This window comes from Zootoca vivipara, chromosome 10, assembly GCF_963506605.1.
Source record: "Zootoca vivipara chromosome 10, rZooViv1.1, whole genome shotgun sequence".
Taxonomy (NCBI): domain Eukaryota; kingdom Metazoa; phylum Chordata; class Lepidosauria; order Squamata; family Lacertidae; genus Zootoca; species Zootoca vivipara.
Window position 1 is genome coordinate 52812622 of NC_083285.1, and position 72089 is coordinate 52884710.

Sequence of the window (72089 nt, forward strand, 5' to 3'; positions counted from 1 at the left end):
AAACAGAGGGTCTTCTTGGTAGTGGCACCCACCCTGTGGAACACCCTTCCAACAGATGTCAAGGAAATAAGCAGCTATCCTATTTTTAGAAGACATCTGAAGGCAGCCCTGTTCAGGGAGGCTTTTAATGTTTAATAGATTGTTGTGTTTTATTTTTCTGTTGGAAGCCGCCCAGAGTGGCTGGGGAAACCCAGCCAGATGGGCGGGGTATAAATAATAAATTATTATTATTATTAAGAGACCCAAATTCTCCTCAGAGAGTTACAATTCCCAAAGTAGTTTGAGAGACAATTCCTCGTCACAGGGAACAACTTTGTTATTGGGCATGTTGTAAGACTTTTAAAAGAGCAACCAATGTTGAATCTAAGGAGCAACCATACAAAATGCCTGAGAGAAGAAAACGAGTGAAAGCAAGACCAGAAACTATTTCAGATTTCTCTCATTTGCTCAATAATTCACACTCCTTTTGCATGGAAAATACACAGCACAAGAATCAACAAGGTTAAAATAAAATTTAAAAAGCCTCTCACTTCAGAGGGGGGAAAGAGAGGAGGATTTTTATCTGGGATTCAGTATGTTACAAATAGGTTGTACAAAAAAATACTGAATTAATTTTAAAAATACCATTAAAAATCTTTGGATGCGAATTCCTGATGCATTTTAATTTCTTTCATGAGTCACTGTACAGCCAAGACCATCGCCGATTGTCACACTGGAATAATTAATTTCATTGCTCTACTCCGAAATCAAATTAATACTGAATAGAAAATATGATTGAAAACAAACACTGAGAACAATAGTCCAATCTCTCAGTCTCTCCCTGCATGGTTTTCTTATTACACATGGGGCAAAAAGAAAGAAAGAAAAAGAAGTCAAATATCCGGAAAGTGCTAGAAGGTCCCTTGGATGTGGCGACACTTCAGCCTGAGGGCAGCTTGGTTTTTCAAAGACTACACACCTGGAGGAAAGCCAGAAAGCCACATGAAGGTTTGGCACCTGCGGCCTAGTGGCAAAACTACATGATCTACATTTAATACAGAGACGACTAGGTATAAACATCATTTGTCGTTCGGAGGCTTCTTTCTAGCTTCCACGTCTCTCTTGATGGCTTCAATCTTCTTTGAAATGTTCGGAACCTATTGGAAAGCAGAACAGGGTATCAGAATCTTCTACTGTTCACAGAATTCATTGTCTGTAGCATGGCAATACCATCATTAGGCCAACGAAAATGTCACAAAGCAGTGAGCAAGCTTTCCATTTATCTCCATCTGCCTGTGTGGTAAGAAAGGCTGGTTGTTTGGCGGGGGGGGGGGGGGGGAGAGAATTAATTGCTTGGTTCTGACACCCTACAATGGGGCTCTCTCTGTCTCTCTTCTGTTCTGCTGTTCTGTACATTGTATGCTCAGTAGGGTGGTGTCTTTCTTACAACCTCATTCCCCTGTATCATCATTTGATGAGCTTTCATTAAAGATTAGATAAAATCCTACTTTCAAAGAGATTTGCTAAAAAAAAAATAACCTCACACACAAAAAATTTTTTAAAAAATTATTTATCAGTTTTTTGACCATTTTTGAAGTCACTGTAAGCAGATATAAAACTGAACCCAAGCTTTAGAGTCACATATACACAACATTATATAGGGTCATCAAACACACAAGGAAGCTTTTTTTAGCTGCAGTAACAGTACAGACGCCGCTAGAGGGCGATGTTTTGCTACCTCTCCTGTAGGTTCTTTTCCTAGCGTGCCCGGCAGGGTCTGCTGGCAGAGTTTTGAGGTCCCAAAAAGGGGCTTTTTACCTTGCGCAGGTGTGACATTTGTATAGCCTATGTTGCTAAGAACACTCCCCGTTCTGGAATGTGGTGTTGTGTCCAAATTTGATACGAAATATATATAGAATTTTTAATACAATTTTATGAAATGGTAAAACGGCATACAAAAAAATTGAAAACGGTTTGTGCGTGACCTTTTAAAAATATTTCAATGGAATATACCTCATTTTAGTCATTAATAGGCAAAAGTTCATCCATTTGTGCTACAGGAAATAATTTTTGAGGGGGGGGGAAATGAAAAAGTCATTACCCTAATGCTTAGTGTTAAGGTTTAGACTTGCTATAAGTTATTGTAAGTGTAAATTAAGTCTGCTGCGACTGGATTTCTTATGGACAGTGCCAATCCTGAATGTATTGGATTTGTGACCATTATGCTCATTTGCCTTCAGTAGCAGTAAAGCTCTGCTGGATGAAATACAATTGCCTCTGGTCTATTTTTCGGGAATCCTGCAATGTGTTCAGATTGTTACTCTGCTAACTATACGTTGCAATCTGCTCTGGATTATACGGAGTAGAATTTCAATGACATTGCCAACCTTTTTGGGCCAGTGGAAGCACTTGGGATTTTGTGAAACTGCTGTGGGCACCTGTTACAAAATGGCTGCTGAGGAGGCTACATCACACAAAATGGCTGCCAACTCAAAAAGGGCAGAAAAGGATACTGCACAGTGAAATGGTGTGGGCATGCCCCCCTTCATCAATTGTGCGAGGGGGGAAAGCACCTACATCAGGTCCTGCTTGTGGGCTTCATCAGGTTGGCCACTGTGATAACAGGATGTTAGATTACATAGTCCACTGGCCTGATCCAGCAAGCTCTTCTTATCTTTTTATGTGCGTTACATAAGGGTCAATGCAGCTGACTCAGTTTTTGGACTCTCCATAGGGGTATGGATATAGGGTCTGTCATGATGAGCTCCTGCACTTCAAAATTTGCTGATAGACTCCTGGTGCAGACTTTAAAAATATATCAACTTAACAAGGAAACAGGACAGAGTGGATTTCTAGGTGGACATGTGAAAATGGTATGAACCAGAACAGGGGTCCCCAGACTTACCGGGCTTTGGGCCGGTGCCCGCCGCGCCGACCGCGCGGCGAGCCGGGGGGAAGGGGCGGGGAGTGCGCGCCCGTGCGCATGCGTACACACACTTACTGGCACACTGGTGCGCTTCCCGGTCGGAAAAAATCGCCGAAAATCGCTTGTGCGCATGCGTATGGGCCTCCCCCGACCCGGAAGTGCACTGGAAATGACCTCTTCTGGGTCGGGAGAGGCCCATACGCATGCACACAAAGGATTTTCGGCGATTTTTTCCCGATTTGGAAGATCGCAGGTGGCGGCAGCGGGCGGCGGGGGTCGTCGCGGGCCGGATTGGGAGGCCAATTGGGCCACATCCGGCCCGGGGGCTGTAGTCTGGGGACCCCTGAACCAGAACATGGATCTGCCTTACCACAAAACTGCAATCCCCAAAACAATGTTAATAGAAGTTCAGCAGTAGGAAACTAGCAAAATAATACTTACATCATAGTTCTGGGCCAGATACATCCCAACTACATTGCCAAGTGCAAAACCAACCTAAAGAAAAAATAAAAAGGATAGGCAAGGATTATACTTTTCTCCCATCTGGGGAATGGGCTTGAGGATATAGCTTCATTTCCATTAGGTTTAAAAAACAGAAACAAAAAACAACAACTTTTTACCAGTTTCAAAACAAACCTGATACTCATTAAAGTGTTTTTTCACATTCTCAGCTGCTGGTTTTTGCCAAGTGGTTTCTGCTGCTCATAACGCTTGCTTCGGAAGTTAAGCTATGTAGCAAATACTGTAATTAATTCCTTCAGTCACGATTTTCAGTACAAACGCAGGAATTTTGCAAATTTCAAACACTTCCTAGCATTTGACAAGTGCCAGGGGGATTTTTTTCATGGGAGTGGTGATGTTATGTAACATGCTAAATGCATGGGGAGGGGGTCCCCCTCCTTCTCCTTACTGCCATTGCTGCTTGCAAAGGAGAAAGCGAACAATGGCCGCTGCTTCCTCTTTGCTGCAATTAATTGCCTCTTAGCAACTCATCCACTCCGGGCTGGAGCACAGAAGATCAAAGGGGTGCCAATAATCAAACTGAGGGGTAGTAGAGCTGGCAGGGTCTCTGTGGTGGGCCCCTTCCCAGGTCATGGACCTTGGTGGATGTCCAACCATGCCATGCCTTGACCCCAACGCTGGATCCAATATGACTGCATGCCCACTATGAAATTGTCATAGATCTAGGATGGGGAAACCACAGACTCAGAGACCAAATGTGGCCTTTAGGACTCCCCCCAGGCTGCACATGTCTTTCACGGGGCACATCCTCCTTGAGTGTTTTTACCTGGCTGGAAATGTGCCACTAAACATCAACAAGGTCTCTTGGTTTCCTGGAAGGAAGGTGGAGAAAAGTGTCTGTACACATATCGACTTTTGTGTGATAGAAATGCACAAAGTTTTCCTCCACTTCTCTGCCTACGTTTGCATCCACTCCCAGCCACCACTGGTATATGGCCCCCAAAAGACTACCCATGAAGAAATGTGGACCTCAGGCTAAAAAAGATTCAGAACCCCTGACTTTAGACAGACTAAAGGTTTATCCTAACCCAGCAGTGACCACTCCGATTGACGACGACCTTCTATGCAAAAGGGTTTTTGTTTTCCCCAATCCAGCATCTGGGAGCTTGGGCCTCCTAAACCTCTTCCATCTGGATGATAAAGTCCTCAAATCTTGGAATGTTAAATGGATAAATAAATGTGTCTCCAAGTGGTGAAAATATTTCAATGCCTGTGGTTGCTGGTTTAACCACAAGAGGGTCTATTTTTCAGCCACAAAAGAAATGCAGATTTTATTGCCACTGGGTGTAGAAAGAGCTGGGGAATAAAAAAAATATGTAAAGTAAAGTTAAAATTGCCTTAAACAATTAAACTTGGAAAAGTGGGGACACTATTTCAGGAGCTGAGAATTCATATATCACACTTTGTAGGAGCTAGTCAATCTAGTGCTTGCAATAGGAGAGCAAAGCCAATTTCAGATTGTGTGTGCCATGAAAAACTCAGTTTCACAACCCCCTTAGGAGTTTCCGCTTGTGGCCCAAGGTCACCCAGTAAGCTTCATGGCTGCATGGGGTTTTGAACTCTCAACCACTACACCAGATTGGCTTGAAGAAATTGTAGGTTATAAAGCATACATGTTACCTTCACGATAGGTACCTAAATGCTTCTCCAGTCATCATCTGAGAAGAATAAGCATGCAGTGAAGTCCTCACTCACTTCTAGTTCAAGATTTTAGGGAAATAAAAAAATTCCTTCAGTATCACCTTAAAGACCAACTAAGTTTTTATTTTGGTATGAGCTTTCGTGTGCATGCACACTTGCTCATACCAAAATAAAAACTTAGTTGGTCTTTAAGGTGCTACTGAAGGAATGTTTTTATTTTGCTTCGACTCAGACCAACACGGCTACCTACCTGTAACAAGATTTTAGGGATTAGGGTTGGCAATAGCATCTTAACACGTGGGTGGAAGGAGGAGGCTAGGCTAGAGGAAGATGGGAACTTCTCTTTCTGCCCACATTTATTTGATCGCATTGTGCTGCTTCCCCTCTGGAGATTCTGGGACCACCACTTCTTTATCTGCTGCCATTAGGTCCTGGGAGAAACTACCTTCAAATGGGGTTTCCTCCCACCTTGCTAGAGTATCATTTCTTCCAGCAAGGAATGAAGTGGTCACCCTCCAAGTCCTTGGCAGAAGTGGAAGAACAAAAGGCAGGAATTGGGTCAGAGGAGCAATAAGGGGAGATGACAGGAAGTGTGCCTCCTTTCCCAACAATGGGGAAGAACAGATTTTAAAAATCTGTTTATTGGGTTTATCTGTATAGCTTTTATTAGTGCTGCCCATGTTTTATTTTAGTTTTTAGATGTCTTAGATGTCTTAACTTTGTACTGAGAATTGTATCTTTTCTGACTGACGGTCGAATAAAGAATGGTGATGATCATGATTTTAAAAATGTCAGCTTGCTAGCAAACAACCCTCCTAATCCTTAAAAACTTGCACATAAAGTTGCTTGTGGATTGGAGCTTGGTGCTCCAATATTGGAATGCCAACTTGAAGAAATAATAATTAAGTATGACTTGTTTCCTAATTAGCATCCAGCTACTAGGCAGCAAGCACGCAACAGAATAATAAAGAGAGCCGGCGTCTTCTGTCATGGTCATAAAACACGTTCTTTTGGGGGAAATATAGTCATTAAAAAGGTTCTATGGAAAATTTAAAACTGGTTGCTCACTTTTCCATACCATCAGTTATTAACTTAATGTAAGACTTTTCGGGAGGATGGTACATTGCACTTATTTTCGTCAAATGGCACATTAATAGGCAACATTCTTGTTATGTATTTTCTTGTACGGGTTACATTTTACTTGAAAAGCTAACAAAGCTTCCACACACACACACACACACACACACACAAAATGTGGGAGTTTTGATATTTATTAACACATGCTACATGCAGCTAAAAGGGGACCCAGGTGGCGCTGTGGGTTAAACCACTGAGCCTAGGGCTTGCTGATCAGAAGGTTGGCGGTTCGAATCCCTGTGACGGGGTGAGCTCCCGTTGCTTGGTCCCAGCTCCTGCCAACCTAGCAGTTCGAAAGCACGTCAAAGTTCAAGTAGATAAATAGGTACCGCTACAGCGGGAAGGTAAACGGCGTTTCCATGTGCTGCTCTGGTTTGCCAGAAGCGGCTTTGTCATGCTGGCCACATGACCTGGAAGCTGTACGCCGGCTCCCTCGACCAATAGAGCGAAATGAGCGCCGCAACCCCAGAGTCCGTCACGACTGGACCTAATGGTCAGGGGTCCCTTTACCTTTACCTTACATGCAGCTAAATAGTACTTAATACTAATTTCAGCTCTACACAAAAATAAACATGGTCTAATACTCATTTCACTGCTGAAAGTCAAACAAATAGGTTGCATGGCCATGTGCTTGATAGCAGCTCCTATAAAACTGCCTTGTTTACAAAAAAAGAGAGTTTGTATTACATCTATTTTACTTTGTGTAACATGGTCTTTTATGCATATATGCTGCTTTTGCTACCCTTGAAGATGATCTGTGTGTATATGTATGAATGAAGCCAGCTTAAGGAAGGTGCCAGGACTTGAGTCTGATTGTCCTGCTACAGCTCTCGAAAAACACCCCCAGCAGCTTGAATGGTCTGGCGGTCACTTAGGAATCACAGGCAGTCTCAGGACAGTCCAGGACACAATGGCCAATTTCCAAACAAAAAAAAAGCCATCCTCTTTCATACAGCAAAAGCAACACTCTTGAGTTTCAAAGGGAAAATAGGTTGTTGTTTTTTTCAAGTCACTGGCTTCTTTTTACAGTCACATTAAACGAAGAACATTGCCTTGTTTATGATTTGCTGGACTCTGCTGCGTATGAATGTGCCGTCACAAAACACACAGTGTACCCCAAAGTTATTTGCCGCATTCCTTGCTCTGAAATAGTGCAGTGCCTGAAACAGGCCAAGAGACATTTAGTCTAGCTGGAAGCTAAGACATCATTTGCATCCAACACTTCTCAAAAAATGCTTCACTGCTTCACATCGTCACCCTATCTCTTTTAACTAACAACCTAACAAAGATTTCCATCTCATGATCCAGCTCTCTCCCTCCCTCTCTCTCTCTCTCTCTCTCTCTCTCTCTATATATATATATATATATATATATATCCCTACTCTTAATCCAAACTGCTCCTCCTTGCATTTTGGCACATCTGTCCTAATTTATCTTGGTTCCAACACAGTCATGCTTACCATTCCACTCCTAGAAAACAGATTTATGGACCTCAGTGTCCTGCTTTGCTTGCCATGTACTTGCGGGTATCGAGGGGTGTGGTGTGGGAACAGATCGCATCTCAAAAGCCGCACCCACTCACTCCTCCTTCCCCTTCCCCCCACCTCTTTTGCTTTCAGGCCAACGGAACATAAAATGCGTACCGGCACCATTCCATCGACTGGTGGTCGGAAAATTGACTGCTCTGAGACAGTTGCTGGAGCATGACAACGGGCAAAGCTAACCACAGATCGAATATCTATATGAGAACAACATGGTCTCAGCTGGCTCTGTCCATTTTAGGCGTGGGGAAAACCTAGGCCACCCAGATGTGGCTGACAACTCCCAGCAGCCAGGGAAGAGGGGAATTGTTTATTGACATCCGGTTTATTTGGGCACACCTATCTTCATTTTAAGGGACCCAGGTGGCGCTGTGGGCTAAACCACTGAGCCTAGGGCTTGCTGATCAGAAGGTCGGCAGTTCGAATCCCTGTGACAGGGTGAGCTCCCGTTGCTTGGTCCCAGCTCCTGCCAACCTAGCAGTTCGAAAGCACCTCAAAACACAAGTAGATAAATAGGCACCGCTATAGCGAGAAGGTAAACGGTGTTTCCATGTGCTGCTCTGGTTTGCCAGAAGCGGCTTTGTCATGCTGGCCACATGAGCTGGAAGCTATACGCCGGCTCCCTCGGCCAATAATGCGAGATGAGCACGCAACCCCAGAGTCGGTCACGACTGGACCTAATGGTCAGGGGTCCCTTTACCTTTACCTTCATTTTAAGAACATAAGAATAGTCAGCCAAATCAGGCCAGTGGTTAGTTTTGGCCCAGTTCTCCATTCTGTTAAAGCCATCTTGAATCCTGATTCTGTCTTCTGTGGCATTCTGTCTCAGGTCAAGCCTGATAACAGAGCATGTGGGTGGGGAGAGAGGTGGTGCTTCTATTTGGCAAGCTGCAATGCTTTGTGCAGATGGAAAGTTCATCACAGCACAACACTGAATTCCACCCTCAGAGTTTCGGGTACTGGCAACCATGTACTCTGGCCCATTTATTTCGGAGTTCATAAAAGGTCAGTTCCTGAAGCAAGATACCCTCCCCCTGTGGGGCCTACACACAGCTCATTTTCCGATATTTTAAAGTACTTTTTACTAGCTGCGGCATCTGCAAGTGAATTTAAATAGTCTTAGGAGGGAGAAAGCTGGCAGGCCGTTTGACAATCGGCAATTTGCATGCCAAGTGAGGACTGCAAAACACTGGCTGGAATGTATAGGGCTTCCCACATTTATCCTAATTTTATGCATAGTCCTTTAAAAAAGCACATAGTTACTTTGGTCCTTTGAAAGCCAAAAGCCCCGTTTATGAGATTATCCCTTTATCTGCCTGCAACAGTCTTAACTAGGAAGGAGCAGAGTCCCGACACTGTATGTTACCAAAACAGGGAAGAGAAGGCAAGGCTGAATATGCCAGCTTTTCCCTCTTCCATTCTGCCAGTTCTCAAACACTAATCAGAAAGTCTTCTACAGAAGTGATTTTTATTGTGGATTTGCAACGCAAGAGAACATCAGACATCTACTCCATCAAAGAAGAATTCTTAAGGATGCCCTCTCTGATGAGAGTCTTATCTGTCGTTTTGTCAGAGGAATAAGAGACAAAGCCAGAGAAATAAGAGACGTCCTTCGAACAATTTCGACTTTGCTTTGGATTGTGAAGCATTAAAAAAAGAAAATCAATAGCAACAACGACAAAAGGCCGACTCTCAACAAAGATCAGCATCTGAGCTAGGTAGCTGTGTAAATAAAAGAGAAAAACAAAGTCTGGTTTACTGTAAAATTACACAAACACCCGCAATAATTTAATTAAAAGTCTGGACTTGGAATTAAATATGGACACAGGATGCCATTTACAACCGCCTTCCCTAGTCTGGTTGTGTGAGGGACAGGGGATATCGCGAAGTCCCTCCCCTCCTGAGTTCAAGCCCGTCCCCGAGCAAAGGGGAAAGCAGGGAGAGTTCCGATTCCAGTGGGGAAGCAGGAAGTCGTGTCCGAGGCTCAGGCAAGGTAGAGGAGCCAGGGTCCCAGGTGGGACAGGAAGGGGCAAGTAAGGGGGGAAGACCCATCCCCCCAACTCCAGAGTTACGCAGGAAGAGGAGGGGCAAGAGGATGGGTCTGCCAAAGCTTTTGTGTTGGAGAAAGACGCGCCAAAAGCCATTAGGAGGTTCTGAAACCGACTGACAACATCGCTCCGTGTAAATAGCAATGACTTGAGCACTGTAAATACGCAGCACCAATAAAAGAATAAAATGCAGAGCTGCGTAGCGTCGTTACTCTGAAGTAGTCCACTCCGGCCACTGTGACAGCAACCTCCTAATCATTTTTGGGCTACTTTGGAGTTGCCGGGATGAGCGTGTCAGAGGCGGAGAAGTGGCGGCAGATCGCTGAGCAAGCCCAGCTAGAACTGCAACAGCTGTCGCTGCAGGCGCAGGGAGAATTGAAGGCAGCTAAAGAGGAGACTAAGAAGGTCCAGGACGACCGGCTACAACTTGCGGAACAGGTGAGAGAGCTCCAGGAAAAAGAGCAGCATTTAAGGGCGGTGGCGGTAGACCTCCAAAACAAGCTGGATGCAGAGAAAAACAAGGCGGGAGGGGCACCCCAAGTCCAAGTGCTGCCAGGAAGGAGAGCCGGGACCCTAGTAAGCAAGTTCAATGGAGACCCGAAGGAGTTTCAGGGCTTTGAGACTGAGATTGTGTATGCTCTTGAGCTGCACCACGATGAGTTCCCTGATGATGAGCACAGAGTAGCGTTTATTGTGGAGCACCTTACAGGGGCGGCCAGGGAGTGGCTAAGACCGTTAATTGCAACAAGGAATCCTTGCATGAAGAATGTCAAACTATTTCTAGAAGGTTTGAAAACGATGTATTCGTCCGATAGTCATATGGACCAGACTAAGGAGGAACTTCATAATTTACGCCAAGGAAATATGACAGTTCGCGCGTATTGGGCGAAATTCACCATGCTGGTGCACAGATTGGGGTGGGATCTGGAGTCTGCCCCAATGCAAGCGGCGTTTTACTTGGGGTTGCATGAGGAGGTGAAGGATGAGCTCTCGAGAGGTCCAAAGCCCAGTAATATGGATCAACTGAGCAAAGCGGCTCTGGCGGTGGGGGTGAGGCAGGAATCCAGATGGAGCGACAAGCAAGCAACGCGCGCAAAGCGGGCTTGGTTCCCACGGTCGCAGGAGAAGCCACTCCCTCAACAACCCTTTCAAGCCACGCCTGGGGCCAGTCAGGACCAGGAACCCATGCAGATTGATAGCGCGCGCGCGCGGGCTTTTCAAACCCCAGCGGCGCCAAGACGCAAGGAGGGAAGGGGTGGGAATTGCTTTCTCTGCAACTCCCCCCAGCATCTCGTCAGAGACTGCCCACATCGCAGGGAGTGGCAAGGAAAGGCGGGAACGGTTGTGCCCTCCCCCACTGACGCAGCACCACAGCAGGGAAACGGGAAAGCCTGGCTGCAGGAGACAAGGGGCGGCAGCCAGGCACAGTCAGCAGACAACAGCCCCAGCCCACCCACCCGCACAGAGAGGAGCAGAGCCAGCCCACCCCTCCCAGAGCAGGAGTGGTTCTAGAAGTGACGCTCACGCTCCCAAATGGCTATCCATTGACGGTCCTCGCCCTAATTGACAGTGGTGCCTCAGCCAACTTCTTCTCGAGAAACTTTGCAGAAGAGCACCAGATCCAGCTTCTGCAGCTGGATTTTCCTCTGCACGTGGCAACCATTGACGGCAGAGAGCTGCTGGGAGGGGCCATCACTCATCAAACCCCCCCCATGAGAATGACGGTTGGAAGGCACTCAGAGACACTGGCATTCAACGTCACCACCATCTCAGACCCCCCAATCGTTTTGGGCATGAGCTGGCTGGCGCGCCACGACCCCTCCATAAGTTGGCATCAGAGATGCATCACTTTTGGATCGGACTTTTGCCTGGAACATTGCATGCAGCACCAACCAGGGGAGGGGCCTCCGATAGCCACGGTGGCCACCATGCACGTCAAAGGGGGTGAGGCGATACCCAAACCATACTGGGACCTGCAGGAGGTCTTCAGTGAAGCGGAGTCCGACCACCTGCCCCCACACAGGCCTTTTGACTGCCAGATCAACCTGGTGCCTGGGGCAACTATACCCCCAGCCAAGCTGTACGCCATGTCAGACCAGGAACTGGAGGATCTGCGCGCTTTTATCGACAAGAACCTCAAGCGGGGGTTCATCAGAGAAAGCAAGGCAGCAGGGGGCAGCCCGGTCTTCTGGGTGGACAAGAAAGACACGCAACAGCGCCGTCTTGTGGTGGATTTTAGACGGCTGAATTCGGTGACAGAGCCAGTGGCTTTCCCCATGCCCAGAGTGGATGATCTCCTGACAGCGGCACGCAGAGGCAAGATTTTCACCAAGCTAGACCTGAGGGGGGCGTACAACTTGATCAGGATCCGGGAAGGCGATGAGTGGAAAACCACGATGTTCACGCCTCTGGGCTCTTTTGAATATCTGGTGATGCCCTTCGGGTTGCAAGGGGGCTCAGCATGCTTCCAGGCCTTCATGCACCACGTCCTGGGGTCCCTACTCTTCCGGAAATGCTTGGTCTTTCTGGATGACATCCTTATTTACTCCAACGACCCAGTGCAGCACGTGAAGGACGTCAGGGAGGTGTTACAGCGCCTGAAGGAGAACCACCTGTATGTGAAGCTGGAGAAGTGCAAGTTTCACACCAAGGAGGTGGACTTCCTGGGCTACAAGCTGTCAGACAAGGGGCTGGCAATGGACAAGGACAAGGTGCAGACCATCCTGGACTGGCACAGCCCCAGGACGCGCAAAGATGCCCAACGCCTACTAGGCTTTGCCAACTTCTACAGGAAGTTCATCAAGAACTTCTCTCGAGTTACGGCTCCCATCACTGACTGCCTGAGAGGCAAGCAGAAGTTCAGGTGGACACCAGAGGCGCAAGCAGCGTTCGAAAGCCTCAAGAGGGTGTTCGCCTCAGACCAGAACCTGTTCCACGTGGTTCAGGACGCGCCCCTACGCATTGAAACAGATGCTTCTGATAAGGCTGTGGGCGCCATTTTGTTGCAACTGGACGCCAACAGAGAGTGGAGACCCTGTGCCTTCTTCTCCAGGAAGTTGACCCAGCCCGAGCGAAACTACACAGTTTTTGATCGGGAACTTCTTGCGATCCACGCGGCGTTCCAGCACTGGAGACACTTCCTGGTGGGCGCCAAGCACCCCATCCAGGTGTGCACAGACCACAAGAACCTGGAGTTCTGGAGAACTGCCAGGGTGCTCAACCAGCGGCAGATACGGTGGGCGGAGTTCTTCTCGAACTTCAACTTCTCCATACACTACATCCCAGGAGAGCAGAATGTCAGGGCGGATGCCCTCTCCCGCAAGCCAGAGTACATGGAGGAGGAGGCGCCACCAGCCCCAAGGCACATTTTCCCCCCGTCGGCATGGTCCTGCGGAGCAGCAGTGGTGAGCGAGGCAGAACTCACAGCACTGACGGCAGCGGATGGATTTGCCAACCGCATCTTCAGAGAACTGAGAGGGGGGAGGGAGCAGGCAAAAGACTTTGCAGAACGCAGAGGGCTGCTTTTCTACAAGGGTGCGCTGTACCTACCCACCACCCAGCTTCGACGTACGGTCCTCAAGCAGATGCACGACAACCCTACAGCGGGGCATTTTGGAAGGGACAAGACCACTCACCTAGTCATGAGACACTTCTGGTGGCCAGGGGTGAGGGAAGATGTTCGAGACTATGTAAGGGGCTGTACCACCTGCCAGCGGGCGAAGGTGGTCAGAGCAGCGCCACCAGGGTTGCTGGAGCCCTTAGCCACACCACACAGGCCGTGGGAAGTGGTGTCCATGGACTTCATCACAGATCTGCCTTCGTCCAGGGGTAAGACTGCAGTGTTGGTGGTGGTGGACCTCATGTCCAAAATGTGTCACTTTATACCGTGTGCCAGGGCAGTCTCGGCAGAAGAGACAGCCAAACTGTTTGTTGATCACATTTTCAGACTGCATGGATTACCTTTAAGGGTTATTTCGGATCGTGGCCGCCAATTTGTTTCCAGGTTCTGGCGGCGGCTCATGAACCTCCTGCAGGTGGAGGTCAGCTTGTCGACGGCTAGACACCCGCAGACCAACGGACAAGCGGAGAGGGTCAACGCCATTCTGCAGCAGTACCTGAGATGCTACGTCAGCCAGCGGCAAACGGACTGGGTGGATCGCTTGCCACTAGCAGAATTTGCCTACAACAATGCAGTGCACGTCTCCACAGGGGTGTCGCCCTTTAAGGCCAATTACGGGCGCGACCTCAGATCTTTCCCAGAGAGGGAGAGGGAGGAGGAGGAGGGGGGCCCACAGGCTGAGGATTGGGCAGAGGAACTGGAGACGGTGCACCAGCAGCTCAGAGAACACTTGGAGAGGGCCAAGGAAGCGTACAAAAAGGGGGCAGATCGCCACAGGCGACAAGGGGAGGTCATCAGGGTGGGGGACAAGGTGTGGTTGTCCTCGGAGGGCCTTCCCACCAGAGGGAGGTGCAAAAAGCTGGCACCCAAATGGCTGGGCCCCTTCACGGTCACGCAACAGGTCAACCCGGTGGCATACAGGCTGGCACTGCCAGAGGACATGAGGGTGCATCCAGTGTTTCATAGATCGCTGCTGTCGCCGTACAGGGAAAGCAGCAGGCTCAGAGACAGCGAACAAACCCCCGAGGGAGGGGGGGAGAGGGAAAGCAGGGAGCAACTCAATGAGGCCACGGCCATCCTGGATTCAAGGTGGGGGGTGGGGGGCCTGGAGTACCTCATGGCATGGGAGGATGCTCCACCGTCCCAGAATGAATGGGTTCCCGCCACTCAGATACAGGAGGAATTCTTGGTGGAAGAATTTCACGCCCTCTTTCCCCACAGACCCAAGCCCTGGCACATGGAAAGGGAGGGGGAGGAGGAGGAGGCACGGGAGAACAGCTCACCATGGCGCTGGGAAGCGGAGTTTGAGGAACCAGAGGATGAGGTATGGGTGTCGCCAAGATCCACCCAGTCAGAGGAAGGAGCAGATTGGCAAAACATTTTTACCCCCACCAGCTCTGACGCCACGGACTTTTTGGGATTCCCGTCCTCCCAGGCGGAAGGGGGGGGCTCGCAGGACTGGGGGGAGGTGTTCACACCAACGGGCTCGGAGAGCACCGAGTTTTTAGGCTTCCAGTCGTCACCGACACATGGGGGGGGCCTGGGGAGGGGTGAAGGAGAGCTTGGGAGGGGGGTGGATGTGAGGGACAGGGGATATCGCGAAGTCCCTCCCCTCCTGAGTTCAAGCCCGTCCCCGAGCAAAGGGGAAAGCAGGGAGAGTTCCGATTCCAGTGGGGAAGCAGGAAGTCGTGTCCGAGGCTCAGGCAAGGTAGAGGAGCCAGGGTCCCAGGTGGGACAGGAAGGGGCAAGTAAGGGGGGAAGACCCATCCCCCCAACTCCAGAGTTACGCAGGAAGAGGAGGGGCAAGAGGATGGGTCTGCCAAAGCTTTTGTGTTGGAGAAAGACGCGCCAAAAGCCATTAGGAGGTTCTGAAACCGACTGACAACATCGCTCCGTGTAAATAGCAATGACTTGAGCACTGTAAATACGCAGCACCAATAAAAGAATAAAATGCAGAGCTGCGTAGCGTCGTTACTCTGAAGTAGTCCACTCCGGCCACTGTGACAGGTTGTCCTCCAGATGTTTGAGACCACGGATCCCATCAAAGCCAGCCAACCATGACCAATGGTCAGATGCCGTCCAAAAAACATCTGGAGGAACCTGGTTAGAGAAAGTAGCTTCAAAGGTTGCAAGACTCTCTAAGCACCTCTCTGAGCCACAGTCACCAGGAGCATCACACACAAAGCCCAACGAAAAACAGAACTTTAACATGTAGACCCTCCACACAGAGCAACTTTATTAAAATTGGACAGACAGATGTGTTGCCTGGGGGCTGATTTGTAGGCTTGTGATTTCCAAACTGTGCTGCAAGAAGATAGTAAGATCACCTCCCATGGAAAGCCTAGGTGAACCGGTGAGTTTAAAGTAGATGCCTAAATGCCAGTAACTAGGTGCTTGTCTGAGGTTCACTGGGAGTGCATTTCAAAGGGAATGTGCAGCCACACCCAATGCACAGATTGCCCAAACTTCAAAAACCTACTGTGCATCAGTTTGCCATCCTATGCGTCTTCCACGGAACTCCTCCACATTTTAGAGGACGCTGGAGGACGCAGACCAACTGTTCGTCCTACATCTGTTTCCGGGCTGTTTTAATTCTTCTATCCTGTATTTTCATGAATCCTTTTTAATGGTTATGTTGAGATTATGTTGCTTGGGCATCTGGTTGGCTACTGTGAGAACTGGATGATGGACTAGGTGGGCCCCTGGCCTGATCCAGCAGCCTCATCTTATGGTTGCCTTGGGCCAGTCACTCACTCTCAGCCTGATCTACTTCACGGGATTGTGGCAGGGACATAGGAAGCTGCCTTAGACTGAGTCAGAGCACCTGTCCATTTAGCTCAGTATGGCCTATCTATGCTGATCAGCAGTAGCTTTCAATGGTTTCAGACGGGTGTATCTCCCAACCGTATGTGGAGGTGCCAAAGGCTGAACTAGAGACCTGCATACAAAACATGTTCTCTCCCACTGACCTATGGCCTTTTGTGTCCTGGGTTCCCAGGAGGAAGGGTGGAATAACAATGCAATTCTATTGCCTCTTGGACTCCGGGATCTGTGCTCAAGCACACAGAATGTCTTTTAATAGGAGACCTGGTGGCTCTGTTTATGGGACCATGGTCCTAATGTTTACTGGAATGGAGGCATGTGAACCTCTGAACTTTACATGCACCTTACTAATGCCTGATCAAAATATAGCCAAAGCTCAGAAAGCAAATATCTGTGTGGCACTGTATTTCAAGAAGTGTAAGAGTCAGGGATCTCATGAGTTGCCCAAGGGAGTCCCAGGAATGCAGCAGGAACAATCCAGTGGAAAATTAAAGCACGTATTTTAATTTCACTTTCAATGGACAGTTCATTTCAATGGGACAGTTAAGCATATGCTTGATCCCACCCCACAGAAATGGCTTTAAAGTGCTTATGTGGCTGGATCATGGGTGGGTAGGATTAGTATCCTGAGCCATTATGGAAGATCTTCACAGGGAGGTGAGTAATCAGGTGGTCGCAGGGAATCTCTGACCTGCCTGGATTATAAATGGCCAAACAGCAGACATCCAAACTATGGATAGCTCATTCGGTAGAGCATAAGACTCTTAATCTCAGGGCCATGGGTTTCAGCCCCACGTTGGGTAAAAGATTCCTGCATCACAGGGGGTTGGTCTAGATGACCCTCATGGTCCCTTCCAACTCTACAAGTCTGTGGTTCTGATTCTCAATGTTTCACTTGAAAATGCTGGAAAGTTGTTCATCTCTTGGTGCAGATGCCCTGGCCAGCAACCATTCTGTCTCCAGCATCCCACCTTTCCTTTTTAACACGGCACTGGAGCAAGCAGTAGTTGTTTTGTAATAGGGTAGCAACTATGCATCACGGAAAAAAGCAAGAGAGAACATCAATGTGCATAAAATTTGCATTTGCTAATATATATGTAATACATTATTTGCAGTATACTGATACATGTGGCTGATTTACCTATCCACATGAGGGTGTGACTACATTTCTGGACCAATATTTAGAAATTTGAAATTTCATTAATTCAACATCCAGGTTGAAACATAAGAAAAACTCTGCTGGACCTGGCCATGGGCCCATCTACTCTGCCATCCTGTTCTCAATGGGCAACCAATTGCCAGCAGGAAGCCTGCAAGCAAACAGGACTGGAGCACAACAGCCCCCTCCCAAAGGACTTGAGACAACATGCACAGAATTATGCTGCTCAGTCCCACTGATTTCAAATGGGGTTATTCCCAGGTATGTGGGTCTAGGATTGCAGCCTCCGGCGCTTTTCAGCAGTTCAGTGAAACAAAACAGGGGAAGAGTGCATCTTATCAGGCATGAAACGAGTTGAACTTTGGGTGTGGACAAGTTAATACCTTATTTTTCTAGAGACAGCTAGAAAAAGGAAAAGGAAACCCACAGCTTGGAATCTTCTGGTATGTTGTGGGCACTAACAACCACTGGCCCAGCAAACTGCCTGGCTGTGTGAATGGTCACAGGGATAAATATGGCAAAATGCAATAACAAATATCAGGAGCTATCACCGAAGCGCTTAAGCAAAACTGGTGCAAAGATATTGTTGCATTGATCTAAAAGGAAACTGCATAGGCCCCTGAATGGATCAAAATCCAGGGAATCCCAAGGAGAAATTTGACAGGCAATTACTGTAGTACCTAATTGTGTTGGTCCCCAATAATGAGGAATACACTGTTAAGATGGTGGAGCACCCAGTTTTGAGATGCACTATGGAACATATCAGGCATGATCTAGCCTTCTGCAGCAACCAGCAGGGCAGAGGTGGGGAATCTATAGCCCTCCAGACATTGTTGGACTACAGCTCCCATCATCCCTGGCTGCTGGCCATGCTGGGAAATGGAGTTCAGCAACATCTGGAGACCCACAGGTCCAATAGTTCAATATATATACAGGACACATTTAAATAGCTTTATTTAAAACAACAACAAGTGTTGTTTTCTGAGATATGATAAGGGGTTGTATGGCCTCTGGAAGGCGTTGTCAGGCTGCATGCAACAGATAGCTTAAGGCAGGGGGGCATACATAAAATAGATTAAAGATGTCAGTGTGGGAAAGCAGCTTGATCGTGTTTGAAAAGACAAAATAAGCCCAGGAATGTATCAACAAGGTGCTAGGAACAAGCAAGGGGAGATGGCTGCCATCTTGATGCCCTGCTTGTGAGTTTCCAAAGGCATCACTAATGGAAAGAGAACATTAGGCCGGCCAGACTCAGAGCAGTTACTCCGCCCTTATGATTTGTAAGTGGAACAGAAGAGCACTTTAACCCATGTGAAATGATGCTGAGAAAATACTGAACAGTGTGATTACAACAGCAGTTTACAGACACTACCAAATAGATGCCACATTACTGAGCTGCTGTCAGCTGCCACAAATGTGGGTCAGGAGAAAGCTTTCATCCTTAGAACAACTGGGATGGGGAAACATTAGACGCATTTGTTTTTGTCTCTCTTTGTTTGTTTGTAAGTTGCTTTGAGTTGGCCTGGGCAAGACAAAAGCGACCAACAAATTTAATAAACAACAACAGACCTTGGGTGTGAGAAGGGATATATATAAGTTTCCAGGCTCCCAACACAACCTTTTTTGTGCATCTACTCAGAAGTTTGAAGTCAGAGGGACGCACTCCCAAATAAATGTTTTGCGGTGCGATCCTACACACACCTACCCCGCTGCTTTCCTTGGGGTTTACTCCCACTTACAGGCTTGCACTCTCGATGCCTTCATTTATTCCTCTGCTCATTTAAAAGGTGGGGGTGTCTTTCGTAGGCATAACCACCCTCTTTCTCTTCTAGTGGCCCAATGTGACTGCTAATTCGCCTCTCTTCCTCGGCCCTCAGTAGATCGCGGGATCAACTGGTCGAAATCCGGGTGGCCTACAGCAAATCGGCAAGAGTTTCTTGACTCCCACTCTGTTTTACAGTGGCAGCAACAGAGAGACCTTCCCAACTAATGAAAGGAAGGCAGTTAACCATGTGGACACTTTTCCCTGAAGTGTCCCGCGAGCTGAGTTCAAGTTCTGGAACTGAAAACGGGGATTTGTGCCCATTCTAACTATGTGCTCTTTTGCGCTCAGGCCCCTGGGGGATCTGAGCACGAGAGAGAGAGCGAGATCCAAAGGGCATTCTCGATCCTGACGCCTGCCCACCCCTGCTTCAAGCCAACCCAGCCTCTGCGCCCCTGGGAAAAGACTCACCAAAAACTGAAACATGGTGCTCTGCGCGCAGCCGCCTTTTTCCGCCCCTCCGTCTCCAGTTGGAGAGCCTCGCGCGCAGCACAGAGCATCTTCTCTTCCGGGTCCCCGCCTCCCAACCCAACTCCGGCTTCCCTCACTGGCTGAGCCTTTAGACGGGCCTCTCAGGAGCCCTATCCGGGGCTCTCCTTGCTCTCGGAGGCGCGCACCTTAGGCAGCCTCGCTTCCTCCTCTCTCTGCCCTCGTAGCTCCGGGAGGGAGGCGCGCGCATGCTGATGATTCAGCGGCGAAGGTGGCGCTTGGCTCAGCTCAGTTTGCGACGCCGACCGAGCTTGTTCCGTTATGTTGCTTGGCCAGGACCTCCATCCACGCAATTCCCAGGCTTGCAACCTGGGGAGGAAGTTACTTGGGTGCTGCTGGCGCAGTGGTTTGACTTCACCCCCCCCCCCCAGACAGAGGCGCACGGCATTGTCTCTGGAGACAGGCGGATACCAACAACGACAGTACCACCACCTGCGGGTCACAGGGAGGTCTACAATACAGTAAAAACACAAAAATGCTTAACAGTAACAATCATAATGATACATACACACAAATACACGCACACCCCAGTTAAAAAACCCATAGATGGTTTAGTTAGCCAAAGGCCTGGGAGAAGAGGAATGTTTTTGCATGCTCCTAATGAAGAAGGTGCCAGGTGAGCCTCCACGGGAAGAGGATTCCACAAGCAGGGAGCCAGCCTTCATAATTTTGGTTGTTCTTTTTCAGAACTTTCCCCAACTCTTACAACTGCCTTTTTGAAGTCAGGTAACCAGAACTGCACGCCATGCAATCCTATGCAAATCTGTTGCTGTTGTTTAGTCGTGTCCAACTCGTGACCCCATGGACCAGAGCACGCCAGGCACTCCTGTCTTCCCCTGCCTCCCGCAGTTTGGTCAAACTCATGTTCATAGCTTCGAGAACACTGTCCAACCATCTCGTCCTCTGTCGTCCCCTTCTCCTAGTGCCCTCCATCTTTCCCAACATCAGGGTCTTTTCCAGGGAGTCTTCTATGAGGTGGCCAAAGTATTGGAACCTCAGCTTCAGGATCTGTCATATAAGTGTGTGTGTGTGTGTGTGTGTGTGTGTGTGTGTGTGTGTGTGTGTGTGTGTTTCTGTTAACAATGTGCTTTATTTTCCCAATCAAGGAACTTGTTAAAAATAAAAGTTTGGGTATTTTTTTTAAATTGTAGAATGACAAACAATGTCATTTTGCTGATGACGGAACAAAATGTGTGTGTGTGTGTGTGTGTGTGTGTGTGTGTGTGTATGTGTGTGTTTCGTTCCAATTTCCACCACTACATTCCACAAATATCCCATTTTTGAATGGAAATAGCCTTGCTACTTCAGCAAAGTTGAATGAGTCAATGGAGGAAGTTGTTTGTTAATATAGCTGATAAACGGGACTCACGTATCAAAATGGTCATGTTTTGTCTTAGCTGTTAGAAATGCATTCAAGCTTGTTGAATGATGAAATTATACAAAACAAACACAAGATGGCACCAGAAATCCACATTAGTGGATTTTTCTCAGTGGTGATACTTTATATTCATTTAATGACCACAGAAAGGGACTCATAATCTCAAATCTGCAGGGGGGAAATTTAAACATTTTCCCATCCAGCTATATACCTGTGACTCTCAATGAATTTTTGGACTCCAACTCCCATCAACCCCTTTCATTTCTTGGGACTCTTGAAACTTATGCTTATATTTCCTTCTGTAATTGATAGAAGCAACCTTTGTAAATGAACCTAGCACAATGACATTTTGGGCAATGGAAGCTAGATGGCAATGTTTCCCTTTGAAATAGTTTAATCATTCCTCCACAATAATTAGGAATGTGTTCAGCTTTTTCAAGTTCTGGGTTTTTTTCATTGTTTTGCAATTCACATACATGGATGATAAAGTGTAATAACAGCTGAAATATGTTGTGCTTTCCTTCCCAAAGCCACACCAGACTTTCTGTTTATTCCGGAACTGGAGACTTTGTTCTGCTGGCTTCCTTGAACTTAGCAGAGCAATAACTCTGGTATTCAGCGACACATCGCTGAAGTGACTTAGCAAATGTGCAGATCCCTCCCGGGAAATTTCACTGGTCTTATGCAAAGTGATTTGGTATCTTTCCAAACTCCTCGGATGTTATTCATCTGAGGAAGACCCCCCCCACACACACACATACACTTTATACTTTGGTTTTGGCTGGTATTTGATTGCCAATGTTCAACTTACATCTGTGAAATTATTTATCCAGTGGTAGAGCACATGCTTTGAATGTAGAATGTCTCTGCATCTTCGGGAAGGGCCGGGACAGAACCCACTCTGAAACCTTGGAGACTCGCTGCCAGTCAGTGTGTGCAATATTTAGCTAGATGGACCAAAGATGATCTTACATTCCTGTTTAAATCGGTCCTTATTTAAGAGGAAGGGCTGTAACTTAGGAGCAGAGCTTTGCATGCCTAAAGCCCCAGGCTCAATCCCTGATGTCTCCAGGTGCAAGATCACCTTACACGTACCCACTTGACCATTTAGATCAGGCATAGGCAAACTCAGCCCTCCAGATATTTTGGGATTACAACTCCCATCATCCCTAGCTAACAGGACCAGTGGTCAGGGATGGTGTGAATTGTAGTCTCAAAACATCTGGAGGGCCAAGGTTGCCTATGCCTGATTTATATCAACAGAATTGGCACTACAGGTGCCACAAAATACTCATTCCACATTTGTAAGAACTCGATCATTGGGCAGCCTCTGCACTTTGGAACTCCCTGCCTATTGAGATGAAGCAGGCTCCTTCACCATACTCTTTTCGGTGCCTGCTAAAAGCATTCCCGTTTAGACAAGCCTACCCGGATGCTTAGAAAGTCGAGGTGATTTTAATCTGTTTTAGCATTCTCACTTTTGTATGTTTTGCAGTAAGGTTCTAAAATCTGTCTCTGTTTTATTGCCTTGTCTTTTTGTAAACCGCTTTGAGGTTTGTTTTTCCAATTCAGTGGCTTATAAAGTTAATGAAATAAAACGAAGAAAAATGAACCAATACGCCTCTGCTAGGCAGCGTAGCATTACTGAGGTGGGTGGGCAGATTCCTTTTTCCAGCAGCAAATCATTATGGGCAGTGCACTATCACAATTTGTTTAATTGCTCCAGCATCAAGATCCAGTATGAGGCATTTCAAAGATGCTGCAACTTGACCCAACATAATAAATGGACTGGTCCCCCCCTGTTCTGTTCTGCTCCATCTCCGTGACAGAACTAGTCCCAGAGTCCACTTTTCTTCTAGCCGTGCAAAGCAAAAAACTGATCTTGCAAGTGCCATATTCTAGGTTTGGTATTGCCACGGGCAGTTTTCTATTTCTTTTGCTCATCTGACTTTTTCTTTCTTTCTGCCACCAGCTTAACTGCACACTTTTTTTTTTTGCTCATGCATATTAAAACTGTGCTTTGTGGCAGGGGATTGGGGGGGGGGCGGTTGGGAATGCAATTATGCACACAATTGGATCAGCAAGGAAGAGTGTGTGCGCTCATGGTTGCCAAAAATTATATTTAGTTTGCTGTCTCCCTCCATGAGCTGAAGAATACAATAAAAATGAACTGTTTCCTGCCTTTTCATGCAACCCAAAATCTGCTGCCTGAGGTAGCTACTTCACTCTGCATCACAGCAGGGCTGGGCCTGAGAAGGAGTCCCTGGGAAGGACTTCCTTGCATGAGATGTGTGGTCTTCCCAAGCTATCATGTTTTGTCCTGTTTGCTTGATTATTCTTTGTTTCTACATCCTGGTTTGGTCCTGTGAAAAGACTCCTGCATTGCAGAGTTTGGACTAGATGAGCCTCATGGCCCCTTCCAACTCTATGATTCTATGACTCTATGATTCTACAGGCTTCTACACAGAGTGGTTTCTGAACATTTTGGAAGTTGAACGGACTTCCGGAACGGATTCCGTTCGACTTCCGAGGTACCACTGTACTTCTTAGGAAGCAGAAAGAAGTGCTCTAAGATCTCCTAGCCATGGTACCACACTAGATTTCTGTTTATTCCTTTTTGAAAAGACAAACGGTGCTTTGCTTTTGGACCTTCCTACACCAGCACTGACCTAAAATGTAAAAACGCTTCTGTGTGTGTGTGCATGTGCGTGCGTGTGTGGCAGAGGGGAGTTTGTTTATTCATTTATAACCTGCTTAACATTCAAACAAAGTCTCTAACCGGTATACAAGTCTCAATATAGAATAACAGCAATGTGAAAGCATTACTAACCATATCATTTTGACGAAACAAAATACAAATTTAGCAACCACATCCCATGGTCTAAGAAAGCCTGGGAAAATAGATAGGTGTAAAACCAATCATAGAAGGAGCATCTCCTATGGCAGAAGGAAGAGTTTTCCAATGTTTGTGTGTGCTCCCCTCCACTGTGTGTACAGGTGCTGGTATGGCGGCCCTTGGATGAACCTTCAATGTGGCCCTCAAAGCCCTGCAGTAAGCCTTCCATTTTTGTTGCTTGCCTTGGACTGGGAAAAATGGAGTTCAGCTATATTTGGCTCAGGTGGTTCATGAATTGTGGATACCGGTATCTGATGCAGAAGAACCATAGGAACACAGGAAACCAGAGTTGGACAATTGGTCCATCTAGCTCATTCTGGTCAACACTGACTGGCAGTGATTCTTTGGGATTTCAAGGAAGAGTCTTTTCTAGTTCTGCCTGGAGATGCTGGGGATTGAACCTGGGAACTCCTCCTCCATGTGATGTAGAAGCTCTATCACTCGGCTGCAGCCCCACCCCAGCAAAAGGGGGGTACGATTTTTTTATTTTTTTATTTTACAATTCTGAGCTATGTTGGACCCCACAGAACCAGTCATCAGATGCAGAGAATTCAGCCAAGAGTATCGCATAAAAGGAGCACAGATACTGTCAAGTTACTGTGCAAGAACCAACTGACTGTTATTCAGCCAACTTCACCGAAGCTTTGCTTACCTTCCTAGAAGATCTGAAAAGTCTGGAACCTCTACAGCTGCTTCGAAGGCAAGTCTGGATTTTTGGAGATGCTCTCTAAGTTGCAAAACTGCTTGGAAAGTAGCTACATAATCCAAGTGGCTGAAATTTGTTAATTGGAGTCGCATGGGGCCATGGGCAGTACGTGGTTTTTTGACAGTTAGCCGTGCAACCTCAAATCGAACATTAAGATTTATTAGTAATGCAACAGAAACTAGGCACAATTACCAGCAAGCTGAGATCTGCGTATCAACGGAATGAAAGCAAGTGGGCTTCAATTGTGATTTTATTTTATTTTATTTTATTTCGGCAGCCCAGCATCCAAAAGGGCTTCGCATTTGCTCGCTGCTTGGTGCGAAGTCACTGCAGGTTTCCAAATGCACTCAACACAACCCGACAGCTTTGTGCAATTCAGGGTTCAGCTTATAATGAGCCTTATTGTATTGTGCAGCATGAGTTACATTTCCAAAGTCCTTGCCCCTGAGTAATTTTCTCATCACACTGTGAAGCCCTTTGTTCTCGGTATCATTCTGTTTCTATTAACCAAAATATGTTGGAATCATTAGTATGTATGTATATAAAACTTTTGATTGACCAAGCAAGTGTGCTGATTAATCTGGCAGACACACACACACACACATTCACAGAACTACAGATGACAAGCATGATCTTAGAAGAGGTCCATGTGCCCTTCTCTCTCAAACAGGAGGAGGGAAAAGCTCTTTTGTGACATCTTAACTGACTGAATGTTCATGAGCATCGTTACCTGAACGGTCACAGTCTGCATTGCATGCAGAAGATACTGTGTTCAGTTCCCAACATCTCCAGATAGGGCTAAGAAGGTGGGTCCTCCATCTGAAATCCTGGAGATTTGCTGCCATGCCATATGGGCAATACTGAGCTAGACAGACCAGCGGCCGGACTCGGTACAAGGCATCTTCAGCAGCATGCAGTTTGCTTAACTTCCAACCATATTGATCAGCTATAACGAAAAATATTAAATTGTCAGGGGGGGGGAAATCACATATTGGTGGTCCCACATGCCCCCAAGGTTTGGCTGGCTTTTACCAGGGACCGAGCCTTTGGTGTGGCAGGTCCTACCGTGTGGAACTCCTTGCCAATAGAGGTCCCATCCATGCTCGTTTTTAGATGCCTCCTAAAAACTGTTATTCAGACAGGCCTTTGGAACCTGAGATTCTTTGCCAACTAGCTCTTATTGAGATGTTTGACGCTTTCATTGCAATGTGGTGGTTTGAGTCTTGCGATATTTTACAGGAAGGTGCCGTTTATAAATATCTAAATGAAACAATAACAGCATATATCCCGGGTTTCAACATTTTGTTTCTGGGAACAATTCAGAGTTGTTGGTGTGCACATTTCAAAGCCCTGAATGGCGTAGATTCCAGGTACTTTTCTCCCAGATTATGCTGCCTGCTTGCAAAGAGCTGATGGAAAACCTCTCTTTGTATTTGTAATCACGGAAGCACAAGTGAGCAGAAGAGGGGGAGAACACTCAGACCGCAGAACACCTTGACCCAAGAAACGCAGCTGACTCAACAGTGTTCTGAGAATCGTTGAAGAAATTCTTGTTTTGTGACGCAGTGGGTTATAGCCATTATGTTAGTCCTACTCAGAGTATAACTCCCCCCCCCTTGAAATGAATGGACATACCTAACTTATGTCTGCTAATTTCAATGGGTCGACACTGGGTTACATCCTGCTAAATTCTACTCGGTGTGATTCATGATTTAATTTTAGTAGCTTGCCTTGTCTCTCTTACTGGCTGTTTCATTTTTATCATTTTATGTATTAAGTTATATATGGCCTGGCAACCCATCACAATAGTTCTCAGGGTGACAAATCTCTCTGCACAGGTCGGACAGGCAATACTTAATTGCTGCAAAGCAAATAGGAAATAAACCCAAATAAAAGAAACCCCCCCCCCATCCAATGAAGCACAGATAACACTTTTACATGTGGAATAACAATGGGTCTCTGGATGACCTTGTGTAATGACACTTGGCATCCACTCTTATGACATACATCTTAAATAATAAGCTTTTTCTCTTTGACAAAAATGCACCTGCTCTCTCAAGGTTGCTTGGGCACAGGGCAGACAGGAAGAAGCAATTAGTCTATTCCATACACAATAGACAACACAGTAGTTAGAGTTTGGTATAATTATTTTGTTAAGAATGAAAAAAACATGTACAGATTTTAGCTTCAAAGCCTATTTTTCGAAATGATATGTATTTTCAAAGATGATGGTACAGTCATACCTTGGAAGTCAAACGGAAACTGTTCCGGAAGTCCGTTTGACTTCCAAAATGTTCGAAAACCAAAGCAGGAGGCTCCTGAGGCTAACTGGAAGCCACAGAAGCCCCATGGGACGTTTGGCTTCCAAAAACAGTTCACAAACCGGAACAGTCACTTCCGGGTTTGGGACATTCAGGACGATTGAGAACTAAGCTGTTCGAAAACCAAGTGTGACTACTTGATTTATTTCAATATATCTTGAAGAATTTATATGTTACATGTCTGCATTCAGCTAGCTCCTACCTGCCTGGCTCCTTAGAAAATCTTTTACAACAACAACAACAACAACAACAACAACAACAACAACAACAACAACAACAAACAACAACAACGCTGTAATCCTATGCATTTTTATAGCTGCAGGTGAGTTAGCAAAGGATTTCAACCTGCAGTCCTATACCTATTTAACCTGGAAGTTACCTTCATTGAATGTATTAGGAATTCTTTCTGAGTAGAGATGTATAGAATTGTGCTGCAATGACTGATATAGTCTTTCCATTCAAAGCTGCAGTCCAGCTGTCAGAATAACTTCCTAATACGCCCCCACCCAATGTATGGGCTTTATACTGATGCATGTCACCCCAATTGAGTGGCGGGAGATTCCAGGGTTTCCAGATGCTTACCCAGGGTCTGTTTTTCCTTTTGGAAATGCGGCACAGAGGAGACTGCGGTGTCATTTTGAGATAATGGTTTATTTACACACGCATAAGCCTATGATGGAGGAGTTTACAGCATTAACACTTCAAGAGGGTCTTGTTTCTCCAATAGTCGCAGCCTTGGATTCAAACAGTAGCAGAGTGGGTGGCTATTTTTTACATCACATGACTATAAGCCAGTCTCATCAACAAAGGGGAGTCTCCCCAGCTCCTTGAGCATGATAACTGTCAGGGACTGGGCAGAGGAAGAACGGTGGAGACCACCTACCCAGCCTGACCCTTCCAGAGAAGAAGAAGACAGTTCAGAATTACAACAGGGGTTTGAGGGAGATCACAGCTCAGAGGCAAATGAGGGGGAAAGCTGGAAAATAATGGGAGAGGAGGAGGAAGAAGAAGCTGATGGACACAGTGTCTTTAGAAAGCATTCCAGACACACACACCCCTCCCAGAACTTGACGGGCATTGAAAGTAGGAGAGCAGAGAGCTCAGAGGCAGAAGGCACTTTTCAGCACCCGTAGTGATGACACATAATGGGAGAGATGGAGGTGGTGGAGACTCACTCAGGGCAACGTCATTACTCCAAGCAGCTGCATTTCTACGTCTCTCTCTGTGAATTATTGAATAAAAAGCCTTGGTAAGAACTTTCCTTGTTTTATCTATTCCTGGCAACCTACCATGGGGGAAGCCTGACAATAACTATACGATGCTCAGCTTGTAATTTCCCAAATTCACAGTATGCCGTTACAGTTACCGAAAAACGATAAATGTTGATGGAGCACAGTTTCTTTGGTCTTTTTTTCAGAGCAGGTGCTGGGGGAACTTGTGACCAACTTCAGCTCCCATCTTCCCTGACCATTGGCCATGTCAGCCGGGCCTAGTGGAAGTTGGCATCCCACAGCATCTGGAAGTCACAGGTTCCCCATCCCTGGGGAATTCTCCATGCTCTTTAATGTCTTGCTCTGTTCACTTATTTTACTTGCATATTTCTAGTGGGAAAAGGCAAGCCCTACATCTGCTAAGCTCAGCATGCATATTGGAGTTGGTGAATCACAGCATTGGTACCAAATTTCACAGCTATAGGATTTGTGTGTGCTAAAACAAAAATGTTAAAGATTGTTAATTTGACTTATATGATGAATTATTGTATTTTAATATTTTGCTGGAAGCCACCAGAGTGGCTGGGGAAACGTATTTTTTCCTCAGGAAAATTGCTAGGCAATTTACCAGATGAAATAATATGACAAGCTGGATTTGGGCAATGTATAGTGCGTATGCATTTGGTCCACACTGTTTGCGAGCACACTCTGAGTCACAGGTGAAAATTAGCAGTAATATGAAATCTCCACATCAGTAATAGAACTAGAAGCTGATAGAGGATTGTTCTTGCCAGGTAAAGTGGTGACGCCGTAAACCTTTGCTAAGTGTTGTCTTGATGATTCATCACAGTGATGACCAGGGCTTCTAGGAGTTGTAATCCAAAGCATTTGGAGAGCTCCAGACTGGCAAAGGCTGTCAGAACTGGTTGAATCTAAACCTTTTTTTTCAGGAAATGCTGAAAATCTTTGAGGATTTTACAGCTACATACTCTAAGAAACATCAACTAATTATTTCTTTATTTTGACACACCTCTGAATATTAATTGTGAGGCCCTGGGAGGGTCATTAAGTAAGAATTCATTTCATTGCTGTTTGTCCTGACATGTCAGTTCTGAGTGACTCGTAACATAGCAACAGGCTGCAGCTTTTCATTATCTTCATAATCTGCTACCTTTCTAACATCCGAAGGTGACATTTAAGTCAGGCTGAGCTTTGTTCTTAAGCTGGCAAAAGCTTTACTCTTCTTATCCGAAGCATGGAGCAGGTTTTGAGCAGGCTCATCACCCAAGGCAAACTCGCTGTGCTTACAAAACAGCTTAAAATAATACTGATATTAAGATGGAGGAGGATAAAATATAATTACACTTTAAAAATAGCAATTATGAGGCCAGCAGGAGCGCCGCAAGAATAGACCATTTCTGCCTTCCAGGTCTACAAACCCAAATTAATTTCTGCCTATCATATCCAGTGAAAATATTTCAACAGAGGGCAAAGGCACATAAAACCCTGAGAAACCCGAGTAGCAGAATTAATTAGCTGGATTCACAAAACGAGGACAGATAATGCTCGATAAATGGTGAGATTTTGGCTTTGGGAACAGTTTACCAATCATAATTTATGTAATTCAAGTGGGACACTGTGCAGGAACCAGGTGGAAAATGAAGGGAGAGAGGTTTATAATTTAAAGAGCTAGAGCAAAAATCACGAAGGGTTTGAGTAGACCAGGCAATGTTTGAAAAGCTCAGTTTAACCTCTGACTGGCATATTTAATGTCCCAGAGGAAATCTAACTTCCTGGATGGCTCAGCATGAAAATCTTTGGAGCTAGGAGCTATGCTACTGGGGATAACAAACATTCGGATGGTTCTATCCAGATATGGAAAGCTCACATGTGGAAAATTTAAATGACATTCCTCCTAACTGCTGCCATACATCTGGATTTTCCCGGAGATTTTGGCAATTTTCACCTGGACACTGCTTGCGGCTGCAGTATTCCAGATACGCCCAGGAAATTTCTGGCGTTTGGCAACCCTACCTAACTGGCGGCGGTGGGGGGCAAGTGTCACTAGTGTTGGGTCCCAGCAGCTGCCCAAGGGTGTGCACCCTTCGAGTGTCCCTATTTTCCAGCAACAGAAGCCTCCTGGTTTCTGATTTGATTGTGGAACATCCTTAGGATGTCTCTATTATCATCAAACTGTTGGAAGATATGAGGTTGCTGGGTGTTTACACTGTGCTTCCCCCTTTTATTATCAGAGCAGCTTTTTGAGTTGGGGTAGACTAAGAGATTGATGCGGGTGGCGCTGTGGTCTAAACCACAGAGCCTAGGGCTTGCCGATCAGAAGGTCAGTGGTTCAAATCCCCACGACGGGGTGAGCTCCCGTTGCTCGGTCCCAGCTTCTGCCCACCTAGCAGTTCGAAAGCACGTCAAAGTGCAAGTAGATAAATAGGTACCACTCCGGTGGGAAGGTAAACAGCGTTTCTGTGTTTTGCTCTATTTCGCCAGAAGCGGCTTAGTCATGCTGGCCACATGACCCGGAAGTTGTCTGTGGACAAACGCTGGCTCCCTCGGCCTATAGAGCAAGATGAGTGCCTCAACCCCAGAGTTGTCTGTGACTGGACCTAATGGTCAGGGGTACCTTTACCTTTTAAGAGATTGAGAGAGAAAGTAACTTACCCACTGAGTGAGTTAAGAGCATATGGTCTTATATGGCAGCATTTGTAAACAGGCCAGACCATCATCATCATCATCATCATCATATTTATACCCCGCCCATCTGGCTGGGTTTCCCCAGCCACTCTGGGTGGCTCCCAACAGAACACTAAAAGCAGAATAAAACTTCAAACATTAAAAATTCCCCTAAACTTCTCTCCCCACTCCCCCATTTCCTTCATTGTATAATGTAAGTTGTGTTTTTATACCCCATTTATAAATTTTCCCAGTTCATTTACTCCCATTTTTTTTAGCCTTTTATATTTCATCATCAACAGCTCCATGTTGTATTTATATTATTTTGTTGTTAATGCACATTTTTCTTTTCATGTGTATTGTCTGCTTTTGTTGTTAAGGGAAAAAAATATTTCTTAAGAAAGAGCATTTGTCTTGGTTGCTTTTTATACATCATATAACTACGTTCATTCTTGTCCTGTATTCGCCCATTCTGCTTCTGTTTGTCTTCTGGCCAAACTACATAATTTGTCTGTCTGCTGTAGCAAAATTATGGAATTAACGTAAATTACGTTGCTGTTATGTTATTCCATCTGATTCCTTTCACGGCAAAGAAAACACAATGCAAATTGAGGAAATATTATCAGTTTCATAGCATTTGCAGGCTGAAAGCAGCACCAGTGAATACCCATCACATTCACCGGTTGAGCTCCAGACATGGGGCAAACCAGTGAACCCTGGGCTCTATCCACTCCCATTTCTGTTTTTGTTAGATTTCTGAAGGAAATCAGCCCTGAGTGCTCACTGGAAGGACAGATCATGAAGCTGAGGCTCCAATACTTTGGCCACCTCATGAGAAGAGAAGAATCCTTGGGAAAGACCCTGATGTTGGGAAAGATTGAGGGCACAAGGAGAAGGGGACAACAGAGGACGAGATGGTTGGACAGTGTTCTCGAAGCTACGAACATGAGTTTGACCAAACTGCGGGAGGCAGTGCAAGACAGGAGTGCCTGGCGTGCTATGGTCCATGGGGTCATGAAGAGTCGGACATGACTAAACGACTAAACAACAACAACAGGAATGAAGATGCCACTGTGGAGAACACATGTTACCTCAGCCACAGGAGAGTGCTTTGCACTGTGACATTTTAAGCAGACTCTCTGAATGACAATTGGCACATTGTACCAGAGATGGGGAACTTATGGTTCTCCAGATGATGCTGGATGCTACCTTCGATTGACCCAGCCAGCATTGTCATTTGCTGGGAATTATGGGGGTTGTAGTCAAACAACATCTGGAGGTTCAAAGGTTCCTCAGCCCCTTGTTAAAAGATTGGCAGACACTGATCATATCTATTAAGTATTGGAATATCAGTCTTCAAGATCAGAGGCAACCATATTTGTTTTGCAAGAAGGGCGTGTTTTGTAGTGAGATTGTGATTGTTTTTTTGCGTCCACCATTTGTTTTAGTAAAAATAAAAAGTTTTTTTAAAAGATTTTTAAAAGACTGTAGTTTGATTCCTGGGGAATGCGTTGCGTATGCAGCAGTGTTGCTTACCTTGAGAAAAGACGTGTAGATCGCCCAGATGTGCTCATAACTCCTGAGTAATTAAAAAATCACTTCTAATTAATAAAGCATGACAGGAAGAGCAAAGGGCAGCAGGGAAGCAGGCAGCTTTGCAGACGTTAACAATGCACAACAGGATTCTGATGGGATCGTAATTATGAGCCACAGGGAAAGTTGCAGCTGGTGAAGCAAGCATGCCCCTGTATTCAAAGAAACAACCCACTTGTAGTTTTGTACATCGTGGACATGTGGAACTGTTGGCGCAGGATAGCAAAAATATTCGGTATTTGCAGACACAGTAGACCAGGACTGAGAGGGTGGGAAAGGTCAAGCAAAAGTAGCTTGACCAGGCACCCCCAAACTGCGGCCCTCCAGATGTTTTGGCCTACAACTCCCATGATCCCTAGCTAAAAGGACCAGTGGTCAGGGAAGATGGGAATTGTAGTCCGAAACATCTGGAGGGCCGAAGTTTGGGGGTGCCTGAGCTTGACAATGCATTAAACAAAATGCCCATGTCATAAAGAACATGTCTTTAATTGGACAGTTCAGAAATGTATTGTGAAAGCCTGATTCCAAACTTAGTGAGCTGCTTCCATTGAGGGATGAGAATTGCAGGTGTGTTTCTTTAAGGTGTTTGTTCTTGTATTTGGAGCCATCTTGATTCTCCCCTCCAAAGTACTGTTCTTGGGGTCCAGTTGTTGCCCTGGTGTCACTGTCTGGTTCTTCCAAGAGAAACTTGGAAGGATGAAAGCAGAATCTTCAGTCACATTGACACCCTACATTTAGAGCATTCGCCATAGTGGTGGCTTCCCCCCAAGAATCCTGGGAACCATAGTTCATTAAGAGTACCGAGAGATACTTGGAGACCGCTCATAGAGCTACAATTCCCAGCACCCTTAATGAACTTCATTTCCCAGGATTCTTGTGGGGAACCCATGACTGTTAAAGTGATATAAGAATGCTTTAAATGAGGATGTGGCCGTGCTCTGGGTCTTGATAGGGATGTCAGAAGCCTTCGTTTTCTGTTCTGCTCTGTATGTGTTGCATGAAATTGTGTCCTCCCTTAAAGAGGACACGTGTTGCGGTGCGACCTGGCAACCAAACCCTGTGTTATGGGTGGGTATGATTGGATAGCGACAACACCCTATTGGTAGGTCCCTTGATGCTGGGTTGAATCAGGCCAATGGGATGCTAGCCAAACTGATCAAGGGACCTATATATGCCCATGCACATGACCCAGAGCTTCCTCTTTTGGTCAGGGCATTGGAACACCCACCCAGCTCTCCCTATTTTTAGGGCTTGTGTGCTTGACCTTGCTATGCCGTCATGTGTTCTCTGTTGTTGGGACAGGGGCATGGCAGGAATTTTCCCCACTTGGCTGATTGGCTGGTACCACTTGGTTTTCACCTGCCGCATAGCAAATTATCACAACTTGTAAGGTCGCGCGGATAGGCTCTGGTTCAGGTGATAGGGATGGGGGAACGCTCTCGCCATCCCTATGTGAAGGGTATTCCGTTAAAGGAATCCAGGGACTCAAAGGTTTGGTCAACCCTGAGAGGTGTTGTGCCCATGCCTGAGTACAGGGGGAACATCTGGGTGGTAGACATAGCATGTCCCTGGCTTTCCGCCATTCCAGGTGTTCACCCTAGGCTGACTTATGGTAGTGCCCTGGGTCAGTGCTACCTGCAATGGTGCAGGGAGCTAGTCGAACCAGAGCCTATGCAGCCACTCACCCGATGTAATCAATAAAGTTGTGGCCTAAATTCTGCCAAAAACCAAACCAAAACTTGAGTCTTGTCTGAATTTATTTAAGAGGGGGGAGGTTTAAAGGTCTAAACATGCAAGCATGGTCTCTGTTCCGCTGCTGTTCCTCTTCCTTCAAAAACCACATTATTCATCTCACTGTCCGTATTCCCAATTGCAAAAAATTTTGGGGGGAGGGGGGAAGATACCACATTCTCTAAAGTTGGCAAAATTTCGAGCAGCTGCTTGGAAGCAGCCCTTTTAAAAGGGCCTTCAACGCCATTTCCAAACTCACTTTTATTTCCACCTTGTATTCTTTTGCTCTCTCAAAGCATCTTTGTCAAAATGATGTCTATTCGGATTCAGCGGACTAGAATAAAACCATGTAGCAATCCCACAGCAATCACACTGGATGGCAAAAAGAAATACTACCCAAAACTGTTGCCTATCTGGGATCACTGATGCAGAATATCACATCTCGCAGGCTTTCGTTCATGAACATCATGAATCTATTTTTTTTTGCTTTCTAGTTCCCTGTCAAAGTGTCTTTGTGCCATTACTATATACAAGCAAAGGTCTTGCTCCAAGCATGCTTTTAAATCCTTTCGGTTCTTATTGCAAACAATCAATAAGGACTCTTTGAAGTCTGGGATGATCTCAGTCTAACCTTACATGCCCCCCCCCCCGGCGCACCCTTGTGAAAGCAGAGAATAGCTTCTGCTCTGAAATAGTTGTTCTAACATAGATATATGGGATGAAGGAGCTTGTTCTGCTTATGGTGTTTCAATTAATTGGTTATTATTGCCCAGCTGTACAGGAACTGCTATCTAAGATTCATGCAAAACCGTACATGACTGACAGCTCAGAGGCTCAAAATGAGATCTGGCTGCATGGTAAGGGACAGGCAGTTGATGCTTCCCATGTGTCAGGGGCAGGAGTGTGTTCCATACATCACTGGGGACAGCCCAGGGCTGGCACTGCCGTGAGCCTTTCCGAGGCAGGCAGCTCAGGCAGCATTCTGGGAGGGGTGGTGGTGGCAGATTTGGTTCTGACTGCTGCACCTCCCTCCCTGCCTCCTTCCTGCTTGCTTGCCGTAACAATGCTTCCTCCTCCCTGGGGCAGTTCCTTCATCTATGCACGTCCTTTTCTATCCTCCATTCAGGCAAGTGCTCCTGTGATGCCACTTCCTCGCCAAATTACTTCTCCTCTCTCCATTCCGCTGACCGGCCTCTCTCCTCCTTTGCACCAAGGCTTGCTGGCTGGAGACTGCAGTTGCTCTCCTGTGAAGCTGGGCACCTGTCTGCCCATCAAGAGGAAGCTACTCACACTGAAAGAGGTACGGAAAGGAAGGGGAAGTAAGACACGGTGAAATGGGAAGAAGGAGAAATGCAACTGGCTTACCAACAGTGGATGACTGGCAAATGAAAATGATGGAGTACATGGAACTGGCTGAGATGACCGGGAGAATACGCGACCGGGGAGAAGAAGCAACAGAAGAAGAGTGGAAAGATTTCAAAGTTTACTTTAAAAAATATGGTAAAATTGTATATTGAGATTAGATTTAGAAGTTTATAGAAATTATGTGAAGTAAATTGATGTATGAGAGATTTGCAATTGTAAGGCGTTTTAAACAATGAATTGGAAATTGCTAAAGATAAAGGAGAAATGAACCGCAGATAGAGGGAACTCTAGGAAGTCCCCTCATACAATGTTAAAGGAAAAGGATTTGGCATTTTGATTTTTGTGTTTGTTATTGTTATTTTTGTAATGTTATTTTTTTCTTGTTATTTTTGTTTGTATATTATGTGTTTAAAGTATTGTGTTTTCTCTGTAAAATCAATAAATATTATTTTTTTTTAAAAAAAGAGAGAGAAATGCAACAGGGACAAACTGGAGAAGGAAAATTCGGGGTATCTCTTTAACAAACTTGGCACAAGAGTTCCCAAGTTTCAGGGGCGTCTTCATCGATGTTTGGATGCTGTCCACCATTTCAAATCAAGATGACAGACCAAAATGTGCCTTTGGCACTACTTCGGCCATTTTTGGCATAGCACAATCACGCTTTCCATTTGAAAAATCAGATTATTTATTTATTTGCTTATGTTTGGTGGCAGTGGATGTGCCTGACATCAGCTTCAGCTGGGGGGGGGGGTCTAGCTGCATCCATATCTGGACAGGGATAGCCTAACTTCTGTGGTCTGTGCTCTAATAACCTCTAGGTTAGATTACTGCAACGTGTTATATGCGAAGCTGCCTCTGTGAGAGGTGCAGAGGGTGACAACGCTAGAACGGGCCTTTCCTGTGGTGGCTCCCCGATTGTGCAATGCTCTCCCAAGGAAGTCTCACCTGCCGCCTTCATTACATATCTTTAGGCACCAGGCAAAAGCATTCCTCTTCTCCCAGGGCTTTGGCTGATTAAACAACCTATGGTCTTTTAAACTGTGAAGGGATTATTATTATTATTATTATTATTATTATTATTATTATTATTGCTACTGCTGCTACGTTATATATTTTTGTGTTTTTATATTGTAAACTGCCTTGTGATCCTCACATGAAGAGTGGCAAAAGGTAAAGGTAAAGGGACCCCTGACCATTAGGTCCAGTCGTGACTGACTCTGGGGTTGCGCGCTCATCTCGCATTATTGGCCGAGGGAGCCGGCGTATAGCTTCCAGGTCATGTGGCCAGCATGACTAAGCCGCTTCTGGCGAACCAGAGCAGCACACTGAAACGCCGTTTACCTTCCCGCTGTAGCGGTTCCTATTTATCTACTTGCATTTTGACGTGCTTTCGAACTGCTAGGTTGGCAGGAGCTGGGACCAAGCAACGGGAGCTCACCCCGTCACAGGGATTCGAACCGCCGACCTTCTGATCAGCAAGCCCTAGGCTCAGTGGTTTAACCACAGCGCCACCTGGGTCCCTAAACTGCCTTGTGATCCTCACATGAAGAGTGGTATAGAACCATAATAGATAATAAAAATCTTTCCCTTTTGTTTTTCTCTTTCTCTCTACAGTCTGCACTTTGGCTAGCAATCAGGTGAACATGGATCTTTTATATTTAGACACATCTTCAAAACACTGCGCCTTTTAGCAATAAACATGTCCAAAAACTGACAAGAAGAGGAGCTAATATTGGATTTCCTTCGTGAGATGCATCTGCTTGAAAAGCCCAGGGTCTTCGATCCATCAAGGGTCTCCCCTGAGACATCGGAAAAAAGCCTAACTAAGCCATGATGACTTATTGCAGAGGTTAAAACCTGCAAAATGTAGTCAGACGGAGCATTGTTGCCTTGAGAATGTCTTTGGCTATATTAAATGGGTGTACAAGGAAAGCTTACTGAGAATTCGAAGTCCTTCTCCAGAAACCCAGAGCTAAGCCCTTGATTATTATATTGTGCTGCCTGCTCTTTTGACAGCAATTTCACTGGCTTTCATTTCAGAAAAAGTCATGCAGATAACAATATGTTAAGAGCTGCTGGAAAGTTTCTTTGCACAGCTGTTTGGAATTCTAGTCCACAGGGATCATTTAATAAGTAACCTCTGCATCTCAAATTTTCTCTCAATTTTAAAAAAAAACTCTTTCCTTTCTTTCTTTTACTTAGAAGTCCAGCTACTTAGAGTATTACAGAATCTCGGGGCAGATTTGCACTTGATGTCTCCCATATTGACTCGGTTCCTTTTAAGTGGTACCTCGGTTTACAGACACCTCAGATTACAGATGCTTCAGGTTACAGACTCCGCTAACCCGGAAGTAGTACCTCGGGTTAAGAACTTTACCTCAGGATAAGAACAGAAATCGTGCGTCGGCGGCACGGCGGCAGCGGGAGGCCCCATTAGCTAAAGTGGTACCTCAGGTTAAGAACAGTTTCAGGTTAAGAACGGACCTCCAGAACGAATTAAGTTCTTAACCAGAGGTACCACTGTATTTTAAAGAGGCAGGCATACCCTTTCTATTTGCCAAGGTGTGCAACACTTTGAAGTCACCTTCTCTGGGCACTTCTTCTCTAGAGCAGAAAGTTAATCTATATAGAGAGAAATGTTCGCACTGCGTGCATGGCTGTCCCAGCCTTTCACCGTAACCGCTGAACCGAATTGCATCAAATTAGGGCAAAGCGTACTTTGCCCATCAGGGAGGGATCTGGCATTAATTTTTTTCCAAAAAAGCACACCTTTCATACCTAAAATAATGATTAAATACAAAATAGTGGTGCGCAAATTATACATCACCAGCAGAAGCTCTGAAGACCTCAGCAGCATCCAATAGAAAGGCAGATTGCACGCTGTCACCAGCAAAAGCTCTGAAAGGCGACGACAAATAATGGTGTCATCAACCGAGCAACTGAAACCACCAAGGCGGCCATTACCAGACAACCCACAGAGTCAGGCCAGGGCCAAGGAATGGAGATACAGAGCGGAGGCCTCAGCTCGCATTTAAATACTAGCCCAAGCCAAGGCCGACAAACTAGGCCTCGCCTCTACTTTAAAGCCTACAAACTGAGGGCTCTGCTCTACTTTACAAACTAGGCCTCAGCTCTAATTTACAGCCTACAGACTAGGCCTCGGCTCTACTTTACAGCCTAAAGACTAGGCCTCAGCTCCACTTTACAGACTAGGCCTCAGCTCTACAGCCCTTTAAATACTATCCCGAATGGAGCCCTGGGAGGGGGGGTGAAGGGGAGGGGCCCAAATAGGTCATGGGCTGATGTAGGGTGGGGGGAGCCACAGGGTGGGGGGACGGGGGGGACGGGATACCTCATGGGTCACTACAGGATGGGAGTAATCACAGGGATGAGACACAACCACGGGGGGGGGGGGTAGGAAAAACACATAGTCCAGGGGGAAACGGACACATCCTCCCCCTTTTCTGGGAAACATTGACCCTGAGCATAGCTGTCAAGTTTTCCCTTTTCTTGCGAGGAGGCCTATTCAGCATAAGGGAATTTCCCTTAAAAAAGGGAGAACTTGACAGCTATGACCCTGAGTCAGGCACAGCAACGCATCATAGATCGTCACAGGGTGGGGGCAGCCACAGGGATAACCCACAGCAACGCATGGGAGGGTCAACTAGTGAATCATAGAATTGTAGAGTTGGAAGGGACCCCGAGGGTCATCTAGTGCAACCCTCTCCAGTGCAGGACTGTCAGCTAAAGCACCCATGGCAGATGGGTCCTACTCTCCAGAGCAGGAGGAAACAAGCTTGCTCCATCTTTAATAATAATAATAATAATAATAATAATAATAATTTATTATTTATACCCCGCCCATCTGGCCGAGTCTCTCCAGCCACTCTGGGCGGCTCCCAATTGAATATTAAAACAATACAGCATTAAAGTGCTGGCCCCTTAGATATTTGAAGATGGCTGTTGTGTCTCCTCTCAGTCTTCACTTTTCTAGGCTATATCCTATGTGCCCTTTGGAGGTAGGTGAATCAGCTGATCACAGCAGCTCCCTTTGGGCTGAGCTAGGTCTTCACCTGCCCCACACCTGATGTCATACACAGCAGTCCACTACACTTTTAACAAAACTGAGCCAGAAAAGCAATCAGGACCGACACAGCAGCAGTAGAGATAGGAAAAGTAGCAGAGTCATCAAAGAAGGTTGGTTGCGTTCCAAATGCCTGGGTAAATGGAAAAGTTATTACCTTATGCCTAAGTGATACCAACATGGGGCAACTGAATGTCACATAATCATGGGGCCACCACCAAGAAATCCCTGTCTCATGATGCCACTTACCCAGGAGAAACTAAGGCTGGGGAAACAAGCAGGGCATCTCCAACATACCTTAATAGTTAGAAGACATTAGAAGACCACTAAGCCAGAAAAAGAAGACAGGCAGGAGGCCCTCCTGAAGCAGTGGCTCTCCAGCAGAGTGTGCCACACCCAGCAGTGGCATCATGATAAAATGTTGAGGTGCGGCAGCTCCTCCTGACAGCTCCAGTGGCCTCACCCCCATGGAGAGACCCTAAAAACGTGCAGTTGTGTTGATCCAGGTAGAAAGATAGACCTGTAGGTGCTTCATTCCAGCAGGCAGTTACATTTTAACTATGGCTGCAATGAAAGCACATGACTTGCCCCAAAGAATCCTGGGAGGTGTAGTTTGCTACGGGGGCTTGAAATTGCAACTCTCTGTAGCATAAGCTGCAGCCCCCAGGATTCTTTAGGGCAGGTCATACGTATACAGTGCTTGCTGCTTATGTCCTGGCTTATCAATTGTAATCATCTATCTATCATCTATATCTAATCTATCTATCTATCTATCATCTATATCTTATCTATCTATCTATCATCTATCTATCATCTATCTATCTATCTCTGTAAAGGTTTTGATTTAGAAGTTCTATTTTTAAAAAATTGTTCTACTAACCCTCCTCCCATCTCTAAGTCTCTTGTGGCAGGTCAAGTTTCTGGAGCTTTTGGAATTATATGTTTTCCTTACTGTAGCCTATTGGCAACATAATACTGTATTTTGCATTTGGAGATACTCCTGACTATTTGCATGCTTGTTTGGATTGGGGGTGGGGAACCCTACACTGCTCAACTGAAGGCAGAGTAGAGAATAATGTGGCGTCTGAAGTCTGTGCATGGCATTTGTACAAATCAAATTGGACATACTGTTTTCTCCAGATGTAAAGCCCAGTCATAAATTACATTTGACCAGGCTAACTTCCTGGCTTTCCATTAATAACTTTGAAGGAAACTAAAAAGAATCCCATCAGGCATTGAGGAAGGAATTGGGGAGAGAGGGAAGCATTCATGCAAAAAAGAAAAAGAAAAGAAATACATGATTCCCTTCTCTTCTAAGAATGAGAAATAAAAACCTCCTCTTTCCACTTCTCTCTTGTCTTCCTCTGTAGTGATCTGGCAATAAGCAACAGAGATCTCCTACTTCAAACTGCGGCAGTTTGGTTGAAACTTCTAATGGCAACCAGGAAATTGAGCTGCAAAAAAAACCTCAGCCTTACAATTTCTCATCTGAAAATTTCCTGTTAAGGGCGGGGGGGTGGGGTGGAGGGGGACTGAAGGACCTGGCTGTAGTGCCAAGTGTTACAGCTAAAAGAATCGTGCATGATAAATCAAGAGAAGTTGTTCCAGATGACTAATTCATACAGATACCTGATAGCAGTGAAATGAAGTTTCCGTATGAATTCCTGCTTCCCCAGGGACAACAACTTGATTTGTGCTGGAGATCATCACCTGCCACCTGAAATAGGTTTTGGACGGCAAAACATTGCTTCTGCCATCCTCAGTTTTCAGTAAACAAAGAGGCAATCAGCCCCACATCTGTCTTGTGATGAGAGTTGGCAACGATTGCGTCTCTGGACGACATGACCATTTTGATATACTATTGTGTCATGGCAAGTGGAGTTGAATGTTTTGGTCTGGTAATCTAACTGGTGTGATACAGACACTGGCATATCTTCAGTACAGTGGTACCTCTGGTTACGAACTTAATTCATTCCGGAGATCCGTTCTTAACCTGAAACCGTTCTTAACCTGAGGTACCACTTTAGCTAATGGGGCCTCCTGCTGCCGCCACGCCGGCGGCGCACGATTTCTGTTCTTATCCTAAGGTAAAGTTCTTAACCTGAGGTACTACTTCCGGGTTAGCAGAGTCTGTAACCCGAAGTATTTGTAACCTAAGGTGTTTGTAACCCGAGGTACCACTGTATGTGCAATGGGTGCAACTCAGGACTTCTTGCTTCTTGCACATTGCCAAGAGGCCAAAATCCCATGTAGTACAGAATTATTGGGTCCAAGCTATTTGAGAGACTCAATTCCTTCATACGAACCTGCCCAGGTTATTCCTGCATTGCAGAGGGTTGGACCCTTGGGGTCCCTTCCTTTTTTTAAAAAAAAAAATATTTTTATTAATTTTCCAATTAAAACCAATTATATCACATTCAATATTTCAAATTATACACATATATATATCAATCAAACCGAATGTTATGCCAAATCATCTAAAGAATTTTTTATTTGGGTTCCCATGCTTCAAGAAATTGGGAATTCCTCGCAACTGTCCACTGCCGTCTTTTTTCTAAAGTTCAAATCGTCCTCCAAGTTCATAATAATCCAGATCTTCCCCTTACAGTCACATAGATGTTTTCCACTTTCATCCGATTGTTTCCCAGCCGCTGAGATAAATATCAAACGAAGTTTCACAGATGTTCTTTCTCCTGTGTGAGTTAATCAGTCCAGCCTCCCCATAAATCTTCTTAATGGAGCTCCTTGTTGCGTCGAAGCAGCCCGAAGCAGCGCCATCTCAAAAAGCTCAAATCACTTTCGCTTTCTCTCATAGCCATGAAGATTCACGATCATTATAGAATTTACAGCTTTTTCAGGCAGGAGACCCAAACATCAAACCATAAACTCTTGGTAAATTAATGGATCTCCTTGCCCTATAGCTGAACTTAGCTTCAGGTCGCTGCTCCAATTTAAAGTGCGTCACAACTCATAAATCCTCCGAGCGCGTCCAGAACTCCTTCCGCCCGACTAGGGGGAGGCTTTTCTCATCGGCAACTCCACATCTTTAAAAAAATATGCTCAGTAACAACAGTTATAAAGTTCAACTCACACAGTCTTTTGCTTCTCTTTCACTCCAAACAAGCCAGGACATCGCGTCCGGGAAGGTACGAGGCAACAATATGAAGGGAAAAAAAAATAAAAACTCGCTTCCCTTATCGCTCCGTCCCCATCAATCCTTCTTCCAGATGCAGTACAATCTTTGACTCCTCTCCTTTCAGCAGCATAAATTTCTCAGCAGTAAACAGCGCTTCTTCCCCTCCTTCTGAAGTATGTCCATAGATTTAAGCCTAATTATCTTCTTTAACCATGGAAATCCCCGCCATGCAGATTAGCGTCCGGGAGTCCTGGCCCTCGTAAGTGCTCAGCCCAAGCTCCCCCCACTCCAAAAACAGTCGGAGTGGGTCTGGGGGCATCGCGGGCCAGCGGCCCCTCTCCGTAACCCCCGGAGAGGGTAGGGGGTTGCCATTTACTCCCCTAGCAACCGCCAAATTCCTTACGAAGGTCAGAGAGATGGAAAACAGGTCCGCCATTCCTGCAGGCGGAAACCGGAACCTCCCCTTGGGGTCCCTTCCAACTCTAAAATTCTATGATTCAATGAGATCCTCAGAGGAGGCCCTTCTCTTGGCCCTGCCACCATCATAGGCATGCTTGGTAGGGACACAGGAGAAAATGTGATGGAACACAACATACAAAAACAAAACCAGCAAAGATATCCATAAGAACATGGTTTAAAAAACATCAATGAATGCTGACTGGATTAAAAAGAAAATTCGTGGTCCAAAGGCTGCTCCAGACAAGGAAGTCTTCAAGAGCCATCCGAAAGAAAGTAGGGATGGTTCTCATTGAACCTACAGGGAGGGAGTTCCACAGGGCAGGGCCTGTCACACGAAAAGCTTGACCCTAGTGATGATCAGCTGGACTTTGGGGTTGCAGGGAACAGCCGGAAGCGCCCCATCGGAGGATCTCAGTGATCAAGATGGAGCATAAGGAACCAGCTGGTCCTCAAAGTAATTTGGACCCGAGTTGTTTTGGGCTTTGAACCACATCTTGAACCTGGCTTGGTAGCAAATTGGCAGCCAGTGCAGCTCTCTCAGCTTGTGATGACCTGATGAATTTTGAAATGTTGGTACTCTTTCCTCCATTAGAGGGCTGTAGCGCTCAAGAACATCTTCTTTGTGCCTTGGTGCTTTTTTACATGCTTTGATTGCCTTTGCCAAGGACTTTTTAATTAGCGTTATGAATGTGATCAGGTCATGTCCAATTGTGCCATCTCACCAAGTGGAAGCAACTGTTCTATTCATCGCCAACACCGGGGCTGCCTACAAACAGGGATTGAGTGGGAAACATTGGATATAGTCCACAGTGTTAGGCTAGGGTTTGGTTGGTTTTTTTTTTTTTTAAGATTCTGCTTAGAGATTTCCCCTTGAAGCAAGAATGAGTTTCTCAAACACATGGGTCAATGCTGGCAAACATCAGGGTCCTTCCTCAGGTATGAGGAATTCCAAGTGAGAAGAGTTTTGATATGATTGTGCAAATGCATGTTGCACATATGTGTATTTGTTTCCTTTGTAAAAGTTGCATTCATATTTGTTAGAGATTGGGAAGAGAGATTTTTGTGTAAGGGCCTAGGTCAGCTGCAGAGCACATGCATTGCATTCAAATTCCTAGATTCAGCACTTGGTGTCTCCAGGTAGAACTGAGAAAAGACACCAGCCTGAAACCCTGGAGAGCTGCTGTCAGTCAGTGTTGACAATACTGAGCTAGATAGACCACAGATCTGACTCTGTGCAAAGCACCTTGTATAGATATTGTATAGATGTTGGAGAATCGCTTTATCTCTCAGCAGAATGTGTTGCAGTCCTAAGTTGCCACAGTAGGAAGAGCAAAAACTTACTGTTTGTCCCTGGCACAGCACAATTATTTGAGTCTTTCCCAGTTGTTATATTTACTCAGACTCAAGGCAAAACGAAAGCAAACGTTTTGCCTTAGCCTTCTTTGTTCATTTCAGTTGGTACTCCAGGGACCTACAGCCCTTCTGAATGAAATGTTTATTGTTTCTGCGAGGGCTACAATGAAAAAAGAACCCAAAACAACACAGTGCCCAGCATGTTCTGTCATTGCTTGTTTTTCTTTCCTGCTTCTTTCACGTCAATTTGCAGAATTCTATTTTTGCTAGTCAACAAGCATAGGGAGTTTTTATTCCTGCTTTTGCTTGCTTGCTTGTTTTGTTGCATATTTCTTACAGCTGACCACAGAATCTTTTTCTTTATATCAAAGCATAAGCACTGGGCCACATTTGATGCAATTAGTTCACACCATTGCAACCCGGGCTCCAAATTCAGTCTACTGTTAGTGATGCATAAGTCTTTGTAGGCTGCTTTCCCACATCATTGAAGTTTGGTCAGTTTTATTATCCCCAAAAGCAGCAGGAAACAGGGTGATTTAAAAGAAATCAGGAGGTGGCAGAATGCTGTCTCAATCAGCTCCATGCAAGTGCACCTTTTCTGCATAGCTAGGTGCCCCTCACCATAGATTGATGACATCAGCAACAGCAGCTAGACAATTAGGATCACAGTGCTGCCTGATTGGCCTCCCGCACCTGTTGCAATTGCTCTCTCTCTTTAAAAAAAAATCCCTCTTCCCTCTTTGACCCATAGACCTCTCTGGATTTCCAACCTCGACAGGTTCAGGGCTACTGCAGGAAAGTTTTACAGAACATTGTAGGGACTAGGAGGAAGCACAGAAATGGAGAAGCCACATGTTCCTTTGGGGCTTGAGATGCACAAGGGATAAGGGTACATAAGGTAAAGTCTCTTATAGAATGGTCATGGTAGGTAAAGGTCACATCTACACTACACATGGAAAGCATATGGCTTCCCCCAAAGAGCCCTGGGAACGGTAGTTTGTTGAGGGTCCTGGAAGTTGTAGCGCTGTGGGAGGTAAAATACTGTCCTCAAGATTCTCTGGGGAAGCCCTGTGCTTTAAATGTCTGGCATAGATGGTGTGGACGTCTCAGCAAGGTCATGTCAGACAATGTCAGATTCTGGAGAGTGTGCCCTGACTTGGTAATACACATTCAGATTCAGCACCATGGAAAGTTCTCAGTAAGCACTACTAGCTGTGTTTTCTCTAGCGCTGCTGAGCCGTAAATGTATCCATCCCTCTTTCCCCCTACAACCATTCTCCATCAGTGAATGAGAAAAGCAACTACATTCAAAAACTATCAAAAGGGTAGATAAAATTTCAGTGAAATTCCCACAAGTGGGGTGTGCTTAGGAGAATCTTTCCTGCCATTCCTTCTACAACATCCCATCTACATCTCTACGTCTCGTTGGCGGTTTGCACTCTGCTGCCTTCCTGGGTGTCCACTCTTCAATGAGACAGTTCCTTCCATGTGGTACTGTATTTTCACATCAAGAAGCACAGGCAGTTGGGGAGGCTGCAAAGTGCTGGCAGAAACGCTTACTGGGAAGAGAAAAAGAGAGACGAAGAAATATTGGTCTTCCTATTGACAGTAGATAAATAGGTGCTGCTGCAGTGGGAAGGCAAACAGAGTTTCCGTGTGCTGCTCTGGTTCGCCAGAAGCGGCTTTCTCATGCTGGCCACATGACCTAGAAGCTGTACGTCGGCTCCCTCGGCCAATAAAGCAAGATGAGCACCGCAACCCCAGAGTCGGTCACGACTGGACCTAATGGTCAGGGGTCCCTTTACCTCTATTGACAGTTCAGACCCGTTGGATTACATCCAATCTAGCCAGTTTCCTAGTTGCAGTCATGTGTATTAAAGTGAAAGGGGCTGAATTCCATATGCTTGACTGGCAATGCAATCTGGAGCAATGAAAGCGGGGAGGAAAGGAAAGAGACAGCTGGTTGCCAATTATGAGTTTAAAATACTGAATCAAATTGCAAATATGTTTTCTTAGGGCAGGGCAGCGGAGTAGGGCTAGGAGAAACATTACCCTGTAATCCTGGAGAGCCACTGGCAACCAGTGTGATCAATCCTGAGCAAGGTGGATCAGTGGTCGTCTGACTCAGTATAAGGCAGGTTCCTATGCACCTTTCTATAGGAAGTTGTTTTTTTGAAAACAGCTGGTCATTATCATTCAAATCACTTTTCTCACTGGCTCTCTTTCCTGCAAAAGAAAAACCATCTGAGAGATGGAATGTCCTGTACTCTTGTTTCACCATCCAGTTCCTGTGGAGTCTATTAAACCTGGTAGCCTGAACTTGTGAAAGGTATAATTTCCTACTTACCTGTGTGCAGTAAATGCTGGGTGGGTGACCAAGCTTGTACTTCAAAATCCCTGCTTGATTTCAGATAAAGCAGAGGGCAGGTGTGCATCAGGGAAGATGGGCGACAACTCATGTCTTATAAATGGGAGGTCACAACTTTTTCTCAAGAAATGTAAAAGGTCAGCTGTGGAAGGATTTTATTAGATGATGATGGGGGACAATTCGAATTTCATCAAAGTGATGGCTTATTGCTTATACAGTGGTACCTCGGTTTATGAACACAATTGGTTCCGGAAGTCTGTTCATAAACTGAAGCGTTCATAAACTGAAGCAAACTTTCCCATTGAAAGTAATGGAAAGTGGTTTAATCTGTTCCAGACGGGTCCGCGGAGTACTCAACCTGAAGCGTACTTAACCCGAAGCATGGGTGAATTTGGTTCTGGAAGTCTGTTCATAAACTGAAGCGTTCATAAACTGAAGCGAACTTTCCTATTGAAAGTAAAGGAAAGTGAATTAATCTGTTCCAGATGGGTCCGCGGTGTTCGTAAACCGAAAATTCATAAACCGAGGTGTTCATAAACCGAGGTTCCACTGTATTCCTTTTGGGGGAGAATTGGTTGGGATGATGTGAACATCTAGCACGCTAAGTTTGCATTGTTCTCCTGCCTTCCTCTAGCAGCAACTTCAGTCTACAGATATTGTGCATATCGCTCACTATCCTTTGCTGTTTCTGCAATCTAGTCTCGAGTCGTGTAAAAGCTTGGGGCGGTACTCACCAAATTGGTATCGAGGCCCTTGCAGAGAATTACACAATCCTTTCATTTGTCAGTGACCTTTGCAGCAAAAGTGGAGCCTGCTGCTTATTTGCCAATAAACTTTTGTTAGCATCAGCTCATGTGCTAATGTACAATGTCTTAACAAGAGGTCTCAGTTGTTTAGCTACAGTTTTCTCATTACTGGTTTCTTATTTAAACATGCCAAAAGAACTAGCTCGCATTAGTTGACTCAATCACAATGGTGTAAATTGCCTTTTAGTTCACTGAACTTTGTTTTTTTGAGGCATCACATTTTCCATCCTTGAATGGAACTGCTCCAGCAAAAACATAATTTTACAAGTATCTCAGCTAGCGCTGTTAGCTTGGAAATGAACTGCATTTTATTCCACTGTGGAGTAAGGGACCCAGTCATCTATCTTTATCAAAATAGGGATATCAAAGGATTACACTGCCATACCCTCCAACATTCCCATGATGAAAATCAGGACACATGTCTTTGGTGCTGTGCACTTGCAGGAACCAGATAACCCTCGTGAGAGCGCAGCACCACTGCAAACACCAGCACCGGATACAAGCGCCGGCTCATCCTCTTCCCCAAGCTCTTTTTCGAGCTCAGAGGTGGTGGTACTGGAGGGGGGAAACGGGGACATTCCTGGATCAAATCAGAAGCCGGCGTGGCTTCTGTAATTCCAGGATGTCCCAGGGAAATTGGAACACTTTAAGGGTATGCAGTGCTTCCTGAAAAGAGGTTGAGCCTTTGCGATTGTCATTGGGAAGATGTGGTTGCAACTGTGTAGCATGTGATTGTAATCAGGAACATGTGGTTGTAAGTGCATACCAAGTGATTGCAATTGGATAGCATATTCAAGAGCCTCTAGGCCACATGGCACCAATGTGGCACTCATGTGGTTCTCATGAAAGGTCTCAACAAATAGCCCTCAAAATCCCCACTGAACAAGAAAATGTTTACTCTTCTTTGCACTGGCCCAGCCTCTCCCACCATGTCTCATTGGATGCCACAATTGGACTCCCAACCTTCAACTTGTTCTGAATGGAGGAGAGATGCCCACAGCATAGCTGCCAAGTTTTCCCTTTTCTCGCGAGGAAGCCTATTCAGCATAAGGGAAAATCCCTTTAAAAAAGGGATAACTTGGCAGCTATGGCCCACAGCTGCTCTCTGTGAGTGGCTAATATAGGTGCATTTCCCCCCACTGATAGAGCAGTGGGGTGGTAAGGAGCCATGTCTGAACCATTCTGAGCTCCTGTCTCTTTTTCTGCTCTTTTAGATGTGGCAGCCATTTTTGTTGTTGTTACATCACAGCCCATGGCACCTATTTTTAGCTATGCCATGGCCCCATGGCTGCCATTCTGTGACCAGTGCCCACAGCACTTTATCAAAATTCCAAATATACCCCAAGGGTTGTCAGCCCTGTTCTAGATGCCTCATGTAGAAGGGAGTGTCTTGAAGAGGAGAGTCTGGAGTGCTCTTTGGAACCGAACTCAATAGACCCCCCCCATGTTAAAGGAGTAGTGCCAGGCTTTTGCTCAGTCCTTGGGCTGAGTGCAACCTTTGCAGGAAGATGTCATGCAATTCACATTGGGGATACGAAAATACTGGGTCCAGTTTAGGGCCGGATTTAGGTTTGATGAGGCCCTAAGCTACTGAAGGTAATGGGGCCCTTTATATGTCCAGCTGTCCTTTGTCAACAACAAATTGTCACCGTTTTTCGTTGTTGTTGATTATCTGCTATATGGTGATTTATGGACCTAATAGGTATCTAAAGCCATTTGCACATAACAAAATATGTATTTTATCCAAGTAATTGTCAAAATGAAATACAATTAAGAAGAAGTATATTAATAGTGAAATAATTATTAAACTCTAACTTAAAATGATTGGGGGCCCATTACTTACATCATAGGAAGGAGCCTACGCCACACAAAACAATGTTGCTGTATGTAGGTTTTATTTTATTTTTTATCTCATATTTTGGAAATGTACATCCAGTTGTTTTTTTCCTTTAAATTTTTCTGGGGCCCCCAAGAGAGTTGGGCCCTAAGCTATAGCTCAGGCATCCCCAAACTTCGGTCCTCCAGATGTTTTCGACTACAATTCCCATCTTCCCCGACCACTGGTCCTGTTAGCTAGGGTTCATGGGAGTTGTAGGCCAAAACATCTGGAGGGCCGCAGTTTGGGGATGCCTACTATAGTTTGTTTAGCTTATAAGTAAATCTGGCACTGGTCCACTTCATGGCTGCATCCTGAGGTGTTACAGCTTGAAGGAGAGTGTAACAACAAACAAAAGTTGAGAAGCAGCTGTACCTGTTGAAGGTCTGCCTTGCCAGGCTGTTGCCCTACCCTGGAGTTCCTTCAGAGGTGTTATGGGACAGGGCAAGCTGAGTGGCACTCACAGCATGTTCTGCTCTGTGACCCGAGGCAGCTGCCTCACTCTGCCCAATGATAAGGCTGGTTCTCAGCTGTGATAGTGGGATCTTCTGAAACTTGTCAAGGTGATCCGTAAACCCACTTCTGTCCACTGGCTTATCTGACTTGTGCCAGCAGTGAAACGTTTGTGCTTTATGCTGCTATTTAATCTGCCCGGGGAATCAGGTGTGCAGCTGCGAATCAACTGGCTTCTACAGCTTCGTGTTGGCAGGCAATAATCACCTTTGCTCATACTTGTGGCCTCCTCCTTTGGTTGCTTTTCGCCAGGGTCAAAAGTGACAGCCTTCGACAATGAAATCTTCAGGTAGTTTAAAGGTATCAGTTAAAGAGGAGATAGAGGGCAGGATTCAGCATTGGCACTCAAAATGTGTGCTCCAAATGGAATAAAAGCACATCAGTTTAATATATATATAATCCTGAGGTTGTTGGGGGAAGGGAGGATTTTCCACCAAAGCTCCCAAAATAACCCCATTTGGGCAATTGTTCAGAGAAGGGGGGCTGAAAACAGCAATTCATGTGTCCTCCCCCCCCATCCCATTACCCTTTCACTTGCTTAGCTTTATAACATTGTGTGGCTGCATGATGTCCCATTCAAAACAAGAGGTGGAAGCAGTGCCTTCACTCTAAATTGGCTTTGTCTGATGGTCACTAAATTTCTCCTATTCCTTTTGTGTTGTGCTTCTTCTTTATATTCTCCATTGCCTGTCCTCCAAATATGGAAGGCACATTTCTATAATTAAGTTCTGAAATTAATTGCTCTTGCATCAGCTCATTGTTCCTGAAGCAATTAAAATGATTTTTTTCCCTGTAAAAGAGCTGCTTGCAGTTCCAGCTATACAACTTGGTAATATTTTTAGTCAGTAGAGTGGTCCCACATTGTTAGTTCACATCTGAGCATGGATTTGAAAGCATAATATTTACTTCTGTTAAAAATACCAAAAGAGCTTTGTTTTACTTTATTTTTTAAAGATATCTTGCTTATGATTAAGCAAACTTAATACATTCAAACCAGCCTAGAGGGTTTATTGTGTATTGTGTTACACACACACACACACACACACACAGAGAGAGAGAGAGAGAGAGAGAGAGAGAGAGAGAGTTCAATGATAATGTCCAACATTATGCTGCTCTCAAACTCCTGTAATGGTATTTCTTTATGCTCTTTATATTTTATTTGGTTTATTAATAAAATAGTTTTTATAAAAAAAAATGGCAAAGAAGCAGATATGCATATATGATTCCACTTTTTGAAAAAGAAGGGCTGTTGGGGAGAGAAGCTACAGAACTGTAACTATAATTGCTCTATCCATTGCCCATTTAAAGCCCTCTATGACCTATTTCGGAAACACATTGTTCTGTGAATCTAAACATCTAAATTCAGAAATGTGGAGAAATGAGGAAGCATCCCTAGATGCCAAGGTCCCATCATATCTGTTGTTGTTGTTGTTGTTTATTGAATTTATATACCGCCCTATACCCGTACATTTCAAAAGGATGTAAATCAGATCAGCCAAAGGCCTGGTTGAAAAGCAGCATTTTTATCTGGCGCCTAAAGGTGCAAAAGGTGCTAAAATGAAGGGGCCAGGTGAACTTCCCTGGGGAGAGCATTCCACAGATGGGGAGCCACTGCAGAGAAGGCCTGTTCTCGTGTTGCCACCCCCCTGACCTCTCGAGGAGGAGGCACACAAAGGAGGGCCTTGGAAGATGATCTCAGGGTCCGGGTAGGTTCATATGGAAAGAGGCTGTCCTTGAGGTTACGAGATTTCTTACTATTTGGGATCACCTGAGAATGAGTTCCAAAGCAGAAACATGGCCTATGTTGGGGAAAAGCTGTGAGGAAGAGCATAAAAAGTTACGGCTGAGGGGATTTTCGGAGAATATCTCAAGCCCTCCACATCCTGAAAAGGTTTTCAGGAAAATATTCCACGAAGCACTGTCTAAAAAATGCTATTTGCAGTCCAACTTCAAACCTGCTTGAAGCTCAGTTGGAGCAAGGAATACGCAACATAATTATATCACTGACCCAAAGCTTTGGACTTGATGTGTATATTGCCTTCAAGCTGGGTAAACAAGAGCAAATGTACCAATTATCAGACTTCTGTACATTTCGTTTATTTCCCGGAAGGAGCAGAGGCCAGCCATAAACACATTGCTGTTTTCTCATAAGACTCTGAATTCATTCCTCTAATTTATTCATGGAGTAAGCTATTGAAGAACTTATAAATAAGTCAGGGTTTGGCACAAAAGGCTAAAAGATTAATGAACTGAAGGAATAAAAATTCTCGAGCTGATAAAATTAACCTCAAAGCAGTGGAAACTGTTGGTGAATAGTACAGTTCTCAACTGTTTAAAAATGCATATTTGATCCCGTATCTGACCTTTGACTTATTAAATGTAAGTGCAATGTGCAAAACCTCAATTTGGGTGCTTCTCTCTCTCCTTTTCTCTCTTTTGGGGGCAATGCTGAAGGAAGGCTGTTCCGTAAGGAGACTAGAAATAACGAGACAAGATACTGAATATGGTGCAAAACTCAGGCCACTTTATTAGCTATAACTTAAGAGCATAATGAATTTATGCAACTGCATTGGGGGGGGGACTGAAACCATGGGGGGGGACTCTCCAAGCTCTATGGGGCTCCTAAGCATGTTGACTGGGCAAGCCTAGCTTGCCGGGAGTAATGTTTGCCTTGAAGTCCAACTCTTTCCCCCTGCTACACCCTTATGGTGAAGAAGGAGGTCCTCCTGATGCATGCCTCTTTGATGCCACAAAACCCCATGCAAGTGAAACAGGTTAATATCCGAAGTGATCCATACCCTGCCCCACGGGCCACAGAGCCTGATGTGCAAGTCTCTGATACCACTGTTCAACTTTACCGTGCCTCCAGATACTCAGCCTCTGTTTCAACCTCATAGGAACATGGGAAGCTGCCTTGCACTTAGTCATATCATTGGCCCAGCTAGCTGAGTACTGTCTACACTGACTGGCAGCAGTGGCTGTTCAGGATTTGGGGCAGGAGTCTCTCCCAACCCTACCTAGAGATGTCAGGGATGGGCAGGGAGTTGTGGATAGAATGAAAGTGAAGGAGGAGCTAAGAGGCCTGGCCTTAAATGCTTCCCTCCGCCCCTCCCCCTTGCTGGAACTTGCTAGCTTCTGGAGTCAGAAGTGGCTTCATGCCAAACTCCCCCACGCAAATGCACTCCTACCCAAATTGCTTCTGGAGCCAGACACAGGAACTGTATTGTGGAGCTAATTGGCAGTGCAATTTGCTACATTCGTATCTGAAGAAGTGTGCATGCACACGAAAGCTCATACCAAAATAGTTGGTCTTTAAGGTGCTACTGAAGGAATTTTTTTATTTTTGCTACTGCTTGTTGTTAGAAGAAAGAGACATGATTAACGTTGCCCCTGATGCTGGAGGTACCATCTAGCCAATGGTGGCCAGGACCAGTGGCAAACCTGGGTGGAGGAAGGAATGTAAAATTTACATTTGTCCAGTAGGCTTGTTTCTCCCTACTCTCACATGCCCCTCTCTATCCTCCATCCAGACAAACAAGAGAGATATTCACAGATTTCAAGGACGCATTGTAGCTGGGGGAAACACTCAGGGAGGGTGAAAAAGGAGGGCTGGGGAGGGGTGTGTCACCTGAAGAAAGCCTTGAGGGCCAAACAGAAGGGCTTAGAATGCCTAGTTTGGCCTCAAGGTCTGAGGTTCTCCAACCCTGTTCCCATCTGTCTCTGCATCCCATTCTATCTCTGCATTTTTCTGTGGCCTATCAGAAACTGCTGAACATTTCCACAATAAAGCTATTGTGATGCAGGTTATGGAAGACGTCCATATGATAACAGAAAACAACTTGTACAACATAGACCATTCTCAAGGCAGTCTTACGGTAACAGAATATACATTCAGCTCTGTGTAGCTGTTTCAGCCTTCATGTGTGAACTCTGTTAAGAACCTTCACAAAGGTACAGCTGCAGAAGATAATGTTCTGAAAGAGCTATGGAGCCCTAAGTGCCTCTGATGAAGATTTTGCTACAGTACTGCTTTGAATGCACACGGCTTTCCCCCCCTAATGTGCTCAAAGTGCTTCGCTTATTTTAGAAACAACACCATAAAAACAAACCAGTATATCGTGGCATAAGCTTTTATGGACTAGAGTCCACTTAATCTGAAGTGTTATCTTCAGTTCGTAGGTATGTATACATGTCAGTGTAGAAATGAGGGTATTGTAAGCAATATGATCAGAGGGAAATAAAAAGCAGAAAGTATGGAATGTGACCATTGCATTTAGCATATGTTTTAATCACATTAAAACATAGGTTAAAGCAGTGCTGCTCACATAGCGGTTTCGATGACAAAATAGTCTGGCATTAGTAAACCAGAGGTCGTCACTGACCCTAATATTTGGTTTGGAACTGAATTTGGCATTTTGGAAAGAGCAGGATTCACTCCAAAACACATCAGAGGCAACCCAATTCAGCTCAGGGTCTAAATTTACAAAAAAGGTTAAGATTCGTGCATCCTTGATTCACTATTGGGGGGATTTTTTTTTCAGCTGTTGGAAACTTGCAGTGAATTTTGCAATGAAAATTGTTTCCTTGCCTCTCTGTTGAGGTTTTTATCAACGGATTTATTATGAAAACGCCATACAATGTGGAGGTGCACCCAGGAAAGTAACATGTAGAATTTTAGAAGGGTGGGCACTGAAGTCAAGATCATCAAAACACGCACACACCAGATTTGGGTTGTGTTCTGCTCAGTTGATTCACATTACTCTGTATGTGAATACTTGCCTACTTCACTCCAGAGCTGGAACTTTTACAAGGGCTATTTAACGTCCATTCCTCACTTGCAAGAAATTAATCCTTCCACATGACAGCACCTACTTTGCCTATTCTATCAGGTAGGCCCCTTCTCTGTAGCCTATTGATTCTGGCAAGCTCTATTGTTTAGCCAAGCCTACCCAGACATGTAATTTTATTGTGCATATTTGTTTTAAAACTGCAAATCACTTCACATATTTCAGGATACTGTTGCATTGGTGGAGCGGGGGTGGGGGTGGGAGCAAACCTACAAAACCCTGGAGCTCTTCAGAATACCCATTTTTCTTCCTTGTGACAGAGAACAGTGGTTGCTTTCTATCGAACAAGTTTTTAACCTTGACCAATCCAGCAGCAATCTATTAGACTACAGTATATGGAACATGCTTGCCACTCATGGATGTTTGCTGCTGTTCAATTAGCCACAGGACAGCTATTTTATTTACAATTTAAATGATATTTTGCACTGCAATAATTACTGAAGGGGGAGAAAAACCATGCAGACAGCAGACCTATCACGAGGGTTACTTGGGGACTCCGACTTCAATAGCCATTGTTCATTCTAAAATAATAATATATGCAAACTGCTAGGCAGCCTGAGGCAAACGGGTCTCTTCGTGACATCCTAGATGACTTTTTTGGGCTTGCATTTTGGGAAATTAGCTGTAATTGCACGGGGCGGGGGAGAGAATCACTTTTTTCTGGTGATTTTTCATGTTGTTGCTCTCAGTCATGTTCAGCAGGGCCGGCCCAAGACATTTTGCTGCCTGAGACCAAGGAAAGGATGACACCTCTGCCTCCCACCCCATTCCACATGCAAAGGCCAATCAGACTGTCAAATCTCTCTTACTTCAGCACTGTAAAAGGGGACAGCACCTTCCATTGCATCTGATGTTTCAACTGAAATAAAAACAACATTCTTGGCAATTTTTATCACTGATATTCTTCCCCCAAAAGATAGATTCATCCTATCCCAAATCTCTAAGTTTCTCTTTATCTCTTTCCAAGTATTTACATAGTTATATTTGAATATGTTTATATTCTTAGCTGTCAACCATACCCCCAGGTATTTAACTTCATTATGTATACATAAGTCTGTAGCTTGTTGTAAGTCCTTTTTATATTGTTCTGTTGATTCTTGGCTTCTCTATGCCACAGGGTCTCCCTGCTCACTAAGCCCTGTTACCAATTCTCCCACTTTTTCCCCTCTGACCACTCCTTGTCGTCCCACCACCACTTCCTGGGCTCTGAGCCTTTCCCCCAAGGTGGTTCTTCTCACCATTCCTCTGCATCCAACCAGCCAATCACATCAATGGATTGGGTTGATTCAATAATATATGTTGCCATGCCTCTTTAAGATTCATCCCACACATGAAAGCAACAAGTTTTGTTTTATTCTGCATTTAAAAGTACAGTGGTACCTCTACTTACGAATAACTCTACTTACAAATGTTTGTACTTACGAATGGAGCTCCGTCCGCCATCTTGGATACGGTTTAGATAGGATTTTTTTCTACTTACGAATTTTTAGATAGGGTTGCTTCGACTTACAAATTTTTTCTCCCAATGCATTCCTATGGGATTCGACTTACAAATTCTTTCTACTTACAAATGTGCGTTCGGAACGCATTAAATTCGTAAGTAGAGGTACCACTGTATACTCGGCCTATTTTTATTGTACCAGCTGTAATATTTGCTGCCATTGTTGTTACCCCAGTAAACAACAACACAAACCCAGACTTTATAAGTAGATTTTTTTTTAATCACAGTCTGTGTCTGTTTTGGGTTTAAAGGTGTTGTTTTGTTAGGTTTAAAGGTGTTGCTGGAAAGATTTTATATGTGCTTTTATTGTTAAATCGCTTGGAGGTGTTAATAGGGAGTAATTCATAGTTGGAAACAAAAAAAAATGCCTTATACAAACAAGCAAAGAGATATAGCTTAACTCCTTATCTGTACTTTGAGTGTACACAGTATTTAAGCTACCTCACAAGGTTGTTCCTTCAGTAGCACCTTAAAGACCAACTAAGTTTTTATTCTGGTTCCTGATGTCAGATTTATGTCCATTTATCCTTTGGCGTAGGGTTTGGCCTGTTTGTCCAATATAGAGAGCTGAAGGGCACTGTTGGCATTTGATGGTATACACAATGTTAGAAGATGAGCAATTAAATAGTCCTGAGATGGTATGTTGGATGTTGTTGGGGCCAGTAATGATGTTGTCCGGGTGTATGTGGCAGCAAAGTTGGCATCTGGGTTTATTGCAGGCTCTGGTACCAGTGTCCATGTTAAGTCTGGTGGTTGTGTTATTGTGGGTGAGGAGTTGTTTAAGATTGGGTGGCTGTCTGTAGGCAATGAAAGGTCTTCCTCCCAGAGCTTGAGAAAGGGAGCTGTCATTGTCCAGGAGAGGCTGTAGATCTCTGATGATGCGTTGTACTGTTTTAACTTGTGAGCTGTATGTGATGACTAGTGGTGTTCTGTTATTTTCTTTTTTGGGTCTGTCTTGCAGCAGGTTCTCTCTAGGTATCAGTCTGGCTCTTTTGATCTGTTGTTTAACTTCATCAGGTGGATATTTTAGTTCTAAAAAGGTTTGCTGTAGATCTCTTAGGTGAGATTCTCTGTCTGTAGAGTTGGAACAGATGCAGAAGACAGAAAAACCAGTAGGAGAACACTTCAATCTCCCAGGACATTCTATACAAGATCTCAAAGTAGCTGTCTTACTACAAAAGAATTTCAGAAATAGACTGGAAAGAGAAGTTGCTGAATTACAACTTATCACCAAGCTCAAAACCATGGAGGGACCTGGTTTGAACAGAGATATCGGATTCTTATCTCATTATACATGATAAGCGATCTTCAGCCATCTCAACCCTTGCTTTTTCATGCAAAACCATTTGCAGTCGTTTTCGGTCATCAACAGCTATCAGTCAGTCAATCACCCACTTCCACCACCCTTCTGAGTGATCTCCCCTCCCCATCCCCACCCCTCCCCACCCCTTCTCTACATAAGTGCCTGGGGACTTCTATTTCACTGTATCTGAAGAAGTGTGCATGCACACGAAAGCTCATACCAAAATAAAAACTTAGTTGGTCTTTAAGGTGCTACTGAAGGAATTTTTTTATTTTACTTCGACCCAGACCAACACGGCTACCTACCTGTAATCACAAGGTTGTTGTAAGAAATGTTGCATATGAGTTAAAACCAACAGGCATCACTTTCCTTATTGCAAAACAGCTCCCTCCTGGCCGGGCACTGCTGCTTTTCAGCTGCATCATGGTAGCTTGCACTGTTTGTGGTTTTCAAACCATAAGAGGTTATGCAATCAGGCTGGCATCTCTAATCTTACATATGTGGCAATAAGAAAGAAAAGAAGAGAAATTGCTCGCTTTTCATCTCTTCCTTTCATGAGGTTATGTTTTGCTTCCCGTACCGTCGCCTAGCAACCTTCTGTACACTTTCCAAAAGGATGGTGCAAACAAATGCTGACCTCCAGAAGGATTTGCATTTTTGAGGGCTATTACATAAACACACTGTTGTTATCAAGGATCTGTCCTTACTTGGGCCCAGTGCTTTCTTTTTTTGGGGGGGGGGGGTGTCGGTACTCATCATTAAGTTGCTGCAATAAGTGCCACACTTTTTAATGCTCTCAAAGTCATTTGCAGCTCTTTTTTATTATTATTCATTTTTATTTGAAAATAAAAAGCTTACAGCCACAATCAATCAACATGTTTCCAATTACATATATCATTTTGCTTTTATATCACATTCTTAAAGGCTCTTAATAATTCTTCAGATACCACCTTCTACTTCCCTCCCTCCCTCCCAACATCCCCTCACCCATGTGTGATCTTATTGGTATTCATATTATTGTTTCTTGTTGTGTTAACAATTGTTTGTACTTGATGATTCTATCCTTTGTACTATTATCTTGTATCCTTGCGAGTATTTCCTTTTATGTTTATATGAAAGTTTTTTCCATTTCCATATTTTTCCATATATGTCTCTACACACTCCCACTCTCTCTTAACGTTTTGCTTGGAGCTGCCTCTGATTGAAGCCGTTAATTTTGCCATTGCCATAAATTCACAAATCTTGGTTCTCCATTCTGATATTTCTTTTTATTTTCCTGTTTTCCAATTTTTTGCCACTAGTAGTCTTGCCGCTGCTGTCCTGTAGAGGAATGTGTTCTTTTTGTCTTTGGGAATATCATTAGATATTAAGCGCATCAGATATGCTTCTGACTTCTTAAGAATTGTGCTCTTAAATATTATTTTCAGCTCGTCATGTATCTTAGTTCAGATTGTTTAATCACCTTGCACCCCCACCACATATGATACATTGTTCCCACCTCTACTTTACATCTCCAACAAAGGTTTGAATATTTTTTAAAAATCTAAGCCAATTTCACTGGGATAAGGTACCAACGAAAACACATTTTCATTATATTTTCTCTTATCATATCACATAACAGGCTGCAAAATTTATATCCACACTCCACAATTTTTCCCACCTGTCTAAGTGTGTTGTCTTGCCCAAATCTTGTGACCACTTTATCATTGTTTCTTTTATTACTTCACCTTTCAATTCCCATTCAAGGAGTAAATTATACATTTTCGATGTTATCTTTTTATTTGGCTGCAGTAATTCGCTTTGCAGTCTGGAAGTTTTCTGTTCAAAACCATTTTTTTTGTCTTCATTAAACAGGTGGGCTATTTGATGATATTGTAGCCAGCTATTACAATATTCTTTAATCTCATCATATGGTTTTAATTATAAGACACCATGTTCTTTTATTAATAGTTGTTGATATGCCGGCCAATTCTTTTCCATTATTATTATTATTATTATTAACCACTAATACCTCTGACGGGGACACCCGCCAGGGAATCTTTGGTTCCAGTAGCCACCGGTAATTTGCCCATACTTTATATAAGGGTTTTCTAATTATATGATTCAGGAAATCCTTATTTGGCGTGCCAACCAAAACGATTGTTCCATCCCTCCATGTCCAAGATCTCTGTGCTGCTTAACATGACCCAATCTTTAACCCATCCGAAACAGGTTGCATGATAATATGATTTCAGATCTGGCAGGCCAAAGCACCCCCCCCCCCGGTATCTGTTAATAATTTAAACTTTACCCTTGGTTTCTTCCCCTGCCATATGAATCATGATATATATTTCCTCCATTTTTCAAAAATCTTATTTTTTTATTATTGGTAGCATTTGGAACAAGAACAATCGCTTTGGTAACACAAACATTTTAATTGTTGAAATCCTACCCCATATAGATAATTTTAACCTTTTCCAAGTTTCTAATTGATTTTTAATTCCTCTCCAAGTTTTATTATGTTGTTGTTGTTTAGTCATTTAGTCGTGTCCGACTCTTCGTGACCCCATGGACCAGAGAACGCCAGGCACTCCTGCCTTCCACTGCCTCTCGCAGTTTGGTCAAACCCATGTTCGTAGCTTCAAGAACACTGTCCAACCATCTCATCCTCTGTCGTCCCCTTCTCCTAGTGCTCTCAATTGTTGTTTTATTATAATTATCTTCAAATAGGTCGATACTCTTCATTGTTATTTGAATCCCCAGATATTTTGCTTTTTTACAATTTTTAATCCATTTCTCTCTTCTAAGTTATTTCCCCTTGTTCGTCCATTGTGATATCTTGTTTTTATTGCCTTTAAGATTGGTGTTCCCAATTCAAGTTTTTCCATTAGTTTTTCGAAAAATTCCCATGAGACGTTATCAAATGCTTTTTCGGCATCAATTAATACAAAGGCGGCTGTTTTTTCTGGGTTCATGTCCAAATATTCAATGGTATCCACCATTATCACACATATTCCTCCCTGGTAAGAAGCCTGTCTGATCTTGGTCAATATGTTCCTTCAGTACTGTTCTTAATCTCTGCGCCAAAATGTCAACATAAATTTTGTAATCATTGTTAAACAGGGATATGGGCCTATAATTGTTAATATTTTCCTTATCTTTGTCTTGCTTAGGAATCACTATAATATATGCCTGATTCCAGGATCCCGGAATTTCCCCTTTTGTCATTATGTTGTTTATAAGTGAATTCAAAGGTGTTACTAATACTTCTTCTAATACTTTAATAATGCAATGCCGTGAGTCCATCTGGGCCTGGTGACTTGCCTATCTTGGCTTTTAATGTGGCCTCCTTAATTTCATTCATAGATATTGGGGCATTTAGGTATGCTAATTTTCGTTTCTCTATGCTTGGTGACCAATTGTCTTGTAAATAATCTAATATTTCTTTTTCTGTCTCTTTTCCCTCCTTGTATAACTTGCTAAAATGTTTAACAAAGTACTTGTTTATTTCTTCTGGGGTATTTATAATTCTCTCACCCTCTTTTATTTTATCAATTTGCATTTCTTTTTGTCTTTTTTTAAATTGCCATGACAGCAATTTCCTCATTTTATTTGCCAATTCAAAGGTTCTTTGTTTCATATATCTTATGTTTCTTTCAACTTCCTCCCCAATTACCATTGCTAGTTGTGTTTGGGCTATTTTAATCCGTTGCACAGCATTACTATTTTTTGGTTATCTTGCTAGGATTTTTTCATTGTTGCCAATTTCTTTTCTTACATCTTCTAGTTTCTTTTCCCTTGTCTCTTCTTTATCGCATTTTGCTGTATAAAAAAACCCTCTTGATATAGGCTTTACTTGCATCCCAGATATTAGTGTCTTGTGGTTTGTTAAATTTATCTTTTGATAAATCCCGTGCTTTTCTTACTATGTTCTTATCATTTAACAATGTCTCATTTAATCTTCATCTTCTATTTGTCTGTTTTTTATTTCCTAATTCCAGAATCACAGGGTTGTGGTCAGTTAGTGTTTTGGATTGGATTTCTATTTTCTTAATTTTTGGTATCAGATTGTTCGTAACCCAGATGGCATCTATCCTCCCTGCCGATTGGGCTGATTGGGCTTTAACATTTTTTGGGGGAAGGTGGTGCCAGTACTGTGTACACCTGAGTACCCCCAGAAAAAAAGTGTTGCTTGGGCCTGCTTTTGGCTCAAAAAGTGAAAAATTGGCAAATTCTCATTAAAATAAAAACTATTTCTATCTGTAGTCCCTAAACCGAACAAAAGGTCTCACTTCTGGCCTGATAACAGCATGTTTCCTTTCAACTTCAAAGCCAGACATTTAACTTTTTGTGCTAGCCAAAACCCATTCTTTTAATTAGTCAGAACCATCATTATCTGAAGCTGTTCTTGTACATGAGCTTAGGTGGATGAAAGGGACTACTTGTTTGCCTTAATGATTTCAGGCTAACAAACCAGAGGTGAACACAGACAAGGTTGAAGCATGTCAAACACAAAAGCATCTCCAAGTGAAGGCATCTCCCAGAACTTTATCTTTTCAGTCATTTATGACTCAAGCAGGGAACAAGACTTTAATAGCTAATCCGCTAGTCTTCTTCTGAACTCCTTATCTGTACCATATATTATTCCTGTAACAGGCCGCAGAAACATAGGCAAAGGCCACATTTGAACAATACATTGAAAGCGTTATCATACCACTTTAATCAGTCAGTGCCCCTATTCCCCCACACTGAGCTACAATTCTTTGCAATCCCTCCAAAGGGGAATTGATGTACTCATTGGAGTACATGTCAAAGGCTTTTTGAAAGTTCAAGTACATAATGCATAACTGTCAACATTTCTCCAATGAAAATAGGGACGTCTTAAGGGAAAGCGGGACAATCCGAGATCAAATTAGAAACTGGGATGTCTTCTGTAAATCTGGAACTACCCTGGAAAATGGGGACACTTGGAGAGTCTGCATAATACCAACTGGATCACTTCTCTCTGTAGGGTTGTTGACACTCTCAAAGAGCTCTAATAGGTTAGTGAGTTCTGCTTCATCTTCTATATGCTTGATCTTCTATATCCTTGGTTATTTTATCTTTAACAATGCTTTCCACCACTTTCCCCGGGACATGTTTTAACCTAACCAGCCTGTAATTTGCAGGGTCCCTCTTCTTAATACCTGTGTTGCTGCTACTCACCTGGACAGGGTGACGGTGGGTTGGCTCCAGAGTTGGGGTTGCATGGGTGCACCAGCAAGACCACCATCCTAGAAGTTCTGGCAGTTTGTGCCTGCATGGCCTCATCCTTTCCACATCTGCTCCAAAGTCCCATCCAGGTAAAGCAGGGGCAATGAGGAGAGTCAGGAGGAGAGTGGATCTGCATCTCTGCATGTGCAAGAGTACAAAGGGGGGGGGGAATGAGTGCTGATCATTATGCAGCCAATATTGCACCACCCATGCACAGGGGAACACTGAGTTTTTGTAGAAGTACCAAAAAACAAACCATAACTGGGCATAGGCTGCTTCCGCCAAGGAGCTGTTGGCCAAAAGAAGAAATTACTGGTCATTTCACCCTGGAGTTTGAAACCATTTGCCACCACTTTGCTTTGCTTTTGCCACCCCTTTGCTTCATGTGCTGTTCCTAAACCCGTAAAGGCAAGAAAATTTTGTACTTGGGAAGCACTGAGGAAGCAGCTTTTCTTGCCCCATCAATAAAATAGATATTATATTGACTTGCCTGCAAGAGATACAGCAAGGTGGGATTCCTAGCAAAAGTTGCTAGACTACCAATGAAATGTGCTGTGGGAGTAGGAAGGAAAGGAGGAGAATTCCCAGTCATTTATGTTCATAAAGTTTTCTGCCTGATGTTGCCCGCCCCCCTCTCTGCCAAGCTCTTTGACGCTTCAGGATGGAGGTTGTCATGACAACCTAACACATGTTTACAGCTATGACAATGTACCTCCTTGTGGTGATAGGCACGCCCTTTCCTTGTAGGGAGAGCATTTCACAAAGCGGTTGATAATAAACTGGGCTTGCACAGTTTTCATCTGCTTTTGGTTTCATGGATATACCATGGGGAAAATATCCTTTCTAAAGCCATGATTATCAGGGTTGTTTTTTTTAAAGAAGAAATAACAACCAGTCTCTAATCTGCTGTGCCTTTCACCCTTCTCCAGGATCTGCTTTGCACTCTGAGCATGCCCCTCAGCTCTGATAATGCCTCTTGTCTGCCTGGAAGGACGATAGAGAGGGGTCTGTGACATCGTCTAGAAACTGGCCTGCTGCAGAAAACAACATTTGTTGCTCTGTCCCCTTTTGCCTCTGACCCTGCCTATGCCTGGCATGTGGCCCCTAGAAAGTTTCCCAGGAAGGAATATGGACCTTGAGCTGAACAGGGGCATCTCCCTTGCCTGGAGTAGAGGATGCAAGGCTAGGTGAACAGTACGAGAAACCCTGTAAGGCATTTCCCTGTGCTCCTACCGCCCTGCTCTAAGATGTTGCCATAAATCTGCCTTCCCTGCAACCCGTGAATCCATGTCATGTCACTGAATAAAAGTGGCTTACAGCAGAGCATTGCCTGAGATGGTTCACCTTCTAAGGTTCATGGATCCAGATGTTCGCCCAACCAGGCTGCGCCACGTCAGGAGATACTGCATGGCCTGGGGTGACTTACTGGTCAGGCCTCCTTGGCCCCCCTCAAGATTTGGGGGAGCTGAGCCCCATCCCAGTGGACATTAGGGGGCTGCAGAGACCACAGCTCCATGGAGTTGGTGTCCCTGATCTGACCTGGAACTTCCCCGGTGTTATGTACTAAGCTTGGATCCTAGAACAATAGGCAGGTAGGATCCTAGAATGCAACAACTGATTGGCCTGCAGGAGCAGCCCAATCAGGCTCCAGGAGGGAAGCAGAATCAGCCAATCAGATGGAACTCATTGTGTAAATAATGTATATAAAGCCTGAGGTTTGGGTGGAAATTCATCCACTGTTTTACGAGCTGCAATAAAGAGCATGAAATCACTACGTGACTCCGAGTATATTTCACTGGCGACGAAGGTGGGATTCGAACCCAAGCGTGCAGAGCACCATGCAGACTTTTCAGCAGACTTTTGTTCCAGTGAGCATTTTCTTTTTTAGCCAGAGCTGGTCACAATCTCTTTCTTTCCTATCTCAAGCAGGACCAGCCCTTCCATTAAGCAGAGCTAGGAAGTTGGTTGAGGGAGTAGTAGCTGGGGGCAGGGCAGGATGATGCCCTGTGCCTCCTAAGCTAGCCTGTTGCCCTCAGGTACACTGAAGCTTGATGTTGAAGAAAGAGTTAACTTCTTGTATACATGGCGTAATTATGTGGAGCGTAAGGGGAGCATCTGGTTCAATCAGTGCTTTGTATATGTAACCTGCTAATCATGTTTGGTTTGCACCTCAAAATAACTGCTCCCAGACAGCTGTTCTCAGGAAGCCTTATATTGTTTTAATAATTTTCAGATTTCTTCCATAGCACTACATAAGTATTATTTCACTGTCAATGTGCCATTACCTCTCAGTGGTTCGTCTGATTCACTAGCAGTCAAGCTATGAAATCACGGCAGAGTTCAGTTGTGTGAACAGACTGATGTGTTATGACAGCGGGGCCCTTTTTAAAAGTGAACATAGTTTGATCTCTGCCTTCCTCCTCATCTCTTGCTAAGCATACAGTCTGGGCTGGGTGACTTTACATCTCAATCCCGGAACATACATACCCGAAACAGAGCTTATTTTTAACTTGCTCCAAATGCAATAGAGCAGCTTATGGTTGCCCTTCACTTATGAGGTTCATTAGCTGCAACTCTGAGATTGACAGGACAGAGAAATAAGAAAAGCTATTTATTTATTTATTGTCAATGAACACATTCCTGCCGCTGTTAACTCCTCGATACACTAGGTAAGAAATTTACCTAGTAAATTTGTAAGAAATTTCACTGGTGCTTTATTTGTCCCAGAATGCAAGAAAAGCAAAGTTAGATTGTGCAAAGACTGGGACGCCAAAGGAGACTTGTGAATGAGAGAGGCACGTAGCTACTTAAGCTTATCCTCTATAATAATATCCAAGTGTTTCTGCGTCCAATCCCTGTGTCCATGGGATTGCGCTACTGCGCATGTGCCCCACGGACAGCCATTGGGACTTGGAGGCTCACGTGCGCCGACGGGACTGTAGGCTCTTGCCGCTTGCTGTGATGGGAGGGATTAACTACGTGAGGTGAAGCAGGGCGGTGCTGGAGGAAGACGCGGAGTCTTCCACAGGGCGGGTGCCACTACCGAGAAGGCCCTCTGTCTGGTTCCCTGTAACCTCACTTCTCGCAATGAGGGAATCGCCAGAAGGCCCTCGGCACTGGACCTCAGTGTCCGGGCAGAATGATGGGGGTGGAGACGCTCCTTCAGTTATACTGGACTGAGGCCATTTAGGGCTTTAAAGGTCAGTACCAACACTTTGAATTGTGCTCGGAAACATACTGCATTATAAATGAAATAATGCAGAAAAATGCACCGCATTTGGGAACGTTGCTCACAAAAAGGATATATTGGTCAAAATGTAATAAAATGCATCTAATAGGAGAAATATGTATGAAAATGCACATTGGTGTGTGTGTGTGTGTTTTTAAAAAAACGTAAACTGGTGTGGAAATGCGATGAAATGAACTGAGGACTGGAAAAATGAGAGAAATCAAAGCTGACACTTTTGTCCATCTCTTACTTGTGCCACACCTTCCCATCAACCCCTCATAAAGGAATTCCACCCTGTTAGCTATCAAAAACATATTGGACAACGGTAAAGTTGCACCGTGAAGGTTAACCAACATAGCTGTCAAGACTTCTGCTAAAGAGGTTCAGGAACTGTAGGCTGCCATGGGCGCTGGGCATTTTCTGTTATTTTGGAAAGGTCCTAGGGGCGAGGGATTCAGCCCTGTATTTTATCCATTGGGGTTTTTATTTCACTAGGTCTTTAGCATAATGGCAGGAAAAATCTCCAGGACCATTTTTAAGAGCTAGTCTTTCTAATGAATAACCATGTTTACATGCTTGTGCAAATACGTTGCAGTTTCCGGAAGATAATTAGAACTCTGTTTTAAAAATAAAGGAAAAGAAAAGCAATAACTCTTCCTTCTTTTTCTCTGACAAAGTTAAAATGGCTCATTAGTGGCATGCAAATAGAGGGGAATGAGGAAAGAGCCCTCTCAGCTATGAAAGTCAGTATCCCTGATGCTGATGATGAGTTTGCATGTGTCAGAGTTAAAAAGAAAGCTGAAGGTTGAAAGCTGCTTGTCAGAAGACTCTCCTGGGAAAGAGTGTTGATTTTTTTGTTTCTTTCATTACTCAATTTATTTTTGCTTTTAAAAGCCTCATTCATATAATATGAACTTTGCTCCAAAATGCTTCAAAACTTTGAAACTCTTCTTGAAAACGAGGTAGACTGGAGGACGTTAGAAAAAGGCCAAATCTTCAGTTGGGTTAGAAAATAACAAGCCTCTCGTTTAAATTACTCTGATCTTAAGTCTTACTATTTTCTAAGTACTGGGTTACATTTTCTTCATGTTGCTAGCGTTTTTCTTCAACGATCATAATATAATTTTCAGTATGAAGATAATATAATGTGAATTAAGCATTGTTCTCTGAATTAAGCATTGTGTATGAGTACTAGTTCATTTTTTTTTATTACAGTGAGTCACTGGTCATTATTGCAGGTGATGCTTTATCCTGCTGATCCCGCTATGCTGCTAAACTGCAAATATGAACCCAGATTATCAAATAAAAAAAATCATTATCCATTCACTAAACTTACGCTCATTTTCATTTTCATTTTTTATCCAGTGAGAGACTTAGTAGCTGTAATGTCTGTGTTTTCCATCCCCTTGGCATGCACTGTTAGGGCATCTGTATACCCCTCGAAAGAATAAGACCTGTCAGATTCGAGGCAAGAAAAGGGACTTGTGCAGCCATCACATCACATAATGACTTGGTGCTATGCAGCAACCTAAATGATGGTGTGCTCTCCCTTCCTGTCCTTCACCCTCCTCCTCAGCTCCATTTGAACTGCACAAACTATGGTTTGTCCAAATCTATAATGAAAAATTGTATAGTTACATCTGAAATTGCCGGTCTAAAATTTCTGCTATGTTTTTTGGGGTGGTCTTATTTATGCAAATTCCAGCGGCAATTAGAACCATAGATCAATCATGAAGAAGTACTTCTATTTCTTTAAAAACATGCTAGCCAGCTCTTCACATCTTCCTGACATACTGTCTTTCACTGAGGTCTTGCTGGTATGTCCCCAAACTTCAGATAAAACCATGAATTTGTTTTCACTGTACCAATTAAGAAAGCAATGGGGAAATGACTGCTGTTTCTTCTTTTGCAGCTATATTTTTAACACTGGAATTACATTTTTAGGGAATGGAACTCCAGCAGCAACACAACAGAAAATGATCTCCTACTTGGATGCTCGATTTGAAGCCCAGCGTGTTCTTGTTACTCTCTAGAATGCGAAATTGCAAATAAACACAGAGTGTTGGTAGCTGTTGAAAAGTGCAAGCCTTTCATAAGCCTTCCACTGCAACTAGGCAATTTTAAAATAGCACTGCCATTATGGAAATCGATGGAGTGCAGCAACTGTGAAAAGACACCATGGCTCGCCACCCAACGATAAGCTTCCATCAAGTGCGGGAAACCTACAGTCCTCCAAATATTTGCTAGACTTCCGTTCCCATTATCCCTGCTCATTGGCAACATTGGCTGAAGTTGATGGCAGTTGGTGTCCATGTCAGGGACTGGGCAGAGGAGGAATGGTGGAGACTGCCTCCCCAGCCTGACCCTTCCAGAGAAGAAGAAGACAGTTCAGAATTACAACAGGGGTTTGAGGGAGATCACAGCTCAGAGGCAGATGAGGGGAAAAGCTGGGAAATAATGGGAGAGGAGGAGGATGAAGCACCACCAGAGAGGGGACAACTGATGGGCACAGTGCATTCCAGACTCCCTCTCTCCCAGAATCCGGCAAGCATTGAAAGTAGGAGAGCAGAGAGCTCAGCGGCAGAGGGCACTTCTCAGCACCCATAGTGATGGTGCATGAAGGGAGAGAGGGAGCGGGTTGAGAGTCATTAGGGCAACGCCATTATTTCAAGAGGCAGAACTCCAAGCCTCTCTCTGTGAACATTGAACAAAAAGCAGTTGGTAAGAACTTTTCCTTGTCTTATCCGTTCCTCGCGACCTGCCATGGGGGTTGGATCCACTGCCGCTGTTAGGGATTTATGACTCTCCTCTCACACCAAGTCACAGCCAGTCGACAGGTTTATAGTTTCTTGAATTTTACACAGTAGCTCAATCGGAGCCCCTCCTTAATCATTCCTCCTTGGATGAATCAGATAGCCCAAGTGGCCCCCTTCCAACAAAGTAACTTCCGACCCAGACCCCCTTTCCTGTGGAACTGACGTCTATCCTGGAGTTTGCTTCTGCGCCGACTGCGAGGAGATTCTGGGAAGACTGGCAAATCAGACTCAGCCGGCCTCACGCTATCCTTGGAATCTGCAACCGGCATTCCTGAGGGGGGAGGACTATTGTCACTCTCCCTGTGTAAAAGCTCGCCCCCCTTCTCCCTCTGAGGTCAACATCTGGAGGATGCCAATTTCCCCACCCCCTTTCCTGAACCCCTGGTTGGGATTGGGGCAGTAGAGCCAGATCTGATGCATCCGGGCTCAGTGATATTTATTTATTTCATTTTCATCCACCCTTCCTCAAACAAGCTGCCCCAGGGCACAGACCATAAAACCACTGTGAGAACAGGATGCTGGACAAGATGGGCCACTGACATGACCCACCAGGCTCTTCTTATAGATCTTTCCACTTTATTCAGAATGAGCAGGTTTTTCTGCAGGTGCCCAGTTACAGCTGCCACTTTTATTGTCATCTTATTGAAAAGCAAGTTAAAATAAAAACACACACTATTCCCCAGTTTCTCTCCCGTTCAGCAGAAGGCCAAGGCAAGCCCTACATATCATTCTAGCCTTCAAAATACAGAATAAATAAGTGGATTTTGAAGTAGCACTTAGTTCTTGGCTCGGTACAGAAATGACTTTTTAGTTATTTCTATGAATTATCCCCTTGATGTATCCCTGTTGCCGGGCCTGCAAAATGGTAGCAGCTTGTGCACTCTCTCTCTCTCTCTCTCTTATCAAAACTCTTACATCAGAAAAATGGTGCTTTCAGATAAATTCTACTCTAGCTTCTTTTATATGTTGTATTGTAACAGTAGGTGAGAGCAGAATCTACCAAGCCTGTGAAGGAAAAAAGACCGATGAAATATAGGGAAATTAACAGAACCTAATTATTAAAATTTAAAAAAGCTTTCATAGCCCTCCCTAGAAAACATATCTGATCTGTGTAAGAAGATAATGCAGCCAAAGCTCCAAAAGGTGAGACCAGAAGAATATTCTCCTCTCTCTGAAGCCGACTATTGTCGTATCAGCAACTTTCATCAAGTTTGATGCAAATGGACAAACAATTTGTGTCAAATGTGATTAAAAGGTCCCAAACAACAGGCCTTTGTAATGGTGGAGCACAGGCATAGGAACATTAGAAGTTGGCCCTTTTATCAAGTTAGACCGCCTTGTTCATTATTTACCATTACTGGCAGTGTCTCTCCAGTGCCTCTGATTGAACCTGGGACCTTCTCCATGCAAAGCAGATGCCCTGCCCCTGAGCTGTGATGCAGCCGGTTTAGTTATGAAGCACACTCTTAGCTGCTTCTCTGGGGCTATGTGACTGTCACGATTCCTGGCGCAGCAGACGTGAGGTAGTTGCATATGTACCAGTACATTAACCTCAGACATGGGACTTGTCTACCACTGGTCTTCAGAGGTGCCCAACTTCTTCAGCTTCCCAGTTTCCAGTCTTTGGCCTAAGATATGTTTACTTCAGGAAGATCACAGAGGGCAAGTTTTCTGCCCCCTCCTGCTGCCCTGCAGTCGCAGAAAACTGGTCAAGAGGGATGCAGCCCTCCTGAAGGATGTGAGATGAGACACAGGTTGCTTCTGATGAGATGAAGGTACAGAGATAGCAGGGGACAGACTGAGGAGGAATGGTGGGAGCTCCCCCCCCCTCCTGAACCTTCCCAAGGGCAGGAGGACAGTATTGATTTAGAACACTGGTTTGCAGAGGGGCATAGTCCAGAGGAGAAAAGCTGGGAAATACTGGGTGAGGAACAGCTAGAAGAGGAAACACCAGGAGAGAGACAACTGGCAGATTCAGCCTCCTTGGACAGCATTCCTGCCCCCCCCCCGCCTAAGAATAGATGGGCTTTGAGAGTGATAGAACAGAGAGCTCAGCAGCAACAAGCTCAGATAACCTGACATAGGAGTGACGTAGATTAATGGGAATGGGGGGTAAACCTTTACTGGGAGCAACACCATTTCTAGAGAGATATGCATTCCTTTGTCTCTCACTGTGATTTTTAAAGAACGCTCCTTTCGTTTGAACTGCTTATTTACTGCCACTGGGGGAGGGATCCGATCCCCCAAAGCCTGAGAAGAGGAGACTTTCCACGAACTTCATTGGATTTTCTTAGAATCTAAGTACCTTCCAAACTGGGCAAATTTTCTATATTAGACAGCAGTCTTTAACTCTAGCACTGCTCCTTTATATATTATTAGGCTTTGTTCATACAGAGGTGTGCCAATATGATTGCACCATGCAATGTAGCATACTTAGGATATGGGTTCATCCAGACCTGCTGCCTAATACAGTTCCTTTACATTAGGGATGGGAACTTGTGGCCCTCCAGATGTTGCTGCACTACTACAGTTCCCATCATCTCTGGCCATTGACCAGGCTGGATGAGGGAGATGGGAGCTGGAGTCTAACAACACTGTCACTTCAGATCCTGCTCAACAGTACATTGCAGTTCCCTCATTGTTCCATCTCTACTGCTGGCTGACTGTTTCCTTCAATACCAGGGGTGTAACAGCAGGTGAGACCTGATTATAACTGGAATCCTGCTGTTAAGTTAATCCATTTTTTCCAGCTGAGCTTTCAAGCAACCAATTTATTTTATTTATTTATTAAAACCCAAGTTAATGTGAGATGTGTGTGTTGCTTAACATTTATTCATTTACTGCTGTTACCTTTCTATGTAGCTTTTCAATACACTCTCGAAAGACTGCCACCAAGGTTTTTGTTCTTTCATTCATATATCTATATATCTATCATCTATTGATCGATCTATATGCTTGGATTTCATTTACTCAT

General features: G+C 44.6%; 1 protein-coding gene across 1 annotated transcript; it reads right to left on the bottom strand.

Annotated features, from left to right (window-relative positions):
* Positions 1 to 433: 433 nt before the first annotated feature.
* On the bottom strand, positions 434 to 19778 carry STMP1 (short transmembrane mitochondrial protein 1). Its single transcript, XM_035128343.2, has 3 exons — positions 19629 to 19778; positions 3347 to 3400; positions 434 to 1136 (listed from the first exon to the last, which is right to left on the bottom strand). Exons 1-3 carry the CDS (start codon positions 19641 to 19643, stop codon positions 1059 to 1061), a joined length of 147 nt encoding a protein of 48 aa, XP_034984234.1. The 5' UTR covers positions 19644 to 19778; the 3' UTR covers positions 434 to 1058.
* Between the last annotated feature and the right edge of the window lie 52311 nt (positions 19779 to 72089).

Bases quoted from the DNA above. Each gene is read 5' to 3' on its own strand.
- STMP1 (XM_035128343.2), bottom strand. The intron at 1,137-3,346 runs GTAAGTATTATT...GCTTTCCAATAG, and splicing joins ATCTGGCCCAGAACTATGAT to GTTCCGAACATTTCAAAGAA.